The sequence below is a fragment of the Triplophysa rosa genome, linkage group LG13 (genome assembly GCF_024868665.1).
Source record: "Triplophysa rosa linkage group LG13, Trosa_1v2, whole genome shotgun sequence".
Lineage (NCBI taxonomy): Eukaryota > Metazoa > Chordata > Actinopteri > Cypriniformes > Nemacheilidae > Triplophysa > Triplophysa rosa.
This window is the reverse complement of record NC_079902.1, coordinates 20,814,106-20,885,123: the sequence shown is the minus strand read 5'-3', so window position 1 is coordinate 20,885,123 and position 71,018 is coordinate 20,814,106. Positions and strand designations below refer to the sequence as shown.

The window sequence follows — 71,018 nt, the reverse complement described above, 5'->3', positions numbered from 1 at the left end:
ATCTGATTGGTTGAATTTCACAGAATTTCCGGGAGATGTGCGTGTCGCGTTCTTTAACGGTCCGCTTGGAAACAACACGAAGCCATCTGATCTAAGAAATAAACTGTCGTGTTTATGTGTTTACAAAACATTGGCATCCTGTCATTCTGTGACAGTGCAGTGAACAACTGTATCGATCAGTCTAGCTTTCTGGTGCCTTACATGTATCTACAGTTTAACAGATTATGTTTCCATGTTCCAGACACAACATTTGTGATTTACAGCATTGCTCCAGCACAGTGTAAAACCATTGATCCGGTCGTTGGAAACTAATATCCCAGGTTTACTCACACTAAACTATAACATCTGATACCTTTTTGTGGTTTCCAGAAGCATGATGTCAATAACGCTGGAAAAAGCCATTATTTTAGAGCTCTTAATAATACATAGACTATAAAATGTCATCATTTTAATTTCTTGGTTTATAAAGGGATTTGAGATCAGTCATGGTCTGGATGGATCGATTTTTATTTCATTAAAAAATAGAGAGAATTATTCTTTATAAAGGGATGAGATCACAATTGTATCTCATAAGCGTGATACAATGTATATTATGTTGTTTCATAGTTGTTGCACTGTTTATATTTAGCTAAAAAGAGCCTTAAAAATCTAAAAACAGGGTGAAATATTTATTATACTTTTCTGTAGGCAACACTTACATGTATATGCATATACAGAACTTGAATTTGTAGAAAAAAAATTATATATTGTATTCAGGCATCATAATTCTCTCTCTATAGCAGAATTATGATACAGTATACAGAACACAATCTGGTCTCTCTTTCTGCTTTCTACTTAGGCCATTAGCATCTTTGTTCCACTTCTTTGAAGTGTCAGACCATCAAAGACAAATCATGGGCTTTCATGTTCATTAATTTAGTATTTTAAGTTCGGTCGTGCTGCGCTAAGCACTGGCTCAACTAAACCCAGCAATGCTTTAATTGGCATGTTCAGAAAATCACAGTGTGGAGATAATTTGTTGTTCCTCTTTTGAACCCTCGTAGACGAGAGCTTATAGGGTCTGCTGTGCTCTTCAACGTAACACAAAGTCATCCCTGCTCCTCAGAATAGATCCCACCTGACAGGGAAAATAACACATTCCTCTACTCAAAGAGATTAGTTCACTCTGTATGGGACATGAAGAACATTCCCGCCTGTGATGGAAATACTCCGTACTTAGCACCTCAGTGTCAATTTTTTTTGGGTAAAGATCAACTCGCTCTTTTGTTTATTGTCGCTCCGCGCAGCCACAGCCAAGAAAATATGAACATGCGGTGCCAATCTAAAAACAAATTACATTTAAATGGATCACATCACAGTATGACAGAGGCTTTATTTTAGTTTGCAAACAAAAAGTTTGTGAGATGGCTTTTAGGAAGGATGAAGGATGTGTTTATTGGCCATGTTTAAGAAAATTGCAACAGTGCTGTGAATACTGAAAATACTTTAATAGACACGTAAGTCAAACTTATAAGATATTAGTCATCGTAATTCAAAAATATTAATGAATATTGATGGCTGTGTCTAAATTTACGTCCAATAAAGGTAGCAGTAGCAATAGCAAACAGCAAATTATGATTCATAGTTACCTAAAGACCATTTTAGCGATGGTATTTAAAAATAAAAATGTGACAAAAAATCACTTATGAAATCTTTCCCAACTTCCTGTGTTATAGGAAATGTAATAACAGAAGATAGAAAACTGTGCCAAGTCATTCATATGTTCTTTAATATAAATTAGACGGACCGATATATCGGCTAATAATCGGTATCGTTGGATTATAAAAACAGCCGATAATCAGTGCCGAAATATCCTGTCAATCAAAAGAGGACAGGAAAATGCAACGAATTTGTGGTCTGTATATAGAAAATGTTAAGAAACATCACCAGTTTTATGTTCAATGTCATTATATTATATTAATAAGTATTATTTAATCTTCAGAATCGGTATCGGCATCAACAGATATCACTCTGAATCTGGCTATCGGTATTGGTGGAAAAATGTAGTATCGGTACATCTCTATAAATCTGTGCAAAGCAACACTAAGATTAAAATCTGATATTTGTCTCATATCTTCTTTTATTTCTACTGTGTGTAACACTCCTTTAGAGTGTTTCTATATCTCTTGGCAAAAACGTACACACCCCATTACCGGAAATGATGAGTACTACACTCTCTGTTGAGTCCATCACATGTATTGTTCTTTGCTTTGCTCTGAGGAGTCAGCCTATCTCCCATAAGCCCGCAGAACGATGACAAACAGAACTAATGTGACAGGAGAGAATTTGGGGACACATTTCTGCTGATATTATAGACCACCCAATCTCTTCCTCAGTTAATCTCTCATCTCCTCCACACTGAGAGCAATAAAAGCAGAATTCTGAGATGTCACTACCAAAGAACAGACAGAGTTCAGCTGTTTTTTGTACTTACAGACTTCCTCCTCCTTCAGTCTGGATCTTGATGTGTATTTAATTCTCATGTTGTTCTTTGAAGTTTTCTTCAAGTGATCTTTGAGGGTACCGAGACTGATTGCTAGCCACTATTTTTGGATGTAATTGAAACGGAATGAGTTGTAAGATCTTCACTGGTTTCCTCCCTAAAGCTCTCATCACACTCCATTCCACCCCACGGGATAAAACCATCCTGCCTACGACGCGTTCCAATCTGTGAGGCACGGACTGAGTTTTACATGTGGAGTGGTATTAACAAAAACATTTATTTCTCAGACAGATATGACTGCACACCGTATATTGGGTTAACGTCCAATGTTCTTGTCGCCTCACACGAAACAATCAATAACAATTTCAAGAGATCTCTGTACAGAGATGTTTGAGACCAGATAGATGAGTTTTTTTTCAGCTTCAAATCGTTAGTTTATCTCTTTCTGGAGAGCATGTCTGTTTTAGAACTAAGACTACTCAATAGACATTTAGACTTTTAGTAGACTAGTTTTAGCTTTAATCATTGTAAACACGGCTTAGTAAACTACAGTTATTGTTTAGCATTCTGATTTATAAGTTTTTATAAATAAATATAATTGATGCAAGTAATTTCATAATAATTATTTATTGTCAATTATTTAAATTTTATTGCACAAAGAATGCTCTTTTATAGACTTGATAAAGTTCTTAGTTCTTACACGGCAGGGAAGCAATACATGAAACGAGAGGGGCGGGGCCAATGACAAGACACGAGAAAACACATGAGCTGTCAAAACAAACAACTCATGGCTTTCTCACATAGAACCTAAGGGCTCTGTCCCGATCCTGCCACACGACTAGAAATTCATAAACAAGAAGGTAGGACTGTGACAATATTGGCTTTTCGAGTCAATTCTGTTGTGCACTTGTTGCACAATAAAACCTGTAAGGCATCACAATCCTGCATGCCTGCATCTCTACCATTGATTTAAAAAGCCGAGAGAAATAAAGTACTACGTTTAAATACATTTGAATGTATTGATCACGCTCGTGTCTGTGTAACCTTTAGCACACTTGTGACATATAGAATATTGCAGGTAATAGTGCAGACATGCGACAGCTCAGTTCTGACACCCCATTTGCCCATTGAGTGACAGCTCTTGTATAAACAGGGCTCGTGGCATACAGCAACATTTCCCTGCAGTGCAGACAAAATAAGGGTCTAAATAAGTGCTCAAAGGTCAGAGAGGTCACAACCATCTTTCAAATGCAATTTTGTCGCCTAGGCTGGAAACATGGATGCCAGTGAGGCAAAATGTCCTTGTTAGGGGGAAATCTGACATGACATTCTGTAATGGAAAATACGCATCAAAATGAAATGCACAGAATAAAAAAATTAAAAAAGAATCATGCTTGGAAGTACCTGAAATATCAAGCTAAATTCGAAAGTGGACTTTTATGCATACAACCATGTGTGCTATTTTATTATAAGAGAAAACATTTTTCATTTATTTATCTGGTTTAAATTCATGCCTTGGATAAAATCATCTACCAAAAGCATATTATTGTTTATTTATTTATTCACGGGCCTGAATAATTGCTTGTTGAAAAATGTAAAATAAGTATTCACTACTATAGACTATAGACCACTTTGAACTAGAAAAACTTCCTGTTTCAGTTTTTATCACTACACAAATGTTTGAACAGAATACAACCAACAAAACATTTATATTTGGTAAAATTGTTAAATTAACATCTTTATAATTTAATTATATATCATTGATGTCCTTCCGAAACCTCGGATGTCCAAAATCGCCATTTTTCAGGAAATGGAAATCGTATTTTTAATACTATTAAATACTGTGTTATCAAAGTTGACAAACACTTTTTAAAACTTTTTATTGGTTAGATATTTGCAAACCCCAGCGACAAACAAAGGGTGACATTAATAATAATGATTTATGGCAAAAAATAAAAATGGAGATACAGGGTTTCAAAAGGACAGCAGCGATATGTAAGGTTTCAAAAAATAAAATGAAACCAGAAGTGCTGCCGGACCAATTGCAAAGTGAACTGTCTCTGTTTAATAGAGTTTTATAGCTGTTCACATTTCTGAAACCAGTAAAAAAACCTAAAAATGCCACCAACAATGGAAAGCTGTGGGTGCTGCATTGACTTTCAAAAGAAAGATTTTACCGAGAACTTGATAGAGAATATGACCCTGCGTTGCCTCAGACCAATGATCATGCCCCGATCTCTAAAAATAAGACCTCCATCAGTCAGAATTATTGAGCTGCAAACCTGGCAGGAAATTACAGGCGCAGTTGGACACATTTCCTGAAGAATGTTCTAGAATCTGCTAGATTCTATTAGAGAGCACATTTGCATAATTTAACACGTATTAATGATGGATCTTCTCAGATACACGGAGTTCTGATACTCCAGGGCAGAATATCAGTTGGAAGAAAGTTTAATCACCGACTTCAGTCCAATCTGTGCCTTTGTGTCTGAGTCACATCACTGCTGGTGTGAAGGCATAGGACACACTGCAGACCCTGGACGTAAAAACCCAGGATGTGGATGGATGTGGTAATAGAGCGAATGAACAGCCAAAGGCAGCTCTGTGACCATAACACCCTCCTAAATTAAACTAGAGCCAGAGCTAATGCTTATGCAAACCCTGAAGGAAGAGGTGGAAAAATCCAAAAGCTGTGTTGTGTGCCAGGTCTGCAAAAACACAGCCATACTTGAAGGATTTGAAACCCTCATGTCTGACTGCGTAAAAGCATTTTTAAACATCTTTTTAATCTTGGACATTGAAATGATGTGCATGTAAACACGGTCTCTCCTGATCTCGATCTTGTTGCCGTGCGTTCGCTGAATAGTGCACTGGCTTTGATCAGAGCTGGCATGCTGAAAGCAGAACGCTGTGAAGAGTCTCTTCACCACAGTATCCATCACCTTTCATCTCCTCACCTCCTGCCTCTCTCCGCTCAGCCGCCCATCGGTCTGTCACCTCCGTGTGATGCTTTTGCTTTCTGCCCTGCTGGCTACTGAGTGCTAGTATTATATAGCGTGTTCTGCAGTCACACATGTTACACAGAAGCGTGTTGCTATCTTATATAATACATTCGCTGGTGTAAATCAGTTGTCAGCGGGATTGTGGAAGAACGTGTGAGGAAAACTCACAAGTTTACTGCGTGTGGAGGTTGTGTCTTGATCGTTGTGTCCAAGGCCTAAAATGTAAAAGGACCCTTTTACTGTAGGCTTTGGAATTCAGAGAAAGATCTAAGCGGTGTTGCCATTTAAATTCAAATATAATTGCTAAATAAAATATAAAAGCAAAAAATGTAATGATACTATTGCATCATCCTCCCCATTACAGTTTTCTGCGGCTCTGGATCTCATATAATCTCTTGTGTGAAGTTATGTAGGTGTAATATTATCCGTGTGAAGTTATGCACAGTCAGTTGTTTCATATAAAACTATGGAGGGATATTTTTTCAGTGCAAAGCCAAGAAAAAGTTTCTTTTGACTTCTAAATGGGTTACGTTCTCAACACTAACTTTCTTTGTATATTGCAATATAATGTGTATTACAATGTATGTTGAGTCTCGGCGTACCGAGGAAACTCACCATTAAATCACTATATATAACTCACTATGGTTGCACAATGTGCATCCATTTCTAAAGAACAAAGAACAGATTGATTAGAGAGAGCATTGTAGAATAAATGAAATGGGTTTGCTCAATTATAATACAATTAACATGCTAATTACTTTGCTTTCATCTGAAAAAGGCATAATATGGTGGGAGGACGGCCAGCGTAACACACTCACACATGTCTTACAAGGGCATTTCAATGAGCCGTGCTTTGTGCTCAACATTAAATCTTATTTAGTATGTCGAGAAACTAGAAGCCAGGGGAGAAAATAGATGGAAGTTTTCAGAATGAGACCAGAGGATGCTTTTGTTTGTCAGAGCTACGCCGGTCAATATCTGTGGAGTCTGCTGAGATAAATATCCACTTGGCATGAAAAACAAACCCACACGGGTTCATTCAGCATGCAAGACGAAAGGCACGCTCAACATGCAAAACAAATCGATATGTCAGGATCAGCCATCAGTATGTCCAATGTCTGGTTTATTATCTCCGTGGGGACAGTGCATAGGCATAATGATTTTTATACTGTACAAACTGTATATTTCATCACCTACCCCTCACCCAACCCCTAAACCTACAGATCATAGAAAACGTTTTGCATTTTTAGATTTAAAAAAAATATTGTTCTGTACGATTTATCAGCAGTTTTGGGTGTAACTAGTTACTAAGTAATTTGTTACTGTTATTTAATTACTTTTCCTTAGAAAAAGTAAAGTAAGGGATTACTCTTATTTTTATGTAATTTAATTACAGTTACTTCTGATGTAATTGAACTAAATACTGTGTAATATATTCAATAGTGGAAATAACATCAAAATTATAAGTCTACATTTAAAATGTATGCTTTAATGTATCCTTCTCACATTTGTATACTTTGTTCAGCTAATAAGAATAATTTATGAAATTGTTTATTATTTCTTTGAATGATTTAAATAAGCCGTTTCATGTCTATCCCTGAATCAATTCTAATCAAGGTTGATGTAGGATATAGAAAGTAATTAGTAATAAGTAATTGATGTGACAGTTCTCAATGGGTTTTTAATGCGTTTCTTTAGTATTGCGCATAGTATTTAGGTTATGGGTTCAAATCCCAGTGAAAACAGATTGAAATATTGTATACACTGTATATACTCTAAGTCGCTCTGGATAGAGGAGGTTGCAAAATGCAAGTCTCAATTGGGTTTCATTTAAATATCAACTTTGTCTCAGATATTTCTTTTCAAATTGTATGGTAGATAAAGAAAATATCCAAATACAACAATCATTGAAATGTGTTAAAGGGATAGTTCACCTAAAAATGTAAAAATAATTTCAACATTTACCCTTGTATCACTACAAAGCGACATGATTTTCTTTCTTCTGCTGAACACAAAAGAAGATATTTTGAAGAATGTTGGTAAACAAGCAACACTAGTCCCCGTTGACTTCTATTTTACGGACACAAAACCACTGACACATTTCTCAAAATATCTTATTTTGTGTTCCACAGGAAAAAAAAAAAGAGTCATACACAGGTTTACATTGACATTTTTTGAATGACATGGGGGTCAATAAGGGGACTGTCCCTTTAATGCAAATTGTACAGCGAAGATACACTTTTAAAAATAAAGATGCTTCACGATGCCATAGAAAAAACCTTTTTTGTCTAAATGTTTTCATAAAGAACCTTGAACATCCAAAGAACCTTGCTGTTTCACAAAAGGTTCTTTTAGATTATATAAAGTTAAGAAAGAGAAGGTTCTTTAAAGAACCTTTAACATAATGTTTCTTTATGGAACCAAAAATGGTTCTTGTATGGCACCGCTCTGATGAACCTGTTAAACACATTTATTTTTAAAAGTGTAATCTAGTTTGGATAAATGGAAACAGTAAGAAAATCAAAGTATTTGTCGATATTCATATGTAAAATGTAGATCAGACATTAGTATGTGAAGGTTGATCTACTATACAGTATATGCATCTGTAGAGACACATAAATGCCCACCCATGCATGCAGCAGTAGCAAATGTGTAGGAAGAGGAGTTGTGGCTTAGCTCCAGTGTTTATAACCCAGCACAGATAAATGGTTTGCGGGCCAAATTCTGCTCCTTGATATCATTTTACATTTCCTTCACGTTTCTGGTTAGCAAAATTTTTTTGGGGGTTGTATACCCACGGCACGTAAATGTCAGCTTACCAAGCTAACAAGCACCTAGAAAAGTCTTTGCATAATTTAAATCCCTTTTTCTGACACGCTTTGTGCATTCACCCATTTGTGGATTATGTGTCACCACAAGTTAAAGATGATGTGTGGAGATGGGCGCACACCTCTGCAAGAAAACAATTCTTCACAAGGACAATTATGGATAAATTCACGAGCATGCACAAGCATCCGATGCATAAATTAATCCAAATGATATGAGTTTCTGACAGGATTTGGCACACCCTCAATCAAGTATACAAAGGTAATCGATACATACTTGTGCCATAATATTTTACCTAGTAATCTGAATATGTATTTTGCTTATTTTCCATATTGGGGCTTAAGAAATAACTATAACATCAAAATGCCAAATTGTAAATGTATTAAACGCAAATTGACACATCATTTTTGCCTGGTAGACAAACAGGTGAAAAAATCTGTCAGACTTACATCACAGAAGGACTGAGTTATTCTGGGGCAAGAATGCATTCGAGAATTAGGGGTGGGTTTACTTGGACCGGTAAACAGGCATCCAAAACACCTTAGCAACCGCATCACAATGCCCTGGCAACCACCTGCAATGCCAACAGCACCTGAAAGATACAGATGCTTGTATTGTTGCAGTGCTACTGCTAGATTCAAAATAAATGGTTCAGAATATGAGAGTTATATTAAAGCGTGTGGTATTAGAGTTGAAGCTGATTGCTTGTGATGGCAAGCACAGTATAAATGAGATTACAGCACAGTAAGTTGGAGGAAGAAACACATTAGTTACAGAACCAGGATAAACTTTATTTATAATGTAGCGTTACAAAACATCATCTATATTAAATCAAAAAGCTCACATACTGGCAGAGCTATTGTCTGTCTCTCCTGTTTGTCTCCTCACCCTGTGTCAGGACATCATCGGGATGAGATGTGGCAGATATCCCAGGAGACCTGCCCTTTAGCAAACATCTCAGACCGGGTGGGTGGACGTCTCCCTGTTCCTGGACCAGCTTTGGCAACGGCATCCTCATACCGTCGTCACTGTTAGCGATGGCATAAAACTGACCTCAGATCAGCATTAACCTGGCACAACAACAGCCTACCGTAACACGCTATGGCAATGACATTTACTTGCTGTTCCAGACTCTTTACAAAACAGTCACTTTGAGAACAACAAAAGCCCAGTGATAGAGATGGTAACAAACCGGGATTTAATGTTACGGTTCACAGGCTTTGCAAACAAGGCATTGACAAGTAAAATCTTTATACAAAAAGAACAAGTCTTACCTGTCCAATAGAAAATAAAAGCAGACATTTGGACAATGTTCTCGAGCACAATGTTCTCTTTTGCCCATGGCCCACTAAAATTGACAGAAAAATCAAAATTCTGTCATCATTTATTCATCCTTAAGTCGTTCAAATAATCGTTCTTTCTTATGTGGGACACAAAGGAGATATTTTGAGCAATGTCCATATAATGAAAGTTAATGGGGGCCAGTGTTGTTTGGTTACCAACATTCTTCATTTTTGGGAAAACCATCCCTTTAAGCACTAGGAGACATGACAAAATGAAAAATCATTTAACAGTCTTAACAGGTTTAATACTTTTTCATTTATTTTTTATTTAGCAAATACAACGTCTTTAAAACGTCTTTAATAATACGTAAAATATTGCACTGACCAAATTTAGTTCAAAACATTTTTGTTTTGTTTTACCTAAATGGTCATTCAACTTACCAAAAGCGCAATCAAATAGTTTTTGCAGGTAGCATGTGAACATCTGGATGCCGGTGGTGATTCAGTGCCAGTGGATGAGAAATATCTGCAGCTCCTCTGATCATACCGTCATGTCACAGGAGAGTGAAAGTGGGCCATGAAAGAACACACTGCGAAAGGGAAAATACTGAATTACAGCCCACACGGTTTCTAAAAATAATATGGCAAAGGTATAGAAGACAGGAAATAAAAAAACAAATATTATGATGAGAAAATGTAAAGATGTTGTGTGAAAAATCATACCGGGAAGATGTGGAATGTGGAAAACATGAGTACATCCACTAAAAATGACTTTGTGAGCAGATATAAAAGTACTTCTGTTCAATTTAAGAGCTTCATTTATTTGCAATTTTGTTATCGATTGCAACAACATTCATGCATTATAAAGAGTGATTTAGGTGTCCAAATGCATTTTGTCACCGCTGTTTGCTTTTCCTCTGTTTCATAAACTGCTTTAGAGATTACTTTTATATGGACTCATTTGTATTTCTCTCCCGAGTGTAGGCCAATTTTGTTATGCCGTTCCCGTAAAATATTATATCATTGCTGCTTTAAATACGTAACTGCATAATTGTTGGTCTGGATGTTCTAAAAACAGAATTCTCACAGAGACATGTTCACAGACACTGAGCTCGGGGGTAACTGCTGTGTGTGTGTTTTTCAATAGTCTACTGGGGGTAATAAAACAGAAGGCAGCGCAAGAGAAAGAAGGCAAACAATTTCTTTATGTTGAGAGATTCATGTTTATAGATCTGAGGTGGAGATGAAAGAGGTGGATGCAACTGTGTAGAGGAACAATGGAGTGGCTCAGAGATGACGCATTTTTGTATGCAAACCCCAGAAGCGAGTTTTAAGCATTTTAAGACTTCCGGTTCCATCTCCCCAACGTCGATGGGATTTTTGAATAGGTTTTTTGCAAATCTCCTGAAATAAGGTCTGTAGCTAACAAAACCTCAAAATTTCACGTTTTAATCTATGACATAAAACACTCCAGTTATAACCCGCTTGTGATTTTTTCAACCTTTATTGTGTCTTTAAAGCGGCGGTTGCTAACAAGTTGCTAAATGCTACTACTTCCTTTGGTGGTGATGTTAGACGTTATTGCGCAAATAAATCTCACAAATAATGCATCATGGGCACAAATCTCTAAAATCATTGTTGGGGATTCATTCACTGAGTAATTATTTACCAGGGAACACGTTTTTAATAATGTTTGAGAAAGTTGTCTGAGGCTCTGTGGTGGTGATGTTGGCATTTGTTTATAGCATTGTGTTAGCTTTTTACTCCTGTCGATTGTATTTAGGCTTCAAAAATAGCAAATATTGTGTTGGTCTGTAAAGATTGATAGACTAAACGTGTAAACATGAACATTTGTTAGTCACAGATCTTATTTTTTGCGATTTTCCAAAAGTCTATGGGAAAAATGCATAGGTTTTCGGTCGAGGGAACCAGCGTGGCACTTACCTCCGGGTTAGCCTACAAAAATACTATATCATCTCTGAACCACTCAACTCCCAGATGGCTAAGATCTTGATGGCTAATAAATATTCTGTTCTAATAATTTATCGGAATGACTGTGCATATACATAACTATTATTCAAGACATGACCTGAGCAAACCACATAAAAATATAAATTACACAAATATCCATGTATTCATTTTCCAAACCTACTTGTCCAAATGAGGCAAATACTAAATTCATTAGAAAATATAGTTGCCTAAAACTAGTTAAGATTTGCCCAAAAGAATACTTCAAAAGTCTATTCAAGGAGGCAGAATAATTAAGTTGCTTCGTTTGGAGCATCCGCCACATTGGAAGCATGATGCCTTTAAACATCTCTCTAGGCAGCTCACTGATTTCAGTGTTGCCCTGTTGTGGAATCACTGTTGGCAGTAAATTGTGAAATGACCATTGGTAATTAGCGACTTGATGTATTTTGACAGGTCTCCACAGGTGAATCTTCTGCTGTGTGATGACCTGTGGCGCTTAATAAATGCCAACATATGATCTCTGATTCCCACCAGTTGACTTTTAATAATCACTCTAATCTTGTAAGTGTAAAATTAATTAAATCAACTGTTTATTTATTTTTTTAATTACATTTATGGTTTTGTATATATTATACCTGATTATTCATACATGATGGCTACATCATATCCAGTCTTATTGATGTTTTTAAGCATGTGTGTTTGCATGTGCGTATGCTACATTTATTATAGCTGCTTTGGAACAATTATGCATTGTATAAAGTTCAGCACGAATAAATTATACGAAAAGATTCTGAGTAATGACAAAAATAAACCACTCCCACAAGGGTTGACAAAAACAAAAAAGCAATTGTTTACAAAGAATGACAGCTGAGCTGACTGAATATGAGTTGCTACAGGCCTTCTCTTTTTTCTTCCACAAGAAGCTTAATTTGTTGTGCTTGCAGAGGCAAACAATATTATTATTATTATTCCTCATTCTTGGAATAAGGGGTTTATTTAAAATCACACATATAATATTAAACTATTTTATATTGTTAAGTATAGTTAAAAATAAAACTTGATTTTGGTTGTTGGTGATTTCACCAGACTTTAAACTGTTCAATAACAAAATATAAACAAAAACAGATTTTGGGAGATATGACAAATCTAAAAAAACAGAGGTGGGATCTAAGGCTTGGGCTATTCTGCCTAATAAAAGCAATAAGAATATCAGAATGTAGGCTGATGATCTTCTGCTACACCTTTCCCTTCCGAGAATCCCAAATCAGAGATTAAATTAATTTCAGCCGGATTTTCTGTTCCCTATAGATGAAATATCCCTCATCATTGTTTCTCCAGTCTCTGTCTAGCACATTTATGTTTTTGAAGAGAGTGAATGAAGTTTTATTTAATTGTACATTCCTGCTAGTGTTATGGAGATGTAATTGAAGTTGACAGCGTCTGATAAATAAGCAGTGGTAAGATCTACAGAGGGACACCCAAAAGCATTTTAGTCACATACACACTGGTGTGCCTGTTAAATAAACACAACCTCACTCAGCAGGATGCACTACAGAGTAAAACAAGTAATTAACTTGAGTCGGCAATGCATGACAATTTATGTATACCACCCAATGTCTGCAAAAATTAAAGCTATAAAATGGCATTATGGGAAGCTTATATGAAATTAAACAAAAGCTGAAAGTGAAACTGCGTTAAACTTAAACTGTTTAATTTTGAAGATTAAATTAAATTTGGAATATACTTTTTAATATGCTTCGGGCTATCTTGTGTGTTTTTCGTAATTCAAAGGTTCTTCATACATGCCCTTTCATACAGTATATCTCTGTGTCTGTTGTGAATTAACTAAAATTAATACAGGTCTGTTTACACTTCATAGTTTTACTTTCATTCATCCCTCCATCCATCCATCCATCCATCCTGAGACCCACACACGTCTCTTTAAGTCGGACTATTTTTAGCAATAATATACACTTCCCGTCTCCTGAAGCTAACACCTTTGTGGCACTTCCAAGAGTAACAAATAAACCACATCTAATTGCAGGCTGTCTGCCTGACATTGTTCACTGCAACCCTACATTTCCTTTGGTGAAAAGTCAGACAACACCAGGAAACTTATCCGACTGCCTCCCTCCTGTTTCGCAGGGACAACCTGAACTCCATTAGACAGGACGAGGGAAACTTCTGCCAACCAGACAATGTGATGATAATAAAGAGAGACTTAACACTTCATGCAAGCTGGTGGTTATGACCCCATACCGAGTTTGTTCTGACACTGATAAAACAATTCTAATAAAGCAATATAACAACACCAGTAAGAGTATCACTTCAAAGTTATCTGTATAAAACAGTACCATGATCCAATCTTTTAATACACGGCTCTCTGGTGTGCTTGATTCTGATTGGTTAGTCATGATATTCAGATGTTATCCGGCTAAAACTGACAACACAACGCTCATCCCAGTACTTCGAGTCATCTTATCTTGTACTACTTATTTGATTAATGTATCACTCCCGCCGTCTCATTTTTTTCATGCCAGATTTAAATTTGTTAAAAAAATTTAAATCAATATTTCGTGTCCAATTATTTACTCATGTGGCATGCAGATGTATACTAAACAAGATAACGTACATAAAGCTGGATGCTATCATAAAATAAACCCTGTCGATACAAGATCCCGTTTTTTACCTTTATGCATTTGGCAGATGCTTTTATCCAAAGCGACTTACATTGCATTGTACTATACATTTGTTTCTGACTATATGCAATCCCCTGGGATCGAACTCATGACCTTGGTGTTGCCAGTGTTGCTAACCACTGAGCTACAGGAAAGCAAATATTTTACATTTTTGTATAATTCACAACGTACAAATTCATACGAATTAGCCACCTTGTAAAATAGTTTCGAATTCCCGTGAGATCAGGTTGAAAGAAACTTTGGTTCAATATACAGGTACATGTTTGATATTAGCTTGGATTTCCACTAGATGTGGATAAATGTGGGTTCTTTGAAGCACTGCTGTAGACTAATTCACAGTTTACCTGGAGAATGCCTCTTACCTGTCCGTGACTGGAATATCAGAGCAGATAAAAAGATCATCTCTTCTGCATCTAGAGAGGGAATCAAATCTGTCTTAATCATACACAACATCAGCCTTTACTTCTGCTCAATTCAGCAATGCAGATCACCAGCGGTGAGACATATATTTAGTGATAAACTTAAAAAAATACCAAACAAAAATGGGCTTCAGTGTTTGGCCAAGATACAACTTTTTGAAAATCTGAAGTCTGAGGGTGCAAAAAATAAAAATATTGAGAAAATGGCCTTTAAAGGTGTTAATCAGAGGCCGTTGCTAAGAAGAAACAGGTTTGTTTTAATGCTCTCTACCACTGTAATGACTTTCGGCATAAAAGAAAATCTATAATTTTGACCTTGTTGGCTATTGCTACAAATATACCCGTGCAACTTATGACTGGTTTTGTGGTCCAGGGTCACACAAACGTTTACCTTCATATCTCACTCAAGGATTATTCAAACTGAACATTACATGTGCAGTAATGGATGGCAGGATGTTTACTGTAGTTACACTATCAGCGGTTTCCTCGACCGACTTAACCATACTGACGCCACAGACATCACAGATCCACTGCGGCATAAGAGGAAATATTGACTGTTGACTTCAGGCACACATCGATCACACAGAGACAAAAAACGACTGTTGCCAGGATGACAGCTGAGCTCTTGTAATCATGTGAGAGTGCTGAATTGTCGTGCTTGCACAGACATGAATTCGTAATATGTTTGCGAAATGGTAATCCATGCATACATCTGAATTAATTACATGCATTTCAAGGCAATCTTTAGCTTGACTGCCTGTGCTGAACATCTTCATTGGACCGCCGGAGAGAGGCTAGAGCTGCTTTATCCTCGGGGAACGCTTCAGGTGCAGCTCATTTAAAATAATGTTGACTCGTTTCGCAATTTGTAAAAGCAAACAAAATGTATGTAGCATGTGCTTACATTTTAGGTACACACAGCTTAAAAAAAGAGACCATTCCAAATTTTCATTTAATCAGCATTTCTAGATGTATTGTGGCCATTCCAGGCCAGTGTCTGTTGAATTTCAACAAAATCACACCCGAGGAGTGACAAAGTCATCCAAAAGCATTGTGAAAAATGACAGCATGACAAGACACATGAAAACTGTCATAAATTCCAGGTTAAAAGACAATTTTTGAACTTTTCCTAAATACATGTACAAATATTACTGTTGTGTTTCTTAAAAGTGAATATGAACTTAAAAAAATACAAAAAATACAGAGCAAATAAATGCTAATGGAAACAATGTTTTTATTTGAAATTTGGAAGAAATATAGTTTAGTAGTTCACAGAATTAAACAAAAATAAACATTTTACCACAAACACCGTTAATTCAGAAAAACTGAAAATAACTTTAAAATAGTCTCTTAATTTTTTTTGCGGCAGAATATGTAGTGCATGTACTGATTCAAAACCTATCAAAAGTTTAAGCATCTGAGTGACTTCATTAAGCACTTTAAAGTAAAAAATGTAATTAAATGAAAAAAAAAAACTACAAAAAATCCGTCACTGCTAATGACAACCTCTCAGCGGATGCCCTGAAACCCCCGTGCGTGACTGAGAACAGAAAAATCGGCCTTCAATTTTAACAGAGTCATTTTTCATCTGTGTGTCTAACGCAAAGCAAACACTGTTGACTCCAGGGGCCGGGGCCAGGGACCCTGCCAGCATCCTTCAGCCCATTCACAAAACTCAATTAGGCATCAAACCTCCTCCTGCAATGAAGATAACATGAAAAGAGACTCTTGACACTGTTTGAGATTGTCTAGTAACCTCATATGCATCATCCACCCCAAGGACTTAATTGCACACCAGCACATTCCCCGTTACCCTTAAAAAGGCCAGAACTCTCGAGTGATGCTTTACAGCGCTACAAATACACAAGGACGTAAGAGAATGCAAAGTATATTAAATACATTTGCGGAAAATGAAGCGCAGTGCGTCTATAAAGAGCGAACTAAACATAGCAAAGCGCTGCCATGTGAATAATGCCCTACTTGGGCGGAGATCACGTGGTTTGGAGAAGCTTTATTACATTTATTTGGATAGGAAATGGCACCTCTCTCTCCATCAATCTTTGGCTAATTACAGGCTTCACATAATAGGCCACCCTTGCTGGAGTGAGAAGGAAAAAGATCTTTTCAATGGTTTTGGCTCTCACGGCTGCAAAACAGGCTGCGCGTCTTCCTACGGAGCCAAACAAAGGCGGAGAGTGGCAGCAGCTGCGGAATATCTACTGGATCATTAGCAGGTTTGTCAATGCGCTCACCATCTTCATTACAGAAGCGTGGCGCAAATCAATACGTGATCCAAGACGCTTTTCTTTCAGCTGAGGCTCGGCTCGCCTGAGACGCCACTTCACATTCAGCTCACATGTGGGTGAAGCACCATTATGAGATTTTACATTTTTAATATCAAATGTGAGATGAAAAATGAGATCGGGAAATGGGTTGCTCTTTTTGGGTTTAAAAGATACAGGAGCTGATTTACGAATCAACTGGGTCGCTTTTAAGGGGGGTGTTTCTTATTATTCCCTTATTACAAGACACGTGTCTGTGTTGAAAAAAAAAAACATGGTTCATTTTTGTAACGGCAGTGCTAAACCAATAGACAGCAATAAGATATTTTGAGAAATGTCTCTGTGATTTCGTGTCTATACAATGGAAGTCAATGGGGTCCAATGTTATTTGGTTACCAACATAAAAAAATCTTCTTTTGTGTTCTGCTGAAGAAATAATGTTGTACATTTGGAATGACATGAGACTGAGAGTGAATAAATTATGACAGAATTCTTTGTGAGTCAATCTCAAACTCTAAATATATCTCTATGATTCAAAACTTTTCTCGTGAGCACAAACTGACAGAACAGTTTTAGGATTCATGAGTCACAATTCAACCACAAATTTGCTGGCGTCTTCCTGAGATTTACCTCACAAAAAACGTCATTCCCTTTGGCTTTCATTTCTAACATGACAGCTAAACAACTCCAGCGTTCGCACATCAGACACCCAAAAATAAGAAACAATGGAGAGTCCCCCGAGCAGCTTCCGATGGAAGAATCTTTTTAGCTATTCTTTCAGCCTGGAGAAACAGACAAAACAAATATCACAAAAGCCTGATGGCACTGCTCACCTCTCGACGCAACTACCACAGGGAGAATCTCCCACACACACGCGGACCACATGAGCTCACATTAATCACGAACACACACACACTTCCACAAAAAGACACAAACGCTACACAAGTGTCGAAGCAACTCTCCATACACACCATAAGCTCAGGTCTTCTTTTTGCTTTGCCACAAACTTTAGCTTTTCTTTATTCTTTACCAATGCTGTTCAAGAGTGCAAAAGAGTGGTAACAGTGGGAATTCTTCAATTTCGGGTCTCAGTGTGGTTTGATGTAGTCATCTTCATTTATTATATGTTTCCAATACATTTAAAAGACACAACATTCTCATCTATTCACTGGCTGTTCTCTCTAGAGTAATTTCAACAGAGATTATTGATGTTTGTCCTCATGATGCATTCACATGAAGCAGGTATATGATACTTGGAGACAGTTGTCTGCAAACATTCCTGTTCGTCTCCAAAGCATAAATTCATTGGCAACCCGCCATATTTGCTCATGCACACAAAGTTCAGGAAACCCTTTAAGCCAATCACCTGTGCCATAAACGCCATGTGACCAATTACTGCAGAGGCACATCGAAATGACCACAATGATGATTGACTGATAGCAGCAAAGGATGCACAAAGCTTTCCTGAATCTTTCGTTTTTTACTATCAATGGAGACTTTTTGACTGCTTTGCATCTACAAACAGACAACCACAAATCTGAATGTGCAGTATGTGAAGTCATCTTTGAACACTTGATCAATCATACTCTTTCATGATGATGATGATGATGATGATGATGATGTGTTAGAGTAAAGAATTACATCAAAGAAAGAGTACCAATAAAAAATACTGGGCTTTTTTGTTGCCAGCAGTTTATCCTGTAATATGTAAGGTAATTTAGCTCTAAAGTATGCACAATACTTCACAGCCATGCATCTCAGGAAACTAACAAACAAAAATTCAACAATGTTGTGGTATGAGAATATGGAAATCAACAACGTACGCGCACATCTTTCATATCGTGGCTGAAACCTTGTATGTCCAAATTCGCAGTTTCTTTAGGAAATGGATAAAACACTGTACTTTTGAAATGATTAAATACTGTGTTGTGAAAGTTGACAAGCACTTTTGAATCCTCTTTATTGGTTAGATATTTGCAAAACCCAGTAACAAACATAAAGGGTGATAAATAATATTGATTTATGGCAAAAAATAAAAATCACAAAATATGGAGATGGAGAGTAAGCGATATACAAGTTTCAGGTTATGAGAACTTGTATGAATTATCTGCTACCCTCAGAACAAAACCTGATAAGTATAATTGAATTATAGTATCATTGTATTACGTCTCAAAATCTCAGATGATGTAATCTTATGTGAAAGTGAGTGTTTAATGTGTCCTATAGCATTCCAGAATGTGTTTATTGCTATTTGTGTGTTCAACTCTGCAGTGTTTTGAACGCTAGCGGTGCTGATTCTTTTTCTTTATTAAAGCACGTAGGAGTTCCATCTGTTTCCCAATACACACATTCGGCTCATCAGAGGAAAGCAAAGACCTCTGCAAAACTGAGGCATTATGGGAAAACCCATAACCCACACTCCAAAAGTCTGCACCTGACATCACCTTGGCTGTACCACACAATAGAGATGTTCAGTTATGACATCAATTTCTAGACAAAGATACTAAGGCCTCCTTAGGAAATTTCAGTTTTTGATTTAAAAATTCAAGTTTAAGCTATGAATGTATGTCCTTTTGTATGTAAAACAAGACAGGAAAATTAATTCAGTCATTTACTCACCCTCCTGTTGTATCAAACTTGTATTACCATCTTTCATCTAAGGAACACACACGTGGGGACTTGATAGACTTCTACTGTTTTTATACTGACCTAATGGCATTTTCTAACCCGTGCCCCTAACCACATTTTGCATTTTTACATTTCTCGTCAACTGCTGGTCCACACAATGTATTCGTTCTCAGATTTTTACATTCAGTCCCCACAAGAATAGACGAACAAGACAACCCACACTGACAACCAAACCACTATTCATTCAAAACCATTGGAACAACCCCCCAAAAAGCTCCTCCAGGTTTCAGATCTACAAACTAAACAGCTCCATTCATTTTACAAAGCGCTCACTGGACACTATGAATTATCCAGAGAGGGAAAAAAGAGATGGAGAGCAAAAGAGAGAGGCAGACATGGGTCAATGATCAATGATTTTCAGAGGAAGAGCAGACCAGTGTGTTGAGCTGCTCAGATGTAGGCTGATGGAAATCTGAAGAGCTCTGGCTGGCACTCAACTGTGATGATCCGCAGGGTAATGTTGCTCTCTCTGTCTGTACTGAAATCACAGCATAACCGCAGCCAACCTCACTCGACCAGTAAACAACACCGGCGCCACAGCTGCACTGCACACTAAATTATATTTACAGCCCATGTCTCCAGTATAATATATTTACACGCCCAGGGTGAGAGAATGTGAAACGGCACACCAAACAGGCCTTTTAGAACCTTCGGTTCAGATCTTCACAAAAATTGGAAATGGACACAGCTAGGGGTGAACTGGCCTTTGAAACAAGGGTACAAAGTCTGGCTGGTTGGTATGGTCGAGATGGGAGGATGGCAAGATTTGTATTTACAGAGTTAGCTGTAGTAACAGATACAGGATGTTTTTTTAAATAGAGAAGCAATCAATACAAAACAGATTCTGAAAAGATTTAAGATCTGATAAAATAAGATGAAAAAGGCCAGAAGCACTGGCTGTCAAGATTGCTTTGAAAGACGGGTAATGTTTGAGTGCAGTTAGAGAGAGATTGAGAGAGAGAGAAATAATGGAAAGCAAAGCTCTCTTCTGGTTGGGTAAAATATGGAGAGAATTAATTGCTGGGTTATAAATTAACCTATGCTGGACTGTTGTACAGTATCTACACCAGAAATGGTTCAAGGTCACAAGTACTGTACTGCATGTGACCTTGAAGCAGAGGTCTTTCCGTGAGACCCCCCAAATAAACGATTTGAGGTGCATTTTTATCAGAAACGTAGGGCTGTCACGATTATTAAATAATCGTCTCATCGCGATTGTTTGACCTCATCGCGATGATTTCGGATCATCGCACATCTCTATAGAAGACACTAGGGGGAGCTGTAGTGCATCTGCATATTTTAGTGTATATATTGTTACTAAAGCATGGTAATACTTGTAAAATGTACCACCACAACACAATCACTTAAAAAAAACTAAAACATATACAAATTACCTGCAGTACAATTTAATATTATTTAAGCAAATCTCAGTGTGAAAACCAGTCTACCAAAATTTCATTAACACACAAGTAAAATTTTACTGTAGTCTTGCAAGTGAGAAAAAAACAGACTAGAAGCTTTTCTATGACTGATAGTATTTTAATGGTGGCTTCAATTCACACCTGATCAATTTACTTCATTTACAAGTATTTGGTGGTTGTATTATTGACAGATAAAAGACTAAACCTTAAATATATGATGGCCCAATTTTTTCCGATGTATTTCCAAGAAAAAAACATAGTCTTGTATTCAGAACAATATGGTCGTTTCAATCGCAGAATCAAAAATGAATGAGAATTAAATGTCAAAGCTCAAAAACAGACAATTAATCGTCATAATCGCCAAAGCCCTAAAACAGACAATTAATCGCCACAATCGCAATGATTTATTAGACAATTAATCGTCAATCAAATTTCATAATCGTGACAGCCCTACTGAAACGTTCTGTGTGAGGGTGGTGTTGTTGTCTGACTGGTCTCTGTACACTAATACAGATAGAAATGGCACGGCATCAAAGCCTCTGAGCACTTTCATAGGGGAGCACAGGAGAGATGCAGATCTATGATGTAACCGTAAAGACGCTCGCTGAATGTAGATGAGCTGAACTAGGAAAATTAAACAGAGTTATAATGTTGCATCAGGTACTGCAGATTTGCTCTCTCGGCTAACTTTATTAAAGAATATCAGATCATTCGGGCTGCTCCGACTGATCGTCTTCATTTAGAGACTATGGATCATATGCAGAAGAAAGTATAAGTTAGAAATTGACTTGGCCATGCGTCATGGTCACAGAGGAGAAGAACCCAAGCGCAGGCAGCGGTAAGGGGTAACAAAACAAGACTTTAATAATGCAAACAAAACTCCCACGATGGGGAAAAAACACTGACAAGACTAAAATAAAACCAGGGAAAATAGACAGACGGGATCAGGAACAATGTACAGGACAGGAACACGAAAACAGGCAGTATATAAATTTACGAGCACGACGGACTATCACAAAACGAACAAGCACAGGACAGCAGACATGAGGATACTATATAGGAAGACTAACAAAGGATTATTAACGAGGGGCAGGTGTGGAACATGAGACAGGGCAGGAAGGCAATACGGGAAACGAGAGGGGCGGGGCCAATGACGAGACACGAGAAAGGACATGGAATGTCAATGATAAACAAACCATGACTTTCTCACACTAAACATAAGGGATCTGTCACGATCCTGCCACTAGACTAGAAAATCATGAACAAGATGGCAGGACCATGACATCCATGTACATTAAAGAGTTCAAGAGTTCAAAAAGACTTTTAAATGTACATACAGTATGAAGAAGGACAGAGCACTCAAGATAACATCACGTCTGCTCAAAGCGTCATCAGGACCCCTAATGACATGTTAAAATGACACGCTGTCAGGGGCTTTTGTTAAATTACATTTGGCTGAGAGACTGTATGAAGGACTGGAATGGAGCCGCCACATTTGAGTAATTATGGGTTCTGTGGTTATGTGGAATAGATGAAGTTATGCACAATGGCAGCGTGCAGCTTTTTGTCACACGTAGTTAAAAAGACAAAAGGTTTCACCTGGTTATGTAACCCGGTTTTAATAGAACAAAGCGAGGCAAAGGAAATCACAACTCAGTGAAATCGTAATTTTTGACATGAACTGTTTAATATAGCCTGTGTTAAATAACCCAGCATACAGAAGACAATAAAATTGAATTCAAGTTTATTTATATAGCGCTTTTTAGAATGTTTAATTGTTTCAAAGCAGCTTTACAGGAAAAGAAAACACAAAAAAGAGGAAAACGAAGTGTAAAGAGTACAAACAGAGAGGACCATCCTAATAAAAGCTATGTTAATGGCATTTGCAGAATCCTAAGTTCTAATATCAGCAGTCTCCTGGTGACCAAGCCAACATGGCAACAGTGGCAGGGAATCAAAACTCCAATCATGAATAAATGGAGAAAAACCTCTTGAGAAGTCTCAGCCGGGAGGGACAGTTCTCCTCTAACGCAATTACAGCTGCAGTCAGCGACTTCTCATTAAAAGTTACGGAGTAAATGTTTCTGATTAATAGGGATATGTTTTTAAGATTTAAATTTTTGGGGGGGCTTTTAGTACAAATATGCTAACCTGTGTTAATATATAAATGACAGCACTCCAAAACATTGACAAAATTGAAATTTAGGAGATGTTAGCATTCAAAACTTCACAAAATTCAAATCAACCACTTTTATAACATCATCGTGCACCTCAGCTTCTCATAGGATTCCAGAATGTGAGGAAAACAAAAGGTAATTGGCTACGTACTTTAAAAGGGGAAGGGGCCACTAAATGTCCAATCTTCCGTTTCTGTAGAAATTGAAACAAAAGTAAAGAAAGCTCCAAGCACCTCAGTAGGTGCAGGGGAGAAGAAAAATGACTAAACTTGAAAATAATGTTTGATAGTGTAACAGCACGATTTTTAAACATTATAAGTGTAGGTAAAGATTTTTGAGTGAACTGCACTTTTAAATGACTACGAAAGAAAAATCTTGAAACCAAAACCCAGAGTTTTTATCTGTACCCAAAGTGAGACACTTTCTACAAACACGGGCAATGTCTGGCTCAATCGTTCAATGTTGAGACGCAGGTTGTGAAGACAGCAGGGGTTTTCCCACAGCGCAGCTCTAAATCGTGCTCATCACATAAGAGCTCACCAGCTGGACCAAAAACACTACAGCAACAACATGTGAAAATGAACTGCCTTGCAGAAACGCACAGACTTTGCTCATTTTAAATAAAACATTTGAAGCTCCGGTTTCAAACCGGCTTCTCTCAGTATACATCAAAGATGCAGAAGGCCTCCTAATGTACATGCTCATTAATCTAAATTTTAAAATCAGGTGACACTTCATTAAATTTTAGGTAAGTTCCTTTACTAAATATAGCCCTTGATTGTGCTCTTGTGCATATGGGAAGCTAGTTCAAATATGAAGGTTCAATTCATGTTACATGAGACAGACCACATTGGCAAAATGCATTACTAGTACTTGCCCATGGCAGAACATACATGATTAAGCATAGTGTTAAAAGCTTTTAGACACCTTTCTTTCAAAATTAAATTCTAAGCAGGTTAAATTTCATTTTTGGATATGGGAGAATCCAGATGCTGTACTTTGATGTAGGCTGCATATTTACAAGTGAAGGAAGCTAATGTGAAAGTGGATTTTATGAAAACACTGAGTCAGAGAGTCAGCCATTTGGACTATAAAAAAAGACAGTCGTTTTTTTCTCATTTTTTTATCGAATGTGTCAGTACGGCATCTTGGATCGTTCTGGACCTCAGGTTCAAACATACGAGCCATTTCTCAGAAGACTCCACAGGTCATAGCCACGGTACTAGGAGTGAGATATTGTTTGAAATAGCAGCTTGGGAGTTTTTTCTTTATTCCATGCTATTATCTTACCTTCTTATCCGTGGCCTCATTTCCCCTCGACATGATCCGTATATTGGATTTCTTTTATCTTATGCCCTCTGGCCATTTAATATGTATTCATAAGAGCGAACAAAGTGACCCCTCTGAGACACCATAACACCGATCTATCCATTCTGAATATCACTGTTACTGTGATTTGGTTTCTATCTTTTAAAATGAGGAAAATATTTAGGACGTAAATCTTTCTATCACTATAGCACCAGAAGATACAAATCAAACAGTACAACAATAAACAAGTCCTCATTTATCACCAACATTAATATAATTTTGGTAATTACAAGAAGCTAATGAAGAATTTTAGGAGTTGTAATGTTACCAAAATGGACATGATCAGGATGTCAGCATCGATAATTATGACATTTGCAAATCTTGTATATCTAATATATTCTGAAATATATTTTTTTACCTTTAAAATCCTATCAGAAGGCAATAAAGAAAGAAATGAGAAAACTAATTCTACAATAACATGAAAAGAGACACTGTAAAATACAGACCATGATCTACTCCAGTTTGAAGATTGAATAAGAATACAACAGTTTTTATGTTACTATTCTAAGCAGGAACACAAAATAATATTTTAGTCATTCTTGTAAATGGTCATCAAGAGAAACAGATGCTTTTTTCAGCCAGATGGTGAAGTTATGACATCTACCAGCAGGGGCTTAACAGAGCAGAGCTGTCCAGCCAAACCTCGACTTCTTGGCTACAATAATCTGTCAACAACTAAAGCTTTACTAAGAAGACAGCTTTCATGTTGATAGACAACACTGGCAGCAGTGGTTAGCTTCCATAAAATGATCTGTGAATGCCTGTTGGTTGCCCAAGACTAAAGACTTTTAACATGTTGAGATGCTTTATACCTGATCTTCAATGGAGAATGACTGAGGGAGGGAAGATCTTCAGTAAAGAAGTGTTTCATGCAGAGTTGAGAGGCCATCCAAGCTGAGAGGTCAGACGGCCCTTCGTTGTGATCTGAGAGGTGGAGAAAGAGACGTAGAGTTCAACACGGAGATAAAACAAATTCCTGTCTCTCATGTCAAGTGACACTTAAGTGAAGCATAATGACAATTAAGAGCAATCAAGACAGACAAGCTTATATGCATCATTTCCCCCAGTGCGGAAACTCCATCTGTTCTTTTATTTATTTTACTGGATTTGTATTGAGATTTTAAGCCTAAATCACATCTGCTGCGTTGCACCAAAAACAAATTAAGATTCAGATAACGAATCTCCTACATAACAGGTCGTGACCAAAAAGAGGATGTTAAACAAGATGAATTTTCTCAGTTTTAAAAGTGATGGATGCAGATTTCTGAGGTCACATGACCTGCCGTGGCTGCTGCTCTCATTCTGTCAGCCACCAAGAATCAATACACAATCGTTCAAAATTTACATAACATTTTCCCACATATTAGAATATGTGGACAGAAAGCTCATCAAAACTACGAAACAACAAATGGAACTGGGAATCATGTTGTGACCATCCAAAATAGGTCAAAACTTAAAAAAATCCCCTAGCATTTTATCAGTCAGCTTGCTATGCTTTAGTTCTAGTCATCCATTTAAAATTATTTTATTAAAGAAATTTCAAAATGATTGAACAATTATATATTTGTTTACAAAATAATTTCAGACATTCAACATATTCCATCAGACCACATGAGAAAAGATGCGCTGTATTTTTCAGACCTCAAATACTGCAAAGAAAACAAGTTATGTCATGACAACTCTTGGAGGGTTTAGGATGGTAGTATACACGCCATTTAAATGTATTTGGTCTTGGCGGAATAGATCTGCTACGCTGCTGCTGCCAATACATCCACAACACGCTGCTGTACATATAACATAATGAATAACCCCTGTGTAGCGTACATGTTCACCTTGTAGCAGTTCTAATCCGGTGGAGCTGGGGAAGGTGGAGGGTTTCTGAAGCGCGTTGCACTGCTACCACAATCATTAGCCAAGATTTAAACGTTTAGCAGCAAGCTCATTGGCTGCTGATGCAGAAGGAACCAATCAGCTGCGCTGTGTGATAAAGTATGTCAGATTGTGTTAGACTATAGGACTGCGCAATCTAGAGTTTCATGCCAAGACTTTCTCTGTCATTTCATATTCACTTTTAAGCAATACAACAGTAATATTTCTACATGTATTTCGGAAAATTTCAAATAATATTTCTTCATGTGATAAACTCAATTTTTATCACAGTTTTACTTGTCTTGTTATCCTGTCAGTCTTTCACATTGCTGTTGGATGGCTTTATGTCACTCCTGAGGTTTGATTTTATTGAAATTCAACAGTCACTGGAATGGCCACAATACATCTAGAAATGCTGATTTGAAATGAAAAATTCTCTTAATAATGGTCTCTTAATTTTTTCCGTGGCTTTATATTCAACACATGCACATGTACTATATGCAACAGACCTTAATGTTGTTTTGCATATCACAAAACGTATACATAATTAGAATTGACTTTACTTTAATTAATTTTTGCATTTAATTAAACGGAATAATTATGGAATTAAGAATGGGTTGTTCATTCTATAGAAACCTTAATGGAAAAATCTCGATATTGTAACTTTCCAGCCAAAGCATTCAACTTACACCGTGTACACCGGATGTGGCGCGACACACGGCTTGTTCTAATAGGATTGTTGCTTCGCGCCGCATCCAGTGTGGACAAAAGTTAAAATTATAATGGGTTCTAATGTGTTGTAGACACGGTGAAAGGCTCTTTCATCATTGCAAATGATTTCAGAGCCTGCTGTAATCTGTTATGTCACTATAGACCTCCTGCGGTAATGCGCAGAGCAAATGAGAAATGCAATTGCCTGACCACAATCCACTGAAGTAAGACAACATTTCATTGTATCCTCAGGTCAAACACGAGCCCGATGGTTTTTGTAGTGCCGATGTAAAACACAGGCGCTACTGTTTGTACATCAGGTCCATTTCACATACCTGAGAAAAGTCTGCAGGCTGAAGGCTAGAGGTGAAGTCATTATACCGGTCATTGGAGTCAGACCCCAGAGTGAGACTATATGAGGGGCCCCATTGAGACGGTGAGAGTCTGTGACACAGAGCAATTTCAGTCCTGTGAGAGGTTTCCTGGTTATCTTCTTTGTCTCTGTGAATGTGTGTGTGTGTAATAGAGAGTGTGACAGGCCTCAGTGTGCAGCAGGGACAGAGCGCTAGATGCTGGAGGCCTTTCTCTTCCCTCATTAGGGAGCAGAATACCATCATGTCTCTCTTCTAAAATCAGAGCGTGGTTTGCGATGACTCCGAGGCTTTTATCAAGGTTTACTGAGCGGTGACCCCTCTGCCTTTTTATTTTCATGTGGTTTTTCTCACTCCGGCTTTTTTGTAACAGTTATTGCAAAGCCTATAAGCTGTCTTGCTGTCTACACAAGCTGCATCCTAATAAGAACCCTAAAAGAATTTGTCTTACTTCCATAATAAATGATCCTAAAAGCATAACAAATAAACACAGATACTGGGCAATATAGTCACTCTTTTATCATTTAAATGTCTCTTGCCTCTTCCTCCATCTTGGATGGATTTTTGGAATAATGATGTTGTCACAAAGTGCATTCTGGGATTGCCATCTTTATGGAAGATGACTTAGAATTTCATGAAGGAGGAATAATTTTGCCAGACCAGCCTTTGATTCTAACACACAGGCTTGTTCTTAATGATGCTATGTGCACATGAAATGGCATTTTGAACATGCTTTCCACTGAGAATTCTGCCAATTTCTGCCTTTGTTTTTCTTCCTTTTCACTGCAGAGTTGTTTGATTCCTCATCTTCTCACTGTTCTAATTGATCTGGCATGCCACAGATGAAAATGAGCAGAACCGTTCTTCTCCACACACATTTTTCAGTGTAATGATAGCACGCTGCACTTTGATGCTACTTGTCTTCACATGTAAAAGGTCCAAACTATCATCTCACCAAGAAACTGACTCCATTCTTAACCTGCCTGTGCTCCAAGAAATGTTTTAACTATTCATTACTTCCCAGAATGACTTCTGAATATAATTAGCCTTTTCCCTTTCTTTCAGCCTTGATATTTTGAGTCATACTCCACCGTATATAAATGATCAGACTCACCGATAACATTTTACTTCGTCTGGGATGACAGATAAGATAATTAATGTTACAGGACTGTGATTGGGTCAGCCGGCCACCGATCTAATTCACACTTTCATATTTAATTTCAGCACCTGTGTTGGGAATGAAGAACTCCCTCCTTAGTCACAGATGTCATGGCCTTCTTCTCTTTACTCTATTTTTTGGCTCTTTGTCACTAGATTATGTGAAATGTTATAGTGGTGTTGAGAAACAGGTGAATAGGTAATTGTAGTGAAACGGCTGAAACAGATCAGTTTAGATGAGAATTTTTAACGCCTCTGATTGGCTGTCACATTCATGCACTCAGCAGACATGCCTGTGACTGGTTGTAATGATCTAACACTGCAAAAACAAATGTTAAAAAAAGAAAATAATTATTTAAGAAACACATTTTTGGCATCTATATTTGAAGAGTTTATTTGCAAAAGCAGATTAAAAAATGTCAAAAACCATGTCTTTATTGTGTTTTATTGTCTTAGTTAGCTGTATTGTTATAGTTATTACTACTTGATCAAAACTGCAGTTTGATTTATATTATTCAGAATGCACAATTAAAACGTAGTTATTTGTTTTTGCAAGTGAACTCTTAATTTAATATTAAAGCATTTCTTTAAACTATAGGAACAACTGAGCACATGCTGGTTTTTATACATGAACTGATTTGCCAACTACACATCATCACACTATCAGCAAAAACCAGCCCAGACCATCATGTATGTTTAGTTATTCACAGTGCTGAAAGGGTGCTCAACTGTCTGGAAACATCTGCAAGGTGGTCTTTTGCTCCAAAAATCTCTCTGTTCAAACTGAGACGATGCTTGGTTCTTATTTTTCCCTTTGCTAACAGTGGAACAGAACTAGACATTAGGGTGGCTGGATTGTACGTGAGGGATTTGGGCAGATCTGCTGATGTGAACAAAATATGGCAGTTAATGGTACCTGTACTCCCCACAGCAGCGGCTCTTTTTCTGATTATGTAATTACTTTCAACAAGCTGCAATGCCAACAGTTTTAAGCGACAGGTAGCCACAGACTCCGTGTTTATCTTATTTAGTCTTGTTTAGCTGTTTACATTATTTGTCATTTCAGCTTCCATCTGACAAGTGCCCCAAAACCTTTAAATATAGCAAACAGACTTAGCTTAGGCTTTTTTGAGCAGACACCCTGATGGCAAATATCTACAGTAGTACTCTTCAACAAGCAATTGTACAAAACGATTTGCTTTACAACAAATTGACACTAAAAACAGTGACCCCAAATTTCCCAGCAGTCTTTTCTTCTCTGGAAAGTTTCACCGTAGAAGAAAGAATTAGCGATAGCCGGGTTAACAAAATAATATACTAAATATTTTATCTAATTTTCCAAACCTTTTTCCCAGCCAATCAGAGCAACTACTACAGGGCAGCTCCGCCCACTGGGAAATCTTCCACTTATGTTCTGATTGGCTGTGCTTGTCACATCATGCAGAATGCCTGTGCATGGTTATGACAGCGTTAATGAAAAAAACATGACAGTCTGGCTCACGATCAAGCCTTGATGTAGATGTAATAAGTAAGAAAAAGAGAACGAGGAAAAAAGAGAAACAGACAATTACTAAATTGAGACACAAGACAGCAGAATAGAAACTTATTTGGGGATGTGTTGCAACAAAGCCGTGTGATGTTGTGTCCCCAGACAGACAGACAGACAGACAGAATGTGAGAATATTGCTTATTGTTGGTTCAGTACATAAAAAGGGGGCATGGTAATGTGTGTCCAGTACACACAGTGAGAACAGCTCGCGGTGTGTATACAAGGACTGGATGTCAACTATGGAGGGTTCAGGCTGATTTCCAGGGAAAAAGAAAGTCTGTAAGAGAATCACATTCAGTCCTGTTGTAAATAGGTACAGTAGAGTATGTGACTGTGTGTGAGGTACCTGTAATGATGTTGAATCAGTCCTATCATTAGGGCCATTGGCTGAAATGCCAGGTCATGACTCACTGAGAAAAAATAGAGAGAGATGTTAAGGTTAGACACTTAGACATGTGGCCCAAAGATAGCATTGCTATCTGGATAGCTGTCTATTCCTGTAAGCCACAAAATATGAGCAATATAAAAACAGACCAAAAAAAGACAATATGCCAATGCAAGTCTTAGAGATACAACTGTCCAAAAGAATCTAATCTAAAGTAAAATATTGTTCCTCAATATGTATTAGCTTGCTCCGCCTCTAAATGAATATCCTCTTTCACTGGTGTCACCTAGGTTGAACGGATGTTAGGATAACGTTAACCAATCACCAAATACCTATTTGACAATGACAAATTGTTACACACATACAACTATAAACGGAGACAGTGCATCCAATAGTTTGCGTGAACAGTGCAAACAAAAGGATTGACGTCACCGCCTCAGAGACACGAGCAGGTTTGTTTACTGAATCCTTTGTATTTTACTCAAGGGTATAAAAACGCAAAGCATACATAATTAAAGATGTTTTTATCATTTAACTGTTCCAAGTTCCAACACTTTCAGAAATGCCTGGAATCCAACAGGAAACAACCAGTGGGGATTTTTATCTAGTAATTATTTCATACCTCAAGGATACAGGTCCGCATCACATGATCCGATCGATGTTTAGATTCCAGTTTCAAGGTATCTGGTTAGGTTCCAGGTGTTGTTTAAGGAGTGTAAAGCAGATTTTTACAGTTATAATGACACTTTCTAACTTAAAGGGATAGTTCACCCAAAAATGAAAATTCTGTCATCATTTACTCAGCCTCTTATCATTTCAAACATGTATGACTTTCTTTCTTCTGCAGAGCACAAAAGAAGATGTTTGGAAACAGCACTGGCACCCATTTACTTGTATGGACACAAAACCAATGCAAGTTAATGGGTGCCGGTTACCAACGTTCTTCAAAACATCTTCTTTTTTGTTCTGAGGAAGGAAGAGAGTCAAACAGGATTGACATGACAAGAGGGTGAGTAAATGATGACAAAACGTTCCTTTTTGGGTGAGAATCGCTTTAATTCTGTCTCCTCAACCTCAAAACATCTTCTCACAAGGCACGCGAAGGGAACTTGGAGGGATGGAAACTGTGATCGTTCTATTCAAAGGTCTCTCAGTCTCCACTTACCCACGGTCATTATTGCAAACCTGAATGCTGACGTCCGAGAAATAACAACAAATAGACGTGCAGATGGAGTACTGCGCTTACTCAGTGCAACTTAGTTCATTCTGGGAGCAAACAAATTGCTCTGTATACACTTCTGCCTGTGTGTGTGTGCTGGTTTGTTTTTATCACGTCCTGTTCTTTGGGTGTTTTTTGACATTTCCTTGCAGGGTACCATCAGAACGCTTGTTTTCAGACTTAAAAACATAAAACCTCAACAATCAACACATCTGGTACCTCACAACTGAAATACTCTCACGCATGAATATTAAGGGCCATAGAAGAATGGGTTAAGAAGACTGTGAATGTCTTTGGAATTAGAGTGTTTTATGTAAGAGATTAGCATTCAGAATGAGCGTTGTTTCTTTAGAATTACTGTATGAGTCAGAACATCCATTACTTCTGTAAATACTTTCATCATCTCTGCCTCTCTATCTCTGTCTCCTTTTTGAAAGCTGTAAAATGCAGTACCTGCTATAATATACAACGTGTGGGTGGCTTGGTTTCCACAGTTCATAATTTAGCCAATTTTGCAGCCTGGTATTTGGTTAATATGCATTTAAAGTGCAGGCTGTTCCATTAATTGTCTACGGCGTGATTAAAAAATGAAAACAAAGTGGTTTGCTTAGCAACACCATGCTTGAGGAGGTTTGGTGAAATATCACTTGTGTTGTTTACTCAATAATGAATTGATTCTTGGTAATTTTACATTATATGCCAGTGCAATCTGTGTTGATAAATGTAAAAATCAAATTTGTTTTAAATAAACATATTTCTAGCAAATATTTGGACTAATTTCATTATTTCACATGTTTAAATCTCTCAAAATCATCATCATTAGACTGATGATAAATTTGTCGAATCTCCTACTTTTGGTCCGTACAAACTTACAAATAGAGACGAGCAATCAAATACTGACAGGCTGTTTTGATAACGCGACTCAATTCACCTCAAAGCCATTTTACATTTTAATGTGCTCAGATTAAAATGAGGGAGACGGAGCCAACAACAACTAAACATGCAGATGTGAGAGTACATTTCTAATTTAGAGAACAAATTCAAGGACTCTGGGTTGTAGCATATATTAAAACCCAAAGCAAAAACACAGCAGCTCTGAAAGATAACACCAATGGCATTTACATCCTTCATTGATAAGTTCAACAACTTCTTCACCACCAACAATTTTAATCGCTGCTGTATGGTTGTTGTTGTGGGAAAAGTGAAGTGTTTAGGCAACGTTTAGTGTTGCTTGTGTGGGCGACAACGTTGATTGAGGCTGAACGCTCCTTCAGTGCTGTTTGGAACTGCACGGTGGGAGGCGAAATGTCTCGAAATGTCAACTTTAAAATTCCCAGGGAATCTGACACCCACTGCAGTCTGTAATCCAGGTTATTACCAGGCTTCACTCCCCCATATGTGAATCATTTCCACTCTTGGCATCAATACAAACGAGTGGATTTGAATACAAAGCTTTTTAAAATATTGAGGTGCACGGGGCAACAAGGATGATCCAGTCCATAAAAATGAAATATCACCGTGCGACCCTCTAGTCACCTGTATATTTTATAGCAGCATGCCATTGTGTGTCTGTAGTGTTCCAGATCACTTGGCTCTTAAAATGCAGGAATATTTTTAGTGCCAATCTAAAAACATGCACATTATAAAAACATGTCCGCCTACTTAGCACTTGACAAAGCAAGATTAGATAAACAAAAGGATTTTCTTTGTTGCTTGTCACATCAAAGCACACAAGGCAGCAGTGACTGATCTATCAGTCAATGCCATTCTTTAAACCTTTTTAGCCCAGATGAAGCTAATTTTATTATGTGCACGCCCACAGCCTGTCCACAGCTGTTTGATACTTACTGTAAGCAAAATCATTAAGTATTATCTTAAAATCTGTTGCAATCTGTTTGGGTGGCTTCTACATACAAAATCCTGCTATAAATCATGACTTTCATGTCTCTAAAATAATCAATGTAAATATTTAAAATTGAGATTTTTTTGAGGCTGATTGTTATGTATTAGGCTATATAAACTTGCCCATACAAAGAGAAACAACCTCTGGTTGCTTTACATGTCAGACAGGCAGACTTAGTAGATGTTTTGGCCAGAACACTCCTCAGTCTGAAGTCAAAAGTCAAAAGTCCAGCTAAGTGAGACTTTTGTGGACTATTTTAGACATAGTTCACTAGTCCTGGATTGTAAAACGTGAAGGTTAAAGATCCCATAACTGTACTCAACAGAATTAGCATGCAAATTGAAAGCCGAGGAGGAGCTGTAGCACTTCACCATCACGTTCATGGTGTAAACATATTGGCCACACTTTCCGAGCTCGTGCATGGCGGGGAAAAGGCGTGCGTGGTCGCCTCTCGCCTCTTTAAAAAAACCCAAGGACGAATCGAGGTGAACGCGAGCTGTGACACTGAACACATTACATACGTAACGCTCCATGCATGTCCCGTTTGTACGAAAAGACCTTCTCCTATAGCCCCAAGGCAAGATGCATAAAATAAGATCATCCCAACTGGAATAATATTGGAATCGCAAAAGCACAGACAGTATTAAGTACGACAACAAAACACCGTTACACAACGTTCGCGTTGAACAGGGTCGCACGCGCGTATTGGGAACCGGGAAGCAGGCTTGCGTCAATAATTGATCACTATGAACGTGGGACGTTTCAGATGGGAGCCTTCCATGTGATTCAGCGAGTGGCTTTATCAGAGGCAGCTGCAGTCCCCTTTACAGACACACTCACTGCCTCTCCGTGCACCCGAAACAAGGACGTCCTTCTTTTGCCTGGAAACCGGAGATGTTAGAAACGAGCAGTTAGAGCCTCGCTGCACCATTACTGCTGAAGTTTCATTTCTGGGGAGTTAATCGGCTTTTAGAGAGCATTGAAATCGCCGTACAGGTAATTATGCTCTTTATGCGTTTGTGGACAGCGAGCGTTTGCGCGCTTTGGTGGGATGGAGCGGAAGCGGGAGTTGTCCGCCAGCAATGGTGCTGAAATCAGCCTCTCCGCGAACAAGGAAGTGGTTGTGTTCTCGACACGTATGTGGAACAGGAGTAAATATTATAGACAGTTAGAGCTACACGTAATTATTTGTGTATCTAGGTAGAGATCGGCATCATACAACATGATGATTTGGGACTTGCAACGCTGAAGTGAATTCATTCATCAGCAAACGTTTGTTTCTGGAGTAGAAAGAAGGAGAGTAGCTCACGTATGGGACTGCTGTGGATGGATAAAGGAAAGTTTACACACAGATTAACTGCCTATTGTCAGATCGAGTAGTCTTTTTAATAAAAGGGAAAAAACTTTAAATTTAAATTCTTAGATTTGAGTCTTTACATTGATAGGATTGTTTTGCTCTCAAATGTTACGATAATATATTTGGGTTGCAATGTCATGAGGCAATTTCCCTCGAGAAGAACAAAAGCTCCCCGCAGATTCACTTTTAGTGTACACAGCGTTCCCCTGTCCCACAGCCGAAATTAGTCTGAATTATTACGAGATACGAGTAATGTTGTTTTATTAGCGTACGTGTTACATGTAGGCGTTGATAGTCCACTAATGCTATAGCGTATGCATGCTTTTTCACAACTCCGCTCTTGGTGTGAACTGTATGCAAGGTAAGCTATATTGACCTTTATTGCCCTTCACGTGCGAATCTAGTAAACTGGTCGTTATATATGGCATAGTATTGTGCACTCAATCATTATCGTTGTAGGTTGGAGTTGTTTTTTATTACAGCTAATACAAAGTAAGTTGTGATATGTTAGTTTTGTTTTGCAATTAAGTAATTCTCTGTTTCACATTTTAGATCTGGCGACAAGGGACTACTTGAAAAGCTTAACCTGAATGTAAAACTTGGTTGAAGAAGGCAGGAATAAAAAGCCATCATCATGAATTTTGTTATGAAGCAAGCGTTGGGAGGTAAGTTTTAAATTGTCCCGTTTCTAAACACAAGGCTTGATTCCGGAGAGGCGCACCCGGAATAGACTGACCATATTTTGAGTTATATACTGTAACATAATGAGACTGCATATCTTAATATGCTTGCATACTTCCTAAATTGTCATGCGCTTTATTGGAACGCACATATGGCAAATAAACCAAGTGTTGCTTGTTCTTTTGACCTGTACACTAAAGTTTTGCGATGCATCGGAAAATTCTTTATTTGCTGAGCTGGTTTTCGTGTACTTCATAGATTTTGTTTACAGAGGTTATCTCGCGCATCGTAGAGGTCGTGAGTCTTTGCGCATTTCGAAATATGCCGCAGTACAGGCGCGCTGCCTGTTGTTTTATGACAACCCAATGGAATCAACGTTTTACAGCTGGAAAACCAATTTGTTAATACATATATATTTTTAAACCATCCATCCTATAATTTATTTCCTGATAATCCTTTTATTTATTACTTCCATTTTGGTAGGCTAATTACTATTGTTTTCAAGGCACATACAATATTTTTTAAACCCTGTTATCGAGGATGCGCTCTGCATAAACATGATGGCATTAATTCCATAAATATCTGGCATTAAAACATCTAAAGCATCATTGACTCCCTTTGCATTCATAATAAGGATTTTATCTATCGCTCTCTTTATGGATTTAGCCCCATCAAGACTGAGATTCACAGTGCAGTCTGAAGGGGTGTCACCGGGGCTGGACTGTGGCGCCTGATGAGAGGGGATGTTCTATAAAAAGATGCCGTTTCATTAACCAGCCGCTGGGTAAAGCAGCCCACGGGGGTCCTGCCCTAGTCCACTTGCTTTATCGATAAAAAAAAAAAAGAGCGAAATCCACTCAGCTGTGCGGAAATGGATTTCAACCTTGAAAAGAGAAAATGCGTTTACTCGCAACTTAAAAATTTCATAATAGCGCGTCTTAAATTGATTTTAGTTATGGATTGTTTTGGGGTTATTCTGTTTTTGATGATTTCAAATATATCTAGATTTAGCATTTTCTGATGGAAATACCAAAAAACAGCATCTTCGGATCTGCATAAATAAAATGCTATAAAATCGTCACTTGCCACTGTTTAAGGCGATTTAAAATACGTAAGAAAGACGAGCAATCACAATTATTAATGCACTTTAAAAGAAGACGCAATGACGTTATCACTGGTTACATTTTAATGGCATTATAGTATGAATGCATTAGCCTTCAAAGATAAACTATTGTGCTCCAAAACATTGACACAATTCGCATTTAGAAGATTCCAGGCTGTGAGGTCAACTAAACGCTACTGGCTATTTTAAAAGGAGGAGGAGCCACTCAAATTGTCCCACCCTAATCTAGCTGTACTGTTTCCATGGAAATTACATCAACGCATCACTTTAATGCTGTAAAGTCTACCTTTTCAAACGTTATAAATGAAAAATAAAAAGTATAACTTTTACAACAGACAGCACACCTAAGGCTTTAATAATGACCTACAGTTCAATATTTATAAGTATTTATGTTAAGCAGTTTAATGCGTATAGGGTTAGAATATTTCAGGACGACCAGTGCTGCCTACCGAGAACTGTAATCAATGTGCAGCTTCTTTGGTAAACTCTCATGATTCTTGCTGTTATCTTGCAATATACCAAGTAGTCAGAAAAGACTTAATGTGTTTTTCCGGGAAGCTTTTATTGCATCACTGAGATGCATCCATAAATGCATTACTGTATCGGCCCAGTGCAAAACCGCTGCCCTGTGGGGTTTTTTGTGTGGTTGCAAGCTCCACTGTTCATTAATCCTGTAAATCAAGGAACAGGCTATCTTCATTCGCCAGCGGCGGTTTTGACAGCCACCCTGTCGCCCAGGCAGAGGTGGAAAAATAGGTGTGCCTGTCTTCGTAAGAGATTTAAAGGCAGCAGGTCAGTAGGTGGAGAGATGGCTAGGCAGTAAAGCTCATGGATGTAAGACTAGAAATCCCCTGGGCATTCCTGCAGCATCATAACCCCACCCTTCAGAGGCACACACACACACTTTTCACTTTCCAGCAGAATTTCACACACATTTTCTCTGTCTTCTTTCCTACGAAATCTTTAACCCTGTCCTGTTTACTCCTGTTGTGGAGATCTTTGTATTGTGTTGTTTTATACTAAGCCAATGATACAGTACATTCCCTAAATCTACAGTATCACTCAAGAAAACCTTGCATTTTAGATTTTATTCAACACATATTTATTTTAGACATTCGCATGTAGTGTGTGAGATCTGCCACTTATGCAGTAGTTCCCTGCACTAAATGCATATTTCCAAGGCAGGACACATAAAGTGCACATATAACCCCTGAGCTTCAGCCAAATATCCACTCCCTTCACATGTCTCTTACTTCTCTATTTCTCCTGATTCTTATTCCTGACCACCTCACTCTCTCTCTTTTATTCTGAGTAAAGCCAGCTCAGCGAACTGGAATAAAAGTAGTCAAGCATATGGCTTACGGTGTTATAAAGTCACGGGACACAATCTTCTGCTATAGACACACACATTGCAAACCATAAACCTTTTACACTTTTAACTACTATATGCATATCATAGTTCATGTCTATACTGCAAGAGAAGGGTATACTTAAATATTCACAATATAAGACGCTTTCATACACTGTTGACACATGAACTGTGAAAGATGAAAGATTCATTTGTAGAACAGGCAGGACTATAGACAACAGACACTTTAATGATACCGGTAGACAGATTGAAGTTTAGTTCCTGAAGTATTTGATCAGTCTTGATAGAAGTGATAAATCTAGATTACAACCTTAACACCTGTTTTAGGAGTTCATTTTGAATCAGGAACATATTTTCCTTAAGATACACTTGTTAAAAATACAGTTTGTGCAAAACGCGATGATCCATATTATTCCAGCACGATACCATCCAAATACCATCTTGTGTGCTTCAATGAACGCAAGGAAATCCGACCTTTTGTTAAAAATGTGAACACGGTAAATGTCACAAACATGCGTACATGTAGTAAGAGAAAAACACTGTAGAGTTAGCTTTGATAGTCTCATTTGTGGTACATGTGGTTAATTCATATAGTTTGTCTTGGAAAACAGCATTACCTGTTTTTGTGCTGTTCTGAATTGTAGAAAATGCATTTTACCAACCACGTTTAATCATTCAGACCGCCGAGCCTGCTCCTTAATCAGATCACCTTCACATCAGAGTCAAATCTCTCGCACCCAGCGGGGGTCTGGCACGGAGCTCTGACAACGGGTCACACATTAACATGGGTTAGTTGAAATGCAAATGCAAAGCAACTGAAACGACATTAACTTACTTGAAAACGTCTGCGCTGCACTGAAACATAATAGAAAAACACAGACGTACAATAGGGGTAGTTCATGCAGGAAACGTTCATGAGCTAAAAAACAGCTCGACGCTGTGCAGCAGAATGAAACAGAATGCAGGTGCATCCAAACTTCTTTTAATTGAATTCAGCATCCTTAAAATGCAGCGCAGGTTGCGTGAGACTGCAAACAACGGTCAAAGGCATCAATCAAACAGCACGTTTACAAAGATAAACAATTTCAAAACAACTGTTTTCAGCACCCTGCTACATGAGCGACACATTATATTACATATTTTCAAATGCTACACTATCAACACGTTTCGGTTATGTTTGTGTAAAGAGAAAGCGCGTCTCGTATAAATGTGGGTGTAAATGAAACCCACTGACAACAGAAAGCCCCGCTTTGCACAACGGCAGAAATGACGCCTATTGATGTATGTCCTGACCCAGGAACTGATCCTGTACACTGAACTGGCATGATCTGAAACTATGTAATGAGAGAGAGCATAAATGCAGCGACCGCAGCACGCTGGGCTGAGATCAATACCAGCCCTCCGTTCAGAGAAGTGGGGTTAAATGTTAGATCTGCATTACAGGCTGCATCAGAGGAACATTAAAATAGATTAGGGGGCTTTTAGGAGCTCCTAGAGTCGGGCTCGTGGACTAATCCAATGCTCATCAACTTTTAATTGTAACGTGAGCCTCTGAGGCGATGAATATTTTTCAAGAGAATGACGCAGCACATTGGAGATGGCAAAGAGAGAGAGAGAAACCAGGCAGAGGAGGGGCAGTTGAATAGAAGAGCCAAAAAACTGTCCAGGGGTCATTACTTTTAGGGGGCGAGAGAAAGAGAGAGTTCACAGTTTTTCTCTCTCTCTTCCTTCCTTTTTTCTTTCTTTCTTTCTTTCTTTCTTTCTTTCTTTCTTTCTTTCTTTCTTTCTTTCTTTCTTTCTTTCACACACAATGATCTTGCCACAATGGTATTCATACAAAGAGAATTTCCATTATTTATGACTTCAGTTTAACATATTTCACTATATTTGAAAGACATTTTCCAAATTGTAGCTCTTACAAGTACATCTAAACCTACACACACCTGTTCAACATGACTTTCCAGGACAGGCTACAGCATGTTCTCTTTTCTCTCCTGTAGGTAATGTAAGAAACAGTAACAGCTGTGATTCGTGCCTGACCTTCCACCCTCGTACCCTTCTCACTACTCTCCCTCTTCATATTTATTTCTCTATTTCATTATCACACTCTCTTTCGGGTCAGCAGATGAACACACGGTAGAACGCGAGGACAGGTTCCCAGGCTGCAGGTTTCTGGCTTTGAGCTGCAGGGACTACATGTGTGCAATGGCCCTTTCAATGGCATGCAGAGAAAACACCTGCCATTGTGACACACATAGCCACAACGCAACTGGCAGCGTGAGCTACACATCTGCAAACGATCGGTTACGTTTTCAACACATTAATTCACAATCAATTACCTTTTATTGCCAAGTGACCTGTAGTGACACATATGCACACGCACAGGTAATGGCACCCTTTTTTTCCCTGGCCCCAGAATGACCGCAGGTCAGGTCTGCTGAGGGCATTCATGTGTGTTAAAATTGGATGAGTCATGATTTTGGACTGGCCGGTCCTACACGATGCCATGGGGCTCCGTCTGGTCTTTTACCGCCTGTTCAACACAACAAAACTCACTGAAGTTATCTTTATTAACAAGCACATTTTACACCAAGGGAGGGTAGCTAAACATGCCCTTTAAAATCAATGGAGCACTTGTGGAGTGAACATTTAAAACTTTGGAGGTAGTTGCAGATTCATCTCTAATGGTTTGTGCCTATATGCAACTAACTAACAAATTTTTCTTAGATGGTTATGGTCATAAACTTTTAACCTTTCATATCTATGGTACATTTTTGTGTGCTCGTAAGATCTCTTTTATTGTACTGTGGAGTCATCGATTCAGACAGATGATATTAAACCATATGAAAGGCTATGCTCATCAGCAATCATAATATCATTATCATCATCCTCTTCTTCCTCTTCATTATCGACAGATTTCTCCTCAGCATCAGCACGGCAGCTTTACAGCACTGTTACCTCATATTGCCCCGTCTTCTCATAAACTGAAATTTGAATAACAATCAATATATTATTTCATGAGGATGTAAAAAAATTGTTCCTGACATAAGAAAAAATATTAAATACAATGATTTAGAACCCACTCATCTGGCTTGACATTGTCCAGACAGCCCCATTAAAAGCTGCTTGATATTTCATTTCATTGATTCTTTACATTTTGTTCTTCAAGCTCTCTGTGCAACTATTACTTTCTGCTGATGTAATACTATTCCAGTGTCATGATATGAGTACAGGGTTAATCTCATCCATAAAGCAGGCTAGAAATTATCACATGTAAAAGGACTCACTATCCCAGTTCACCTCAGTAAAGATTACGGTGCAAGCTGGCACGATGGGGGCTTTTTTAAAATGCCCTTGTTTTCTTATTAGCTTCATGATTTAAGACGTCTGACCTAATTTAGCAATTTTCTTTTATAGAAATAGATCCAGACACAATAAACTCCCGATGTCTCCTGAGACTGAACAGACTTGAAGTCAAATCTCAAGCTAATGAGTGAAAATTCACTCTTGAAGGAATATTTCAGACAAATCCTGACCCTATTTTTAATCAAATACTGAACCCTCTGCTATAACAGTCAAAGAAATTAAGCTGTTATACCAGCATATGACTTTATTTCTTTCATGGACCACAAAATTTGAAATTTAGTGCAGTCAATAACTTTTATGGTGCTACTATATTATTTTTACAACCTAAATTCTGTAGTCGGCATTCATTGTAATTAGATGGAAAACACTGACAAAGCAAGTTTTAAAATTTCATTTTCCACGGACTAAAGAAAGTCATACATGCCAGACTTTAATTTTAAGTAAACTACTCTTTTAACACCCTTGATGTCTTTAATGCGGAACCTCGGCAGGCAAAAAATAGACTGTTGACGCCATCAGTTAGATAACCTTGTCGTGCCATACTTTGGCAGTTGGGTATCCGAGCTGCTATCCGGTATCCCTGTGAGAGATCTCCACCGCTTGCTGGCACAGGGCAGAGGTCTTTTGGCCGATACGCAGCCTGCCCTTGACCACTGTCCAAAATGGCGGTCACGGACCAGCACGAAACTGGCAGCCTTTTTGTACCCAACAGAGTTAATCTAAAGCACGCCTGATAAAGTGAGCGCTGTTTCTATTCCACGGTCGCTGCTTTCTCAACCGTCACCTCTTCTTTAAAAAATCGCTCATCAGTTATGACCTCACAGACTGATGTGGAAGTTCATTAAACAATCTGGTGCTTTCGTGATGAACTATCACTTGTCATTGTGTGTACGTGTGATACGAAGTGTATGTGTGGACGTTTGCTTTGTGCTGACAGTAACGCAAGGTTATGCTATCACGAGCTTTGATGGGATGTCTATTTCAGCCTCATTACCATAGAGATGGATTTAGTGGCTATAGCAACAATACATACACCTGCTAAAAGAGTGATGTATTAGTAACTCCAACCCCGACTAAAATCAATTCCCACGTTGCGTTAAGGTCCATGCCTATCTCTGGATGTTTTTATTTATAGAGTGAATGTCATACAGAACTGGTCTGGGTGGAAGAGGGCTATCAGAATTAGGTATTCCCCAAATCCAAAATGCCTGTCTACCATTGTTTTGGCAAACTTCAGAAATGTAGCAGAGGTTGTAGTAGCTCATGCATTAAAATGTCAACCTCTCAAATCATACACACAAACAAGCTGCTTTTTGGTAACTCAGATCTTAAGATTCTTACCTCAATCACTCGAGCCAGAAGTTGACATGTCGGACAAATGTTTTAAAAGTGCCACAGCGTTTACATGCTTCGGTAGTCAATCACCTGGTAAAGTAAGTTAATACCAAACAAATTACACACTTCACTCTTTAAGAGACGTAACCATGGTCTCTCAGTGGTTCCATTCTTTTTAAAGCATCATGCATGAGAAACTAGATCTCCAGCACTACCCCAGTTTCCCCTGATATGGACAGACGCCTATACGTCATTTGCCATCTGGTACGGGGAGATTCCTTCCCGAACTTGTGAAACGTGTCATAATTTTTCTATGCCTTAAATGACTAACATGTACAGGACTGAATGGAACAAAGGAGAGTATCCACGTTTTGATCATCTGTAGCTATTTTTGGCACCACGTTTGCTGGCAGATGGAGTACAATCACTTCAGAAAATCTCATCCCTGAAGAAGCAAGGCTGTCGTAAAACCTTAAGATGTTTCTGACAAATTGTAATGATGTTTAGTCACATACATCAACAGTCATTGGACAAAATACTAATAAAGAAAAAGATTTTGCGGTTAACAGTATTTGGTTCATGACCCAAAGACCTTGACTTCTCCAACACATACAGTGAAAAAATATGTTCCATACAGCATCTCTACACACTACCTCACCTGGCGTTACACACCTACTAAAATCTATTCTTGGAAGGGGGCTGGGGGTTTGCTTTTAACAAATGGTGTTTATGGAATTGTGCAGCGTATGCACTGTGACACTGGAGGAGAGTTATAGCCTACAGTGGTGCTCTTTGAAAATCATTCATCGTCAATGTGACTTTCACCTCATGAATATAAAAAGGAAGTCTGTGCGGCTTTCACTGTGGCTGCAAAAGGTTGTGCGTTCTCAAACGATCTGCTCTTACCATATTTTAAAATGCTCTATTTGCGCCAAACTGAGTATTTTCCCACCTTGTCCAAAGGGTGCAGTTTTAAAAAATACACAGTGCATGCTAGCTCAACTCAGAACTTACTTGTGCATTGAGGTTTTTCCTCTTGAGCTGAAGGTCTCGGAACCAATCTTGTGTTTCAGTATGCGTTTGGAGCGGCACTCTTATGGCGAAGGTAGGCGTCAGAGAGAAAGGCAGTAGTGGGCGTGTGGAGAGGCCTCTGCTGACCCACCAGCACTTTACAGAGTCCCTGCTGAGCTTTACCATGTTCTACCTCCATCTAAACAAACACATCCAACCAATGCTGAAACACCAACAAGACCACTGCTGCCAAATATTATCTTAAGTCTTGAGTTGACTTTTACTTACTAAAAGTATAACTTGCAAGTTCTTTTTACTTTACAATTAGGTTGTATTTCTTAACATTTGGAAATGCATTAGCTAGTGCTGTCATACAATTGATCATGACTAATTGCAACCAAAATAAACGTTTGTGTTTTCATAATGCTATATATGTCTGTTTTCAATTTTTGTATTTATAAACAAAAACACATAAATGTATATACATTTAGGAAATATTTAGATATGTATTTATATTTACCAATAATTGAAATTATATATAAATGTATAAATTAAATCAGTTCCCATATCAGTTCTCAAACACATCAAGAACTTTTTAATCCAGTAAGAACATCACATGCAAATATATGCATGTATGTGTTGTACAAAATTAATATGCACAGTACACAGTCACATATTATGTGTACTGTACGCAACGTTTATTCTGAATGCGGTTTATCACAATTAATTATTTGACACCCCTAGCATTAGCTAACATGAACCAACAATGAGCATTAACTAATGTTAACAGATCACTTCAGATTTTAAAAAAGAATTAAGATTAAACCAAGATTAATACAGTAAATGCACTATTTAATGTTACGAAAGGAAGAGTTTATTAGCAAAAGCAGATAAACAGATAAAAAACAGATATTGTGTTAGTTAGCTGTATTTTATTTGAGTTACTATTACTTAATCAAAATAACCCTACTGCAGTTTGGTTGATATTAATTGGATTGCACAATAAAAAACATGATTTTTTAATTTTTTTAAAAACAGAGTGTCTTTGCAAATGAACTCTTCAAATACCTTATTGTAAAGTGTTACCATAGCTTTGCAAAAAAGAAGCAATGAAATGGCATAAAAGGTTTAAATCTGGACTGGAAATAGAAAGGTAACATGTTCTAATCTTTCTCATATGACCTAATCCCTTTGACTTTGTGTCCTTGAACATGGCGATACACGGGAGGCTGCCTTAGAAAGGCTGTTCTTGTGATGCGTACTGTATATTGTAAGTCGCTTTGAATAAAAACATGAGCAAAATGACAAATTAGGCAAGAAAGCGCATCCGAATCCTCAGTTGTGGCTGCAGCTGGTGTTTTGATGAGACTGCAGATTTGTTCGATTCACAGGCGTAGCAATGTGGTGTGTTTACTAAGCAGAGCGTAATAAATTTGTTCTTATTAGATCTGCGAGTTTACCCTGTATAACAACAGCAAAAGAGTAACCTCAGCAGTCAAAGCATAGCAGCGGCTGTGTGTTAACTGGACCCAATAAAAATACTCAAAAAGGAAATGCAGGAATGCTTGACGGTTCACAGTGTTATTGATCAGAGATTCCAAAAAAGCCAAAACATTCTGTTTGACAAACAGTCAGGCCAAAGAACAAAAGAGTTCAGAGGTCAAAAGAAAGATCAATCCCATATCAATTCTCAAACACATCAAGAACTTTTTAATCCAGTAAGAACATCACCTTGAGAGAGTCAAACTGGCACACAGTACTGGCTGAGACAATGATAGCGGGACTGCGGTCTCTGTTTTGGAGAGGTCATTCTGGGCTGCGTTTTTGGAAGTGCTAAGCTCATCTGGATGACTGGCAGACGTCTGGGACTCGTTGGAATGCAGACATCATTTGGCAGCATTGTCCTTGAAACAACAGCTTGGTGATATCCGTCACGTCCATACAGTCTGATGTACAAACGCATCTGACCGCCAAACGCTGTGGACCAAAACGGCCCGTCCTGCGGAGGGAAGATAAGATATACAGTGAGGACCAAAACCATTTTGACACAAATCAGGGATTTAAAATCTAATTTTAACCTGAAAACTGTCACGGTCCTGCCTTCTCGTTCAGGATTTTCTAGTCATGTGGCAGGATCAGGACAGAGCCCTTAGGTTTTATGTGAGAAAGTCATGAGTTGTTTGCTTTTTACATCTCATGTGCTTTCTCGTGTCTTGTCATTGGCCCCGCTCCTCTCGTTTATGTATTGCTTCCCTGCCGCGTCTAATGTTTCCCACCTGCCCTGTGTCATTATCCCTCGTTTGTCTTGCCTTTAAAATGCCCTCATGTTTCTTTGTCCTGTGCTCGTGGATTGTGTATGTACCTGTACCTGTACCTGTACCTGTACCTGTACATGTACCTGTACCTTGTGCTCCTTGTCTCATCCGGTCCAGCATTGTGTTTTGACGTTTGGTCGTGTTAGTTTTTTGTTACTTTGTCCTGCTGTTTTTGCCCCCTCGTGGGAAGTATTTTTGTTTCTGTTTTTATATTTAGTTCTGTCTTCGTTACCCCATTGTGGGTCTTTTGTTTTGTGTTTCTTTATTTAATAAAAGTTTGTGTTAACCCCTTCATCCCCGCTGCCTGCAATTGGGTTCTTCCTCCACAACCGTGACAGAAAACCAAGTGGGGAAAATTCAAGGAATGAGTTTTGCATGCATAGATGGAATTTGCAAGGTGCACAGAATATTAAAATCATGTGCATCATGGATCAAATTAATATTCGAATGAAATAATTAACTTTATGCTGATAATATGATTTGTAATGAGAAATATGTTTCATATTTCATAGGAGCCCAAAAAGAGAAGGAACGAGTGCATGATGCCCATAAAATAATAATAGGAGCAAAATCAATTGCAATCAAACAATTCTGCAGATTAACTGTTCCAGATCATGCATGACTACACATGGAAAGGTCATAAACACTGCACACCCATATCCCAGCGCCTCCCTTCAACAATGAACATCATTTATGTTGTAATGGTGCCAGACAAAGTGCAGAACTGAGCACTCTTAGGAAAGAAAACATCAGGCGAGGACCGAGCAGCGATGTCATTTGCTGTTATTGTAAGTCAGAACAGAAAGTGGACCAGCAAAGCTGATGCGGGAATGTAATTAGCAACCCATTTGCGCTTAATGTACAGAGCTAGCAGTATAATAGCTCAAAATGGAGGCAGAGAGACCAGCAGCCCAGTAATGACAGAGAAGGTCAGAGAAGCCCTCTGTTACTTTACATTAACAGGTCAGAAGGTTTGCTTTTACTGAAATGGTCTGGCCAGAGAAAAATGATCTTAAAGGAATCTTAAAGGAATGGTTCACCTAAAAGTAAATTTTGGATTGACTTGCCCTCATGTCATTTGTTTGAACACAAATAAAAGATTTTGGAATAGTTATTGGATTTTTATCGGCTGTAAATATCTAAACATGCACCATGAAAGTGGATAAACTGTTCCTTAAATGCTATCCCTTAATATATTTGCTTTGAAAAATAAATGTAACAATTTTTTAAAGAGGATGTATGGAGACTCTTGAGGTATGACATTTCCATTCAAATTTTGAAGGTAATTGCTGTTCTTACACAAGCGTGAGCTGTCAACATGTTTGCATGGAATATATAGTGATTAATGTCACTATTACACTTCAGCCAGGCATTATTAATTATTCAAAGGATATTTTGGTTCATTTCGAGCTTGAAGAAAAATTACTATGATGAATCAATTTGTCAGGATCCATCAAACAACAAGACAAGGTACAGTGCATTCATAAAACTAAACAATGGCTATATATCAATATTTAGTTGTTTGTTCACCCTGAGGTCCACATGTGATGTTTTATTTTTCGTCAGAAAAAGTCCATGTTTGCTGCTGTTCCTTTAAAAAAAACATCACCTGAAGTGTGCTACAAGCTGACTAGATTGAAAAACTTTTTTTTCCAGCAGGAACATGCTTGAGGTGGGCAGATAGTGGGTGGTTCTGTGGGCGGTCCATGGGCGTGTCATCTGAGGCATCAGGCACTACTGAGGTGGTTGAGTCACATGACATGTCACAACGGGCCCCGTTCCAAGTCGTGTTGGTAACATGCCGAGCTTTGTAAATGAGGGGAAACCAAAATGGTATGCTAGACTTGAGGGGTAAAACAGGGACAATATTGGAACATGCTCAGAGCGGTTCATTACTAATGATTTCCATTAGGAAAGAAGGATGCTGGAATGCAATCAAGGCGAAGCTGATTAATTACAATCTGCTCATTACATGAGACGATCTTAGAAATAGATTATTTAACCGGGAATGAGGGTGTAAACCTAAAATCAAAGCCACATGTTCGCAGCTCCTAGGCTGTCTCATAAATCTAAATCATAATCCATTACCAAAATAATTTTACAGTTCTATTTCTTTAATTCTTGTGACTTTTGACTAGTGCTAGAGCAAATCATGTTCACAGCTGACAAATGGATACTACCCTTCTGTTAGTTTCTTAAAGTCTTATAAAACAAACAAAGAATTAAAACAAAGAATCAACCAAACATACTGGGGAAGGTTATTATAGACCAGTTCGCAAAATGTAAACACTGGTCCAGAGGCACTTTTCATTTCTTTTACTTTTTAATCCTACATACATTATTAAATCTTAAATATATTCATTTAACATTTTGGTTTTAATGTTCTGTTAGTTGTTTTTTGTTTGAACGTCTGTGTAGTGTTAAAAAACTAAAACTGGACCAGCGTCGAACCAGTGTTGTTTACGTCATCCGAAGGGGTCTATAGTTAAATCAAACAAAAATGAATTTTCCAAAAGAATGAAAAACTCACAACTGTGTAATCTTGACAGAATAGCAAACTGTTTTATTTTAAAAACAATATACCCTGTTGTACCAAATAAGTGATTGACCTGAATCTGTTTTACCTTAAAAAGAAATTAAAGAAATTCTGAAATATACAGATAGACTAAAAAATTTAAACATAACTGAAAAAAAACCCCACTAGCAAACAGAGTAATTACAATAAAAAAACTAAACTAAATAGTAAATTCATTATACAAAACCAAATACAATTAATAATAAATAAAAAAAATAAAAATAAAAAAAGACCTTTACAAGGGTTTCATTAAAAAAACACATACACCAACCCATCAAGAGTTACGCATAATGTGAACAGCCCTCAAGAGTTTCTCAAATTTCCTTGACTGATCTGTTTGGACAAACAGCACATGTGAATCACTTGTTTTCTTCCTGGCTGCTGTGGATGCTGTGGGCTTTTGTTTACGTGGCTTTGAGCCATCTTGTTATTGTACAGTTCGGCCCTGGGCTTTCCACCATGATTGTATGCGTGAAGAGTCCGGGTGACTCTGGCACCAGATTAATCAACGTCTGAAGCCCGCTACCTCACTCCCTCTTGCTTTAGCGCCTCGCAAAGAAAGCCTAGGAGGCCCGCACCATCCGCCGGTCCCCCCTCAAGGATAAAAAGGTTAATCTTTCGAGTGAGCAGGCCCTGTCAGATGCATTCCAGTAATGACGAATGTAATGGATCCGGACAATGGCCGTGTGTACACAGACTGCATCTCGCCAACGCTGTTTGAAAGAATCAGAGACACAGTCTTTGAGCCACGGCCAGAGGGGCAAAACACTCGCCATGTGGCACATTGAGTGTTGAGTCTGATAACTCGAAGGGAGGCTGAGCTTTCGGGGTCTACTGTGACTATATCTGCAAGACAGTATGTTTTACATCTATTCAGGGTAGACCACAAAAATAAATGCATTATAGAAATGGAATATCACCTGACACTCAAGAAAACGCTTTGGCACTGTAGCGGCATGTGTGCTTGGTTGAATTATTTTGGATGCACTACATGTTAAGCTGTTTGCTTTAGGTGTACATACAGTAAGAAAATGGCATGCAGTAGTGTCACGCTAGATAAATATTGTATTTAATGTCTATAAATCTAAATGAATCCATGTTACTATCATCAAGGTTTTAATAGTCAAGCAACCCTAAGTATCGTCTTTTAACCATTCAATACCATTTTAAGTACATGCTTCAGGAGACAGCTGTGCTCTCAATGGAAGGCCAGCAATTCCCCAACACTTGCAGTGAATTGCCAGATGTCTGAAGACATTAGGTTCGATTCTTTTCAAAAAACATCTTTTCAAGGAAATCAACCAGAGCATTCGCACAGCACCGCACTAGGGAGTGATGTCTCGAGTATAAATTGTCTTTTTACCATGTTGAAAACCCAAACACTGCTCTTTAAAACCTCAGAGCGTGAATAACAAAGGTATGTGAATAGTGTGAGAGAGAAGAGCTGAAAAATAGACCCTCATGTGTCTTTACCGCTCTTTACCTGTATTGCTGCTGTCCTGGTTGAAAATCTCAGAGAGAAGTGCCAACTGAGGCACTTCGAAGCAAACGGATGTCAGGGATGCTGGGAAATGAACAAATCGTCTCTGCACAGCTATTGATATTCCTGGTCATGCCGGTTTTCACAAGGAGAAGGTCACAGCTGTGAACGTGTCAGCGTATCAAAAACAGGAACATGCTGCTTGGCTGTCTTAGTTTCAGGGTCCACTCGCTCACTTGGGAGAGTTCTTGATATTTTCAACAGAAACGCTTCAGGAGTAAGATGTTTTAAAGTATTTTTGGAATATACTGTATGTCAGGTCACCAACTGTCCTATATTTCATAAATACAGTAGGGAGCTATTAAACCACAGTAGTGTATAGAAATGCTTACATCACCTGTTTGTATTGCTTGTAGTTTATATGATTTCCAACAGGAGGTGTGCTTACCTGATGAGGTAACCATAGCAACGGTGAGCTGCTAAAGCACTTTAATTTAGGATCAGCATGGAAAGGTGCATCCTCAAAACATAAATCATCAACTTTTATTACAGCTTTACATATCACAAGTATAATGGGTTTAAAGGGATAGTTCCCAAAAATGAAAATCCTTCCATCATTTACTTATTGGCTTGTCGTTCTAAACCTGTATGACTTTATTTCTTCTGCAGAACACAAAAGAAGATATTTTGAAGAACGTTGGTAACCAAACCACAACGACCCCCATTGACTTCCATTGTATGGACACAAAACCACTGAGACATTTTTCAAAATATTTTCATTTTTGGGTGAACTATCCTTTTAAGCATTTGGGTAGGATGAACCTCGAAAAACAGTGCAACTAATCGCCTTTTGGCCAACCATAAATGCCATTTTTCATCTTAAATTCAAATATTTTTCACTACAGTCAATACTTAATATTAATATTAAAGTCAGTATTCTCACTTGTTCAAATAGCTTCTATAAGTCACATGGTGCTTAAAACAGGGTTCATTAACATTATTCTTTTGATCAATACACATAAAAATTCAAACTAAATGCAAATTTGGCCTATTTTTGGATCAACGTGTTTGTGCGGTGCTGTAGTCTTTGGGGCCTGAATGGAGGCCAACACTTTAACTGTCATATTAACACTACATTAATGGACTCAAAGAGAAGCGGCGGCACAATTAGGCCGTCACTGAAACTCTGATTTACTCTGAATCTCAGCAGAGATCTTGTCCCTGTGGAATAGATAAGCATTATTTCTTTTGTTTCAACTAAAATAGACAAACAGAGAAGTGTCTATGTCAGGATCGTGTGGCTGAAGAACCCAGATGCAGGCAAGCAGTGACTGGGTTAACAAAACAAGACTTTATTCCAACACAACGGAGACAAAACAAAAACCCTCGATGGGGGACAAACACAATAACCAAAAATGCTTTTCAAAAAAAGACAAAGAAAAACTTCCCACTCTGGGGCAAAAACAGAAACTAAGGCTAAAGAATAAACCAAACTTACAGACAAAGCTCACGAAACACAGCACTAGGTACAGGGCTTCACATACACAGTACAATCCACGAGCACAGGACAAAGAAACATGAGGGCATTTATAGGAAAGACAAACGAAGGATAATGAGCGAGGGCAGGTGGGAAACATTAGACACGGAAGGGAAGCAATACATGAAACGAGAGGGGCGGGGCCAATGACGAGACACGAGAAAACACATGAGAAGTAAAAACAAACAACTCATGACTTTCTCACATAAAACCTAAGGGCTCTGTCCCGATCCTGCCACACGACTAGAAATTCATAAGCTAGAAGGTAGGACCGTGACAGTCTATCTTTGTTAGCGAAGTTCGTTTTAGAGAATTGTAGACTGGCTTTTTATTTGGAATATTTACTAGGATGGGGCACGTGCTGTGATGGATTTGTCTTTGCTAAAACATAATTTTGCAAGTCTATCAAGTACTGTACACCTGCATCCACACACAACATGTCTCTGTCTGTCCATCCTAGGGTTTTTAAAAGGCCAACAGAGAAACACAGCATTGCCCTTATGATGTCAGCACGATAAAATAAATCCATACCCGTGAATGGACAGCTGACGTGACCTGCATGCATTACGGTTGTCCTTGACCTTGGCGTACCGGCTCAGTGCTTCGGGACATCTCACCCCAATGGATTTTTCAAAGGATGCAGAGAGAAGATGAAAGAGTGAGACCAATACAAAGCTGCTTAACCAACACCACGCATTTGAATAATGTATTCTGATGAGACTCACTCGAGAGATCTCGAGTGTCGCTCTGACCCGGACGTGGCTTTCTCACAAGCATCACGCTGGGAATGGGATTGTCCTTGAATGAGTTTTCATAGATCACACGATTAACTGAAGGCAAACAAATTCCGTCACACACTGGCAGAGGGTAGGCGGAATGTAGGCTACATTTGAATAATGATGTTAGTTATCTTAGGGATCAGAATAGCTGTGAGATCAATGGGTGATTCACGCAGAATATAAAAAGGCATATTTAGAAGGCTAATACTTCATAATGCACGAGAGGAAAATGTTATTTCTCGGTGGTTGCTTTTTTAATGCTCGAGAGACAATAGCTTTGGCGGACACAGCTTCATATGTTGCGACAATAAGTAGCCTAAGCCATTTGCAGGTTGATGTCTCCAAAAGGGGGAAACCACTGGCGGTATCAAAACATTGCAGGGTTCTGAAAAACTCAACAAAGCAAACCGCATGAACAGCATAGCTCAGATAATTTGGCCTTAGAAGAATTTGAAAAGATATTACTTGAAATTCTAACTTTTGCTTACAAATGTATATTTACATATCTGAGCACAGTGTGAAACCTTCAGATGTCTTCTGAAACTGTAGAGGTGGCATATAGAAGGATACACTTTTATTCTGGGGAGTAAAATCTCATTTTGGTCTCCATTGAATCTCAATGCTGTCTAGGACACACAGCTAAGATATTAAAGTGATTTGCGATTTCTCTTTCTTACATGATGACAACCTGAGTCCTGCTATCAGCTTCTTGAGAGCTTCAGTGATTTGTCCTAATGGCCAATAATTGAGTGTGACCTTTCTCTCTGACCTTCAAGACAGTGGACCTTAAGACTGACCTTATTCAACCTATTCTGACATTTACCAGGCCTGAAGATCTAATGAGCTGTCAATCATTTTGTCTGAACACTCGCTTACGACTGTGTACACAATGTTACAAACAGAGCTTGTGCTAAATATTGCAAATTACATGGACTGTATGGGGTGCAAGGCTCCCTGTGGCCAGAGCCAACATAGTCATTAAGTGTGATTACAGAAAATGTTATTGTTGCAGAACGTCTAAACTAATAATTAAATAATGCTGTAAAAAGCTGAATTCTTAAATGATATTTTTGCCTATTGTTCCCATTTCTTTGCACATCAGCACCATCTTAAACTTCACTGTTGTCATGACAATCCACGCACATCTTTTCACATCGTTTTCTTGTCACCTCACCTGTGTATGAGAATTTAAAATAGCCATTTTTCACCAATTATAAATATTCATATTTTAGAAGCACAGTTGAATACATACGAATACAATCCAGTGTAAAAATAAAACTTAAAAAACCTGAAGGGGGAACACTGAGCAGAAAAAACTAAAGCAAGACCTCCACTCATGAGAAAAATCTGATTTTACTGAACGCCAATCAAAAGCGAACAGAAGCTGCTGATACAGTGCAAAGCTTAAATGATGTGAACTTACTGTAAATCTACTGTACTTGTATCATTTAAACTTTAAACACTTCAATTTAATAAGCTAAAGAAATGATATTGCCTGAAAGAAAATCACTAATCGATCTCTTTAAAAATGTATTTCTCCTGCACAGCTATGAAACAAACAAAAAATGTTTGCTTGCTTTTTTGCACCAACTTGGATTTGGTCCTAAGAAAAGACATTTTCTTTCTTCTATAAAAAAAACTTTCAGAAGAGATCTATACAATGACAAAAACTGCCATAAGTTTTGCCAATAAACAAATTTTACTGCGTGGCAACTTCATCTCACTTGTTTAATATATTCATCCTAAGGCATTTTTGGAAAATCATCTGAAACAAAACTGATACTCACTGCAATTTAAACATCAAATTCCAAAAAGTCTAATGAGCTATAATATCTAAGCATACTCAGAAGTATTGAACACAAAACAGAACAGACAATAACTCTCTAATGTTTTAAAATGAACACATCAACAGTTTTATCAAAATAAAGTTTTGTCATTAGGGAATGGGCAACGGTCAAACCTGTTATCTAGTTTAAAATATCCTATTGAAAAGAATTTTACTCTTAAATATCATGCAGCTCAACAAGCAACAGTCGCGCTCTATATATACAGCGTGTGCAGGAACAAATGGGGAAGAAGAAAGTGTGACGCACAGGTATGTGTTAATTTGTAAGTGTGAACGTATTTTCACAGTGTGTCAGGTGACAACACAACCCACCGAAAGATTACACACCCTGCCACAGCACAACACAAAAAATTCTTGTTTTGATAGTTCCGGCTTCTACTTCACGCTTTCTGAAAAGACAGCTAATTAAAGCTATGGCAAACATAAGAAGTGTAAAAGGAAAGTTGTAAAAAGCAACTCAGACGCGTTAGAGTTAACAGTATTAATACTAATTAGCCGGTCCAAAGAAAAGTCCTAAATGTGTGAGACAAGGACAATTAAGAGACCAAACAATGCAAACGTTAAGCGTGTAATTTGTTAGGGACTCTACACTCCGGTTAGCTGAATGCAAATGTGCAAATATGTTGCAATAGGTGTTAATAACCGGTTCAGTCTCGGCGACCCTGCCAAAGAAGCCTTTTTAATTGGCTGCCGAATCCACAATTAGTGGCGTGTGTAGCTGCACCTGATATGCAAATGAAATTAGGCTTATCTCATTATAGTTCATTTACATGGGCTTCTCAAAATTATAGAGTGAATATGCGAGTTAGACACTTTAATTACACCGTGTAAGCTATCTTATTAGTATTTTTTTCACGTTTGCAGAAGATGAAACTAATTGCTTAGTAAAAATATGCATAACTTTGTTATTGACATTTCTGTGGCTTATAAAACTCAACCATCAGTTACTGGGAATTGTCATTTATCACTTGTTAGATTCACATGTTCAGTGATATTAAAGGAATAGTTCACCCAAAAAATCACCCTCAATGTTTGTAAGCAAACAGTTCTGTGGCCCCATTGACTACCATAGTAGAAAACATTACAATGTTTGTCAATAGTGCCCAGAACTGTTTTGCTTTTCTACATTCTTCTAAATATCTTCTTTTGTGTTCAACAGAACAAAGACATTTATTAAGCATTTTTCCTACTTTGGTAGTCAATGGTTGCCAAGAACTGTTTGGTTACAAGCATTCTTCCAAATATCTTTCTTTGTGTTCATCAAAGAAATTTGTACAGATTTGGGACAATTTAAGAGTGAGTAAATGAAGACAGATTTTTTATTTTTGGGTGAACTGTTCCTTTATTGGTTTACAAATAAGCATTTACATTTAAAGACGATAGTGTCAATAAGGTTTCATAAAATCAATAAATGTTGTTTATTTTTAATCAAAAAAGTTTAACATTGCAGCTTCAAATATATCCATTTCTTGAGTTAAACCGGTGAAGTGATATTCTGTCTGCCTGCAGTTCACATGTTAATACAGAAGCAAAGCTTGCATGCGATTAAAAAATATACGAAAATGCTCAAGGTCACAAGTGACGGCAACATAAAAGGAACGGCTTAATTAAACAGCTCTACGTGCATTTGGTGTATCCAAGGCAACATATCGACATTAGAGGTATTTTCATTGTTTTCTTTTGTAAACACGAATGTGGGCGACGTCTTATAACTTTATTATTTTTTTAATGAAAATCTTTCTTTTAAAGTCTGGAAGTTCGAAGCAACGTGACTGCTGTTAGGTGACGAATGTGCTTCTAAACATCCAGGTGCGAGCTCTAGTTTTACAACTCCTCATGAGTGAAACGTACACAAAATACAAATTCATAAAGTCTTTCATTGTGACTTTCCAGACCTGGAGACTTAATTTTTCTTTTCCTTCATCTCGCTCGGCACTCGTTTCTGGGAGCCTATTTCTCATCATCTATTTGAACAGAGCAGCAAAAAAGCGGACTATTTTTACCCTTTTGACTCTAAAATAACCATACGCCAGCTTTGGGATATTCCCGGGCGCAGGATACCGGAATGGAAGTGTCTTTGAGCTGCTTGGTAATTGGTATGCAAGGTTACTACACTTGATTTTATTACACAAGCTTAGCCCTCAAAAGAATCTTCAAAGTAAGAAGAAAACGAGCTCCAATGATCAGACCTTCATTACAGAGACAAACTACTATCTCTAAACGCTTCATCTAAAGATTAAATATCCAGAGGACGCCGTTACCGAAAAGCCATTCTCTCACACTTCTCTCATTTTCATTTCCACCACAAGCCTTTTTCATGGCACAATCATCTACAACCTGAAAGGCAGTAAGTGGGAGACCGTGACAGCACTTTGAATTTAGCTAAAAAAATCCTTTCCCCCAGGTTCAGATTGTGTGGAGTGGGTTCTGTCTGTTTTCTCAGAATTGCGGGACGACGCAGTCTTGCTCTTCTGCCACAACTCTGTACCCAGCAAGATGAAAGTAATAAGCTGTGAGAGACGACTGTGGACTTGCACGATTTCTGGCAGCCCACCAAGATCAGCATGCCGAGCAACCCAATACTGCATCACTTCAGACTAGAGATGTGGAGTCAAGATACACAATAAAAACAATACATTTTGTGTGTGAATCTCGAGAGATGGTCTTCAGTTGTGAATCAGACAAGTCAAGATGTGCTGTGAGCTGTTAAAACCAAAATAGATGGTGGTCTTTCCGGTAAAATGTCCTAGACCAGTGATGGATCAGCCCAGACCCACACCATCAGTCCCATTTGCTGGCTCTTCGCGCTCTGTTTCGGGAAGATAGTGGCGGAGAATGGGTGATAAAAGCCTTTCGTGATGGGTGTCAGGAGTTCTTCGACTATCTGCTCTCGGGAGATTTAGGAGATACACCTCACTTCCTATAAACCCCCAACCTCTTCTCATTAGAACACAGTATGCTAGCCAAATACTTCCATTTTGGCTCCAGGCTTTTGCGCACTTTGTTCTTTTGACCTTGACTGAAAGGCACTTATATATCATATTGATGAGGGCTTTGTTCGTTGCACCTGTGCTTCATCAATACTGCATACACAGTAAAAAAAAAATGACCCAGTGTGCTACAAAACAAGAGTGAATACAAATCTGAACGATCAAAGCCTTAACAAATATAATGATTGTTAGCTATATAGATTTCTTATTTCAAAGATTTTGTTACATAACACACAGAAAACAACAAGCAAATCCCACATGCACCCTAAATCAGTGGTTCCCAAACTTTTTCGTTGTAAGGCCCCCTTTGTGTTAAGTGCATCGCTTTGCGGCCCCCCATATAAAGACGTATAATCTTAAACTTAGAATTTTAATTAAACCAAAAACATTCAGTTATACAATGCTGGAACCTCAATTCTTTTGGTTGGGGGTGTCATTTTTCTGATGTTTGATTGCATAAAATCTATGATAAATTTCTATATTTCATAAAATGCCACAAAATCTGTGGCACCCAGGATCCATCTTGGGGCCCCCCAGGGGGCCACGGCCCCCAGTTTGAGAACCACTGCCCTAAATAGTCATCCTAGCCCAAAAGTAATATGGATTAAATAGATCCAAATAATTAGAAAAAATACTATTAAAAATACATTTAAGTTAGCAAATCAGACAAAATTGTATCAATGTATTAACTGAATTAATATTTTAAAGGTAATCTGGGTATTTCCTCAACATCTAAATATCTTCTCCTTACCCAGCTAAACAGAAAATTACGATGGCACGATATTAAGTCTCATGAAATAAATCATAATTACATTGTGATGGGTGAAAGGCGTGCTTACTGTAAACATGTGGACAGTGGAAGGGTTCCATATTCGTTATGCAGAGTAGCATTATGTGAGTGATGGTGTTTGTGGATGTCTCACGGGGAATGTTGTCTCATGTCTTCTGTTGGTGGAGGTTAATGTCTCTGCGGGGTTAGGGGAGGGGGGGGGGGCTGGCAGGTGCAAGATAAAGACAGATGGAGCAAAAAAGGAACGCTGAGTCCTTGAGCTCTCTCCACATGCTTGGGCTCCACAGGGGACTCGGTCACCCTTCTCACAGTCCTTCAGTGTATATGACATCCAAACACTCAGACACACTCTCAAGAACTTAAGTTGAACTATTTTTACTATAAAAGCCAAAATGCACAAAAAGCTGGACTTGCTTGTTTTAAATGTAAGTTAAAGTAGTAGGTAAATAATGACGCTAATATTCAAGTTCAAGAAAACATACAAAATGATAAAACAAACCTTGCATGGACGGTTACAGTAATCCACTTTGGCCAAAAGTGACATCATAGCTATTTAATACAACAACAGCATTAAGTGAGAAATACCCAGTCTCACTATATGCTGTACCGTCACACCGCCCAGCCTTATGGGCATTGACAGTTGTTTTCTATGTCAAACACTTTTAAACACAGTCGGGTAAAAAGTGGCACATTTTGTTCTCATCTGCCCACGTTTCGTCTCACAGAGCAGACAGACACAAAAACACACTGTCAGCTACACAAAGCTATGAGTATTTGCCACCGGTCAAGTATGCTTCTTCATAATTTTCCGCTACAATATACTTCAGCACACTCTTTTCTTCATGCAACATAAGTCACATTTCAGCCCACATGTGACAGAGCCATTAAATAAAGCAGCACTTCAGAGTTGTGTCGGCTGCTATGACACAATGACCCCCTTTATAACTTTAGTGTGGTTAACTCTGAAGTCCACAGACCGTCTACTGAAAAGTTTTCTAATCTGATATCTAATCTGTTTCCTAATTTTTGAAAAAAATTAACATTTCAATTTGAGGATTTAGCCATTTTTTCCTGTCTGCTTTCTTTATAGTACTTACAAAACCTGCTGAGATATTATTTAAAGTCCCCTTGAATTGGAAGTTGCGATCGTTTTTACTTTCGTATTCTGACACATTGATAAGCTATTTACTAGTATAAACGCTGCAATATTTCATGAAAAAATAAGAATTGTAATTTTAATTTTCAATTTAAATTATTTTTTCTATCACTTCCGATAATCCAGCTCTTAGATTTACGTAAATCTGTATGTCAATCAGCCGGCTCTTGTTGTCCCTTACTGATATCATTTTTTATTTTTTATGTACATTTTTGCACATTGTGAAAGGCGCCACAAAAACAACTGAACAGTTTAATTGGATAGAGATTTTGTGGTTGTGGAGCCAAAATTTTATATTTGGCCATGTTGTGTTTAAAATATAAGTTACTGAAGTAGCATTTTTGTAGCTCAACTGATAAAACATGGTGCTAGCAATACAAGAATCATAGAAAAGATACATAAAGACACAAAAAAATAAATCTATCTTTTTATGTATTGCGCTAGCTATGTAAGACTATGAAGAGATCTACATCAGCTATCGCTACACAGCACAGAGTTTTATGAGCGCCGCTGTCTCACACGGCGGCACACCGACTTTGTCACAATCAGATGAGCTAATTAGCCTCAGGAGCACAGATTAACAGTGCATGAGGAACTGAAACCAGAGCCAGTGCCATGCAAGAGAAAACAGCTCTAATTAAAAAACAGACAAGAAAAACACTACAGTTCAAACGGCAGAGCAGAGCGACAGCTTTCGCATGTGATCTTCAAAAACTTTGCTTTTAAAGAAAGCTGAAAAATTGCTTAAAATTAATTGGCACTGCATGAGTTGATGCAGTTATTCATGTTTGAAAGTTTCCCGTTCAATAGTATACTGTATATATATATATTTTGTTTAGGCCGGAATCGTGGACTGACATGCTTTACAAAACCCTAATTTCCTATTTCATATTCGACTATACCCAAGTCAACAAGAAATAAAAAAAAGAAAAACTGGAAAAACTTCTTTCTTCTTTTCTGATGATGTCACCAAGCTCTTTTATTTTTTTATAACCCCTGACCGCCAACCACTTGTGATTTAGAAATGCCTCAAAAAAAATCATTTGGTCAGAATATTTCATACATTTCATATGTTCACTTTCAAATAAGCTCATTTTGTGTTCACACAAACCTCAAATATCATCCATAACTATTCATTCCTGATGTAAATACATACACCATGCGAAACGTTTCAAAAGAGCGAAATACATTTTCCGGTGCAGCGCTATTTGTATCTTTGAGATGTTCCTCTAGCCAAAGAAAATATTCTTGGAGAATACACTCCAGCTACTCTCATTTCAAATCTTGAGTTTGCTAAAGCTATTCAGTGCGGAGATATTCTCAACACTCCAAAAGAGTGGTAATTCAGAACGACAGCTCTCTACGAAATCTCTCCGTTTCAGCAAGATTTCAGTTATGTCAGCTAAATCTGTCCCTGGATGCCTTAGTGGGTAGTTTTCAGTTCAAATGCCTTCAAGACAATCCCTTGTAATCCTTAAATTAACCTTCTAGAATTCAAAGGAATCTATATTTTTATAGGCCTACAGTCCATGTGGGCAAGCTGTTTACACCATAACAATACTGACTCTTAGTCGCATATTCATTGTCTAAACTGTTACAAGTGGGATATAAATGATCACTTTTTACACACATACAGCCAACTGCAAGTACCAACCACAAATTTTTTATATAGGCAGCAGATGGCCATATTTTCACAACCTCTCTCCAGAGCACAAAACCTGCTCAACAACGCAGATATGATGAGAAAAAAACATCACAGGCTCATAAATAAGTAATAAATCTTTAAATCTGAAATGTCAATACACATCTCTGCTGTCAGAGAGGCCCAGCCCTCATTAAAATCAATTTCTAGACAGCGGGAAATGTGAGACCATGTGTCACGCAGGCTGAACGCAGACCTCACGGGCTGGTGGCCGATGGCATTGTGCCGCTCTCAACTGCTGATCCGAGAGTAACAAAACTCTTGGACTGAAAGCAGAACCCTTCATGCATTTACATGCTGTTCTGTCTCCCAGCACAAACCTACGTGACATGAATACATATTGCATGAACTTGGATAACTTCGGTTCTGCCAAGTAAACCCAACACAGACACAAAGGTTATGGGAGGACAGCAAGTACTGTAGACTTTTGAATATGTCAATAACTTCAAATGAAAAGTAGCTAAGGTATTAAACTGATACAGACGTTAATACATTTTATGCACTATTAAGAAAAACGGAGCATCCAAAAATCTCATACTTCATTTTTAAAGGGGGAAAACAGTGTCTTTAAAGAACATTTGGCCATCTGCTTTCTATTTATGTTTTTTTTCAGCAGATGTTCCCTTACGAAAATTAACCATGTTTTTTTTTTTTGTGGTACAAGCGTAGTAACCATGCTTTTTTGGTGCATTGATTACTTGGGGCAAAACCATGATTTTACTACAGTTACCATCGTTTACTATGTTTTTTACAAAAACATGGTTTTCAAATCATGGTTATTTTGTGATAACCGTTGTTTTACTACAGTAACCATGTTTTTTTGTTTTTAACTGTAGTAAAACCATGGTATATTTTTGTAAGATTTTTTTCAAAAACACTAAATGAAAAGTGCCACAGAGTTTTGGGAAAAGCTTGCTTTGTAGGCATCACAACATAAACATAAACAAAACACAACGCAAACAGGAACGTTTTGTAGCACATTAGCATAAAGTATCAAGCACTCACCTAATTTAATGAATTATTTTGTCATTTACTGTATAACAAGAAACTAATGTACCTTTACAGTCCTCTTAAGGCATGTCAACTCACTCATCTTGATAACTCCTACATGAGACTATGTAACTCCACAGATAAACTCAAGTTTCAAACAAAAGACGCGTAGCTGGGCTTAAACTTGAACTCAAAATCTAGTGCTTTCGACGTCATGCAGGGTCGCGCAGACTGATCGGCGCATGACAATAAAGTAGGGCAATTCGCATTCTGAACTACAGCTACAAAAAACATTTTGATCTACAAGATGAACACGACACGTAAAACCGCAAGTGAGTATAATGCGTTTGAAAATAAGTGTGAGTAGTTGCTCCTACAGCTCCATGTCCGAGTCATTTCCGCGAATTGGTTTTCTCAATGCACAGTCCACATGAATTGTGGTTCACTAACGAACCGCTCAATCTGATTAGCGAACGAACCATTCGGACAGATTTGCATAGAAGTTCGATTGATTCAAACGAACCGACGCAAAGGATCACACATTCGGATTTAAAGTCACCATGCAATCAAACATGAAAATTCGAAGTGTTTTACACAGTGTTGCAGTGATTATTGTAAATGATAATTAATTAATTTGCACTTGTAATCTTTAATCAAAAACATTAAGCTCCTCTCCCCCTCTCAACAACAACTCTTCACCACATGACGTCAGCAACAAAAAAGAGGTAGGACTATACTGACTGACTGTCCAATGGCCAGGCATTTTTAGCTCTCCCCTCCAGGTCCAACTTACTACAAACCAATCAAAAAGGGAAGGGCAAAATAAAGCCCCGCCCTACATTTTTTTTCTAATTTCAGAAGCCGTTTCACTCGGATACACATCACGATATGAAAAAGAAGTCAATCGCACCTTCCGTTTCATGGTGACTTTAAAACCTGCAATATTAATGCACATATAAAACGAATTGTTCGTTGATTCTTTATCGGAAACTCGACTCTGAGACTCGGATTCAAAACAAATGACTTGATTTCAAATCGTAAACAGCTGAATAATTCACACTTCACTTGTACTCGAAATGAGAGAAATCATGAATAATGCAAGTCGCTATGATTTTTAAATGCATTCATAATGAACATTTTAGGACATATATGTGGACTGCATGGGACGTATGGAGATATCACTTAGTCCGAGTCATTTCTGCGTATCATTTGAACAAGGTCGCCAAAAATATAGCATTGTGTCGACTGCTTTTCTGACAACATTATTTATTTAAGTTACTTCGATATTGTTTATTTTAAAAATGTGAGAAATATTGCTAAAAAATAGGTTGGATTTAACGAGACTCATGATTGACATCACTTAGACTCCACCTGAAAAAAACCTCTGTATTTTACAGACTGGTGCAGTAAATGCTTGTCTGTTCTCCCTAAACATTCTCTATATCGGCTACTGTTCAGTTTGTATTATCTTTAAGAAATATCAGTAGTTGGCTGCTCCTAAAGTGTTATTCTGGGTACTTTTCTATTCCAAAGAATAATTATCCCCTCATTAACAAACGTAATCCTGCCTCAACCAAACATCACAACATGTTGCATAAATACGGTTTGATTAACAGTGGAGAGATAGAAAATCTCACATATTCGCAATGTGGATTGTTAACAATCGACTGTATGATTGATGAACAGACGCAGATACAATCAGAACTTATTATCTGGTGTCAAAATCCCTCAATTCTCATGGCCCTAATGGAGCCCCTTTGTGGTAATGTTCTGACCCATTGTCCTCATCGTGGTGCCTGTCCTACTTACATCCGACTCACAAAGAGAGCAGTCGCCATTGAGGGCATTTATAAAAGAAACTGGATGACAGACCGATCGACCTTGTGCTAGAGGTCATCCTCAAAATGGAGCCTTTCTTGCAGTTCACGGATTCTGTTGAGTGATTTTCTGTTCCTTTTCTTTCTTTCTCTCTCTCTCTCTCTCTCTCTCTCTCTCTCTCTCTCTCAAAGGGGCGACCAAAGACATGGGCAAAATGCTGGGGGGCGAGGAGGAAAAGGACCCTGATGCCGATAGGAAGGAGGAAGAAAGACAGGAAGCCCTCAGGCAACAAGAAGAAGAGAGGAAGGCGAAGTATTCAAAAATGGAAGCAGAAAGAGAATCGGTTCGACAGGGCATCAGGGACAAGGTAAATTTCATTTAATACCATGAAATAGTCATTTACAATAATGACAGTTAGGATGTGCAAATGACCCTAGGGCACATATTTTCATACATTTAGATTGACGCAGGTGTGTACAATGTCATAGTATAGACATCTTAATGTTGAACCCTTGAAACATAAACAAAAACATATCATTATCATTCTTTAATTTAACACAAGTAACACATTTACCTAAATTGACATTATAATGTTTTTATAATGATCTGTGTGATTTTAAAATTATGCTCACAGCGAACAAAAACACAAAATAAGTGATGCAGAAATTATTGTTATACAATGACTTTGGCATTTCATACTTGTTGAGCGTCAATGAGTCATACAAATGTATGCAAATGAATTTTATTAGTCAGACTATTTGGATTTTACGCATGCATACTGTTGGTGTATGTACTACATACAAATATCTGCAAATATAAATAATTTTGCTAATGAATTTAGGTACATTATTAAAACATGATGTACTGGCATAGGGGATTTAAGGTCAACAACAATCACATTAATACAAAACGTGAGAGGTATTGTAGGGTTTTTTTCTTAATGCGTTGGACTTTTTTTGTGGTAGACTGCATGTTACTTTGTGGGAAGTTTCAGTTGAGTGGTATTTTGTGCAGTGGGATGGATGGGCCCTAAGGGGCATGCTGTGAACCAGAGGAACTGGAAAAATAGCAGTCCAACTCTGGCAAGCATTCTATTAAAGAGACTGTGGAGAAACAGTCTGTCTTTTGCTGATACAGACACATGGCTGCTTTTCTGCTAAATAATATATAAAAGTATATGGAATAATTTAACCCTTTAGTTTGTGTCACATTTTATCATAGTTTTAGGATGTTTAGTTTAATATCATATTATATAAACAACTTAGAATGTCATTGAGTACAGTGGATAGTCCACCCATAAACGGAAAACAACTTCTTAGGCATCCTAAAATGTTGCTCTTGAATCAAACTTCGAAACCCAAAATGAAATCGTTTAAATATGACATTAAATGACATTCAAGTCTGCACTAAAATAATTCTTCTTTGCAGGCCTGGCATTCATAAGTTCATCACGATAATTTACTCTGGGCCTCTGAGACTCACAGATTGTCTGCATGGCTTCACAAAATGGTGGCTGATCTACTGCGAGCTTACTCGGTTTGACTAAAACAGATACATTTATGCAAAGCCATGTTGAGAGGATAGGAGGCCAAAGAAAGCATGTCTCTCTTCCCATAAGCCTTCTCCCCACGAGTCTAATTTTCCACAAGGATTAAGGACGAATCTCCACATTCAGTTAAAACGTGACTGAAATACTGAGAAAAGTTCTATGGTTCGCCAGCTGAACTTCAGGGCTTGCCAAGCACTCTCTTCAAGTATTTCTCAGACTAAGCTGCGTTAATAAGAGGCCACAAGTACATAAGTGACAAAATGACAGTCCCAGTGGATGGTTTCAGAAAAGCAAGAAAATATGTGAGCCGAATATGTGAGCAATTTGGTGTTTTTTCCATTTGGTCCATTTTAAATTCATTGCGTAACATTTTGTCTGTCATTTTGTTCATCATAGCAAATGTATAGTATAATGCAAGTAGTATATACACACACACACAAACATATACTGTATATATATATTAGTATATAGTACTGTATACAAATGCATAGTATGATGCAATGTAAGTTGCTTTATAAAAGCATCTGCCATATGCATAAATGTACATTTAAATTAAGCAACAGTGACAAAAAAAGCACATGCAGAAATAAACAGTGCTATCATTCATTGTTTGTAAATTCTATTTACTACAGTATAAGTTTAAACACTATAAAGCATGTAAAACAACAAGATTAATACTGTGTCGTGCAAGGACTCTTTTGCTTAATTTTGTAGGTGAATCTTTAAGAAAAATTGCAGTGCTGTATGTGTCCAAAGGGGTAGAGAAGTAGATTTAACAAGCTGTCATTTTAGCGTCAGACCCTTTGGGGGTGAAACAGAACAAATGGACCATTTGTCATCTAAGCACTTCTCTAATGAAGTGGATTTCTCTGCCAATATTCGGAACGATATTTTAAATTAGCACATTTATTTGCAAATGAGAAAGTGTCTGTGATCTGCGAATCATTAAGCTTACTGTCAGAATCAAATAATTATACAGACTTGCCAAGTGGCAGGCTGCCAAACTTTAACCAAAGGGACATAGTGAACGCCGTCCAATTTGAACGATCCCCAAATGAACATCCAGGTTACGAGGCAATCTAGAATCGAGGGTAGTCGAAACTCTCCCATGCTCATCCATCTGTACTCTAATCAAGAGGATACGGACCATTGTCAGGGTGGACGTAGTATTCAATTTGACAACAAGCCTATTAGTAAAAGAAATATACAGTAGTCAGGTTGCACTGTTGCGATGTGCATTAACTTATCAAGCAGAGGGATGCTTTTACTTTTCTTAGCACTCAGACTTTTAATTGACAAATAACAAAAGGTCACATTCTACAAAAAAAGCCTGACATTATGTTGTTTTACTTTTCAGTATGGCATCAAGAAGAAGGAGGAGAAAGAGGCAGAGGCCCAGGCAGCCATGGAGCAGGCGTCCGAAGGCAGTTTGACCCGTCCCAAGAAAGCAATCCCAGCCGGCTGTGGAGATGAGGAAGAGGAGGAGGAAAGCATCGTGGATACAGTCATGAAGTTCCTGCCGGGACCACTTCAAGATATGTTTAATAAAAAGTAACATTTGTCACAACGAGTCGTCGCTTTACCGAAACCATGTCATGAAATCCACCTTCTCTTCCCCTTTCTCGCATTTGTTCTAAGATCTCTGGACTCGACTCGTGTGCCGTAACATCGTCTTTAACTGAGGGGTTGAAAAAATGAAGAAAAACGTGTGCACTAGAAATGTTGCATATGCATGTCTACTGCACATTGGTTCTCTGTTTAAAGACAAGTTTAACGCCCCATGAGTCCAGACCTTGGAGCAAATATCCTCCATGCTTCATTGATTTTGTTTGTAAATAGCAAACTAAAAAGCTGTATGTGAATACAGATAGATAGATATATATCGATATATATCGATATGCACATATATATAGATAAATAAAGAAATAGAAATAAACAATGACAAAGAGTAAAAGCCATAATTTTATCCTGGAGAGATCTCTCCAGATCATATCATATTTTGATTGTTGCTCTGTTATAGAGTTTTATTGATAAATCCACGTGGTATACCTATAAAACAGTCTTTGCGACGTTTCATGTGACGTTCATTCATCAAACTGGCCTACAAGCTTTCAGCCATCGTGAGTTGTAACAAGATTAATTTGACTCAAAACTGTACTACGAAAGAGAACGTAACATTATCACACATTGCTTTGCTTTTTTCTCTAAGCATGCTAACAATACAGTATTTTGTTTATCAGTACGCTCACTGTATCCCATTTCATTGGACGTTTCAGGTGAAACACACTGAAAATCGAGGCAATAACTCTGGGTTTGGATTTTGTTGTCCGACAGACAAGTTAAACAGCATATTGGTCTATACGCGTCTCTGTAGTTCTTCCTAAAATACAAACTCTACGTCCCTCATTATGTTGTTACGCACATACTGTACATACCAGACTTTAACAGACTCCGGATTTGATCGATTAATATGGAATCGGATACATTAGCTAACTGGGCCGAAGCAAGATGTAAACCGTAGAGCACGATGTTACTATGAATTGACTTGCGTTTACGGTAATGCAGAATGTTAGGGGTGACATTGATCACGTACAACCACAATTGGATCAATAGGGCTATATATAAATTTCATCTTCACTGCTGTACAGTAAATCTAGTTATTTTGTGTCTACATTTATTTACGTTAGCTCTCACAATGAGGTTGTGAGCACATGTTACGTAAACAGACAGTGACAATGGTGCAATATTCGTTTCTGAATGAAGATGTCCTGTGTCAGTTGAAGATGGGCAACTGAACCCAGATCAGCAATAACAGACAATCTTCATGACTATATGTTCATCTTATTTGCTAGAGAATGTTTGTGTGCAAACGCGGTGTTGTCTTAGTTTCAGTCCAAGAAAATGCTACTGAGCTTAGTAAAAGAAGAGAAGAATGTTGCAGGATTTCTTACTGCTGGTCACTTGAAATTATTTTTTAGAATGTGATGCTGCTTCGCTACATATTAATTTGTTTACAAGAACTGTCAAAGTTAACACGTTAAGGTGTGTGATAATGTTTATCAGATGTGTTTTTAGCACAGGTGAAACCAGTACAGAATGCTGTTGCGTATGTTGCGAAATTATGAGCGCCATCCACATAAAATGCAGAACCTAAAAATACACACAGGCCTGTTATTTAGTTTTGCTAATGTATGTGTTAATGAGTTAAATATAAAAAATGTTCCAATTGATAACTATTAAATAACATTTCATAGCTCTAGTATGCTTGCTTATCTCTAGTTTATGTATGAAGCTGTTTCTTGATTCTAGCATCGATAAGATGGAAAACAAATTGTATGAAATCCTCATTCATGAGAAAATCAAATTAGAAAGAATCAGATCGTATCACCATTGTTTCCTTTTTGACTAAGAAAAAAAATTGTTTGCGAAAAATGTTTGCGTGCTTTGATAAGGATGGTTGTAATTGAACTGCGTCCAACTTTTATGTCCTGCTACTGTAAATTATTACAACACTCACAGGTCATAAGTCTGATCATCAAGGTGTGTAAACGTCACAGGCAAATTTTACGATGCGGAAAAATAGGAATTGGAATTGGAAATAGGAATTTGTATAATGCTGCCATTGTATTGCTTTGAACATACCAGATATTCCAGACATTCCATCTTGTCCATGCCATGCTGAAGAATCATGTGGCTTATACCGCATATATATGAATATGAATGAAAAATGTATTCAGAGTCTCTAGAAAGCATTAAATAAGCTGTGTTCCGAGATACAACTTTCAGTTTAGTTTATAGCACACAGTCAAAGTGATGTCATAGCTATCTGTCCTGCCAGCCACATACCACAAGCAACAAGACATTCGATATTTATTCATGTTTGTGATATAAATGTGCTTGCAGATACAAAGTGTGTCCTTCTACAGCTGAACAAACTAGCCAGTTGCTAAGAAATTTATGAGAAATTGAATTAGCTATCAATCATCCTGGAATGTGTTTCAGAACTTACTGCCAATGTAGTTACTATTTCTGTGTTCATATGGCAACAACGTGACTTGTACCACTTTTGGATAAAAAATCACATACAAGAGTTTTTACAAAGAAGAGTTTTACAAAAGACTCAACGTGTACTTTACAACAGATAGACGCCATTTTTTGAGCACAAAATATGTAGTTTAATGATTTTTATATGCGATAATCGACTGCCCTCGGTTTCCTCTATCTCATAGTGTCGACTATGTGATGTGGTGAATTTTCATTGGCTGCACTATCAATTAAAAACTGCCCGAAGTCCATGATATTACCCATCCAATCATCGCTTATGTTTTTATTAAACCAAAGAGTGTTTGTATTGTGAGAATGCCTTTAAAATGTTTTTTTAAAATTATTTTTTAGATATTCTGCTCCTATTTTGACATCATTGAAGGTTTTGTCATTGATCTAAATGAGATCCCTAAAACAACAAATTTTTCACAAAAAAAAAGATTTTATCAACTACTAAAATACATTTTGTTTACAAACAATACTCTGTAACAGAAAACAAATTACAACACCATCACTTTCTGATACAGAACAGCTCTAACTATTTCTTTAACTCGATTTCATTCCACATTCACTCAATGTCACTTTCTCTCTCAGACGCTAATGATGATACTGCCTAACACAGTAATGTTATAATACTATTCCATTGTTGTTATCTGAATGTAAGTGTCTGTTGTTCTATTGCATCGTCCTACGCGGTTTCCTCTGTGTTGCAAAGATATCTGGTTGTGATTTTCTGTCTGTAATCTGTTCCTGTCTCCTGGTGGTTGTATTTTGAGAAAAAAATGTTTCTTATTTGGTGTATTTTTTTAAGTCACTGTAAATTCTCTCGCCCCCCTCTCTCTTCGTTGATGAATTGTATGCATGCATATGTGCACTGTACGTGAGGTTGTAACTGGTATTTCTGTGTGTCCTCTGTGTTTACCGAGCGCTTCACCTGTTGGCCTCACTGCATGCCGTTATTGACAGATTTTAGACTGTATACATTCCTGCCAAATGGAATCACCACACACGGATAATAAAGTGATTTCATATCAGTTTTTTATGGTTGTGTGTTTCTGCTTTCTGAAAATCTCTCACCATGTATTAGGTTGAAAAGAAGGAACAACATTTTAATAAGATTTGTGTGTGGGTCTGTAAACATCCAATATGTGGATCCAAAACTGTCATGTATCACATGTGCATTTTTCCTTTCTTGTTTCACATTCTTTAAAGGCTGTTCTACATTTTCCGACACATTTGAAAATTCAATAAATTCAATAAACATGAAAGGGCTCTGAACAAATTAATCTGTCTCATTCAAAGAAGAATTGGATCCTCTTTTCAAAAAGATTAAACTGGTTATACCATAAAAAGTATTAAAGGGCTGCCAAAAACATCAGGGGGCTTTCTTCACAAAGTTTGTTTTCCACAACCACAGATGTG

The 71,018-nt window shown here is 37.9% G+C and overlaps 1 protein-coding gene across 2 annotated transcripts; it reads left to right on the top strand.

The window, feature by feature from the left end:
* The first annotated feature begins 34,299 nt into the window (after positions 1-34,299).
* LOC130563521 (complexin-1) lies at positions 34,300-70,630 on the top strand. 2 transcript variants are annotated; one of them, XM_057349100.1, is made up of 4 exons: positions 34,300-34,779; positions 35,693-35,805; positions 64,195-64,370; positions 66,910-70,630. In XM_057349100.1, exons 2-4 carry the CDS (start codon positions 35,775-35,777, stop codon positions 67,105-67,107), a joined length of 405 nt encoding a protein of 134 aa, XP_057205083.1. In that variant the 5' UTR covers positions 34,300-34,779; positions 35,693-35,774; the 3' UTR covers positions 67,108-70,630. The 2 variants fall into 2 exon arrangements, with proteins under 2 accessions (XP_057205083.1, XP_057205084.1); XM_057349101.1 differs by lacking the exon at positions 34,300-34,779 and adding an exon at positions 35,386-35,501.
* The last annotated feature ends 388 nt before the right edge of the window (positions 70,631-71,018 follow it).

Excerpts from the sequence above, each read along its gene's own strand:
- LOC130563521 (XM_057349100.1), top strand. The coding sequence starts at position 35,775 with ATGAATTTTGTTATGAAGCAAGCGTTGGGAG. Across the intron at positions 35,806-64,194 it reads TATGAAGCAAGCGTTGGGAG|GGGCGACCAAAGACATGGGC; the intron begins GTAAGTTTTAAA and ends TCTCTCTCAAAG. Across the intron at positions 64,371-66,909 it reads GACAGGGCATCAGGGACAAG|TATGGCATCAAGAAGAAGGA; the intron begins GTAAATTTCATT and ends TTTACTTTTCAG.